A 72,089-nucleotide genomic window follows, 5' to 3' on the forward strand; every position below is an offset into this window, starting at 1 on the left:
CTGCTTCTCTTGCAGCCAAATCGACTCCATCATCACCGTTCTTTGCCATGTGTTCTTGGGTTAAAGATTGCCCCAAGAAACTTTTGGTGAATCCTCTTTCTTTTCTCAGTTGTCGCAAGTATTTCTCCAACTCTGATTTGTAAGGTATCACTTCATTTGAAGAAGATTGAGTCGTACACTAGAAAAGTTAAACATGTTTCCTGCACATAAGTGAGAAAACGTGAATACAAAAAATAAAATTGGTTCCTGAATTAGTACCAAAAACTATTTTAAGCACTATTGATTGCCAATCTCCGGCAACAACGCCAAAATTTGATGAGCGCAAAACACAACACGAAATTTATGCTAGCTAGTCAAAGATAGTATAGTTAATTATCGTCTCCACATGGATTGAATTTAAACAATGTTCGAATAATCTTTAGTTAATTACTATCCAGGAAAATTGATACTAGACTGAAATGATTATCAACTACAATTAACTACTGAAATTTAAGCAATTATCAATTGATCACAGAAGACAAAAGTTGAGCAACATAGAATATCAGTGAGAGAAATAATGTAAATGACTAGACAGGTGCAAGATAATTGACTCGCGATCCAATTCTTGAATTAGTTAACTCTATAATACTGCTGATTCTCACGAATTCATCAGATAATTAGATTACACGTGCAATTAAGGTTCCTCTTTCGATTAACTTTAATTTCAGAAAATAATCCAATTGAAGCATGATGAACAATTGCAATGAATATAATCCTTATTTCCAGTTCGATTAACAATTTAAGAGGCTCTTTCGATTACCTAGTTGAATAATCAATTAAAATTAGAGCATCAGATGTAAAGAAATTCAATATGAAATTCCTCTTTTGATTAAATCAAATAATGAATAACTTCACAATACAATTCAAAACTCCATCAATTAAATCAAGCAATTGTCAAGAATCGACTGCTTAATCAAATTATTAACACATTGTATTTGTCAATACCCTAAGCGAAATTACTCCATAGTAATGGAAAAAGTCATCTCAAGAAGGTTTTAAGAGATATAAAACATTAATTCTAATTATTCGATACAAACTCTCATATTGCACCGATTGTTGGTTGAAATCTTGATGAATTCTTGTGTCTTCTTGCCTTAGTTGCTTCTCCAATCTTTCGTACGTCAAAAATACTCTCAAAAATATGTTTTTGGTATTGTTATACCGTGTAGAAGCGGGTTCGGATAAAACTACACTTTCCAAGCTGAAGTAGGAAATTACTCTAAGAAAAATGGACAGGCGCGGCGCGGCGCGGCGCGACGCGCGTCGTCCCAAGCGTCGTGCCAATGGCAATCTTCAGAGGGCTGGTACTTTCAGCAGGGATCTTAACATGCACTGCCACGTCGTACCGCACGGCACAACAATATTTTTTTCTCAGAGTGATATTTTTTTCAATTTTTGGTTATCCAGACTTGGTCATCGACTCCCGAACGCAATTCCGATTTAAATTTTTGGGCTTTTACTTAGAATTCAAAACTCAAACTTATTCGATTTAGATCCAAGTTATCTTTTTAACTCGGAATCATTTTCTTCGAGGCATAAAACACGTAATAAGTGTAAATCACCATCATTTAAACTCAAACACAAGTAAAATGCAGTAACTAGAGTGCAAAATACGGCTTAAACACAGGTTTCTAGCCTCCCATCAAGCGCTTCCTCTTTTAATGAGTCTCACATAGCGCAAATTATAATTAATCGGGCCCTATATGAGGTAAATTAATAAAATATAAAATTTGAATGGTATAAATTTATAAAAATTAAAAGGTTCAGAACAAAATGCTAGTTGCGAAAATAAAAAAGAAAAAAATGCTAGTGAATCGTGGCCGTAAAATAGTTGAAATACTTTACGTGTCAATGGCTTGATGAGTGCTAGATTCAGTTGTTGTCTCAGCCGGCCGAGTGGCAAAGGACTCTCGGAATGTAGCTGGAGGGCAATATGGTCATTTTACAAAGTTGTGTGAATGTCTAGTTCTTTTGTTTTGCATGTACTACCCCACAGCACCGTTCTGTTGCGCATTTCAGCTTTGAACGGACATACGATAGTAGGGCGTCTGGTAGTCACGCTCTTGTAATTGTATTATTTCGGTCTTTTAAAATACCAGATTACCTTTCTTTTCCGAAGAAAAAAATACTTTGAATTTTATATTCTTACTTAGCAAAATGAACGAATTCAATAAGATCTAATTAAATCTCAAACAAATTGCAGTAACAGTCTTGTAATTTTACTTAATGGCATTTTTTCATCAAACATGCAGATTGTGCATTGCATAGGGTCAAATTGGTTCGTATTGAATGATCGAATGATAGCGTGACACGTGAAACCGGAGACAGATGAAAAATAAATTGAGTGAGAGCCAAGACCGGAAACAACAGTTGCAATTGACAATGGATAAACCCCAAGGGAAACCCGATCAACGGGAGCGGGTTGAATATTTGTCGCCATATGGCATTTAATGAAGAATATTCCCTAGTATTAAATAGGCAGCCGTTGCAAAGAATTTTGGCATTCATGGCCTGCCGTTACATGTTGATCAATGGCCCCCTTTATTGTTATCTAAGAGGGACTTGATCCTATGATCTTATTTCCTAAATATAACTATAAATAGTTGTCACGCCCCAAACCTGAAGAGGCGTGGCCGGCAACCGGTGCCATACTCGGCCTGAGCGTACCACTCTGTAACTGTGAACTCTGGAGGGTAACCCTCAACTTAGACCGATGAGGCCATATTCTGAATCATCTGAAAATAACGTCTACAACCAGCAATACCAAACTAAACATCTACATAGGGTTGATAAAGCCACAATGCTGATATAAAAATGTACAGGACTCGTCTACAAGCCTCTAGGAATAACTGAATTGCATCATGGTCGGGACAGGGCCTCGATCTACCCATCCAACCTGTATATATAAAATGGACTCCAAGATATCTACCTGGTAACTCCGAGGAAATAGAGCTTACCAACCAAGCTAATGTTTAACTTTGTCTACTCGGAAGGTCTATCCAACTGTCTATTAGTACCCGCATGCATAAAATACAGCGTCCCCACCAAAAGGAAAGTCAGTATGAAATAATGTACCGAATATATAAGGCAACAAGATAACTGAAATCTGAAATCGAACTGTTAATATAATAACTGAAAATACCTGGGGCGTCAAATAAAATTTGAAGATATGCTTACCTGCTGATACTGACTCATCTCTCTCAATATAGTAAGCAAAATAGTTGTCCGACCCTATAAGGCTCGGTATGTGTAACCGCTCTGCCGTAGTAGGCTCGCTCATAGGCGCTCGGCCGCAGTAGGCTTGGTATATAACTTACCATCTGATCAGAGGTTGCCCAATAGGGGCCTACCCATCGATTATAGCTCGATGGTGGTGAAAATACTGTAATATATATATATATATATATATATATATATATATATATATATATATATATATATATATATATATATATATATATACACTTCTTCTCTCTTGACTGGAAGAAGACAATACTCAATTGAATATAAAGTCCCGATAAGGGAGAATATTGTAACTTATGAGATTAGGATAATGTATATAAATTTGGGAGTATGAACATCTCTTTATGCCTCGTTATCAAACACATGTAGTTACGGGATCATGCCAAAATGAAGAAAGGTTTAGCCTTAACATACCTTTGCAATCTTCTTTCCAATCGTCAACCAAGCTCAATATGATCTTCTTACGTCTACAATGAGTAACCCGACTTCGTCGTCATCATATAAGTATTGTAACTCTCATATTTCAAAATCAATATTCTACAAAAGAACGGACAGCACGTCCCCTGTTTTTACTACATCCCATAAGTTATTAAAACTCACCAGACATCCCAAACAACAACAATATAATTCACAATAAATTCTCTGATTACTTCAACAACTATTTTGAGCGGCAAACTCAATTTACAATTAACAAAATATAATTTAATCCAATTCTTTTTCCATGAATATGCCTACAACTTGTATAACATCATACTTATACTTACCATATCATTTTTATCCCAAAACATCATAAGAATAATCTTCAAAAATAGTCCACACGCCTAGCACCTTAACCTTTATCGTCAACCTCTTGTTTTTCATGTTATCTTCTTCAATCCACTGAATTAGCACATAGATAAGATTAACAACAACAGCCAAAACATAATAAAACTATTTATAATAATTTTCGGCCACAACCAACCATATATATAGCCTCAACACAGCCCACAAAAAAGATAATGATTCCTTATGCCATGTCAATTAGTATCTTAAAAGTTTTAACTCAAACAACTCAAACAACACATGATTAACCTTAAGCACAATAAAGAACATTATTTACATATCTTAGGCAGTAGATAAAACTTGAAATTTCAGCCATAACAATATATATATAGCCTTAAAACAACCCAACAAAAGATAATAACAACTCTTCCCCTTTCAAGTGTTATCTTGTAATCTTCATATAATAACTTAACCAACACATAAATAAGATTAATCCCAAAAAATAGAATGTTATACATACCTTAAAGAATCTGAAAAAACTCGAACCAAAGCTTTCCTTATCTTACAACCACCCTTAATCACATCACGACTCCATAGAGACTCTATTCTTCACTTAGGCTAACTTTTGATGTTTGATTATGGTATATTCCTTTGGAGACTTTGGGGAGCTGTTAGGGAGGGTTTAGAGAGTGTGAGTATGTAAGGATAACGAAAAATGAGCAAATCTCATCCCAAAAACGAGATAAGAATAAGTGAAGATCGGGCCTCGACCAAGTGGGTCCCATAGGGGCCTCCTGCGTAGTCTCGCGAAAATGCAAATATCTCTCTACGCTGATGTCGTATTGATGAACAGTTTAAAATGTTAGAAACTAGACACATGGGGCTTTAATTCAATATAAATATCTACCTGTAACTCTCAATATATTGGGAGAAAACAACCTAGCAACCTGGCCTATAAACCTGCTAGTTTCTCCGAAGTGCAGCGACGTGACTTGGCGACCCTAATTTAAAAATCCATATTTCTTTACTCCGATATCGTATGAATAACTGGTTTGTACTGTTGGAAACTAGGTTCAAATACCTTCCTTTTGTATGATATATGTCCCAAAATAACATCATAAAGCTTACAAATTAATTTCTCAAAACGGCTCATTACAAGACAAATCTTAACTCGATTTTTCCACAACTTAAATCCGATTTTTTCCAAACTTTATATTCCATATCCAAACATCATATATAGTCATATCATGACTGTAAAATCATTTAAATCATGATTAGAAAGTCTCATATTCATCTTAACTTACTTAAGACTTCGGTAAACCTTTCTTATCTTTGTAGAAAGATTTCATCCTTTTTGAGCTTACTTTAGATAATCCTATAATGACAGTGGCGTCTGAAGTACGAGGTATAACAACATGTCCCCTTAGAAATATTTGTCCCCAAATGTTAACTCTTAAAGGCTTGCAAAAATGGGACGTAACATCATTAAATCACTTTATATACTTTCAAAGAGGATCTCATTTTCCAGCTTATATACTTTCACGCACAAAAATATGGGGTGTAACATCATTAAATCACTTTATATACTTTCACGCACAAAAATATGGGGTGTAATAGCATTCCTCCCTTTGGAACATTCGTCCTCGAATATTGACTGATGCGCTTATCATTCTCATAACCTACGACTCTTATGAATACTTTAATATTGTCCTTTTCCATCTAGGCAACTGTTCTATGAATAAATCCAAAGACCAGGGCATTCCCCTCTTTAGGCCTCTTTCTCACGCCACGACCCGTGGTCAGAATTCTTCCAATCTCGTAACTATTGCTACCTTCTATCATGCAGTCTGTACGACTTTGTCCTTGTATGTGTGCCTATGCGACTCTTCTCTCATTTTTCTCCAACTTTTAACCAATCTCTAGGCCTCACTTCGTGAACATATACAGGACTACGACAAGCTGTCCCTCTGGGCATCTATAGGTATACTGAAGTTCTTCGCTTGGTACTTTGTTAAATGTACCACATAATTGCTATATTTTGTTTCCCAGCCTTGGTTATTTGTCCTTATGGCTTTACTACAACTAGGTAAGTCATGCTATACCATAACACTTACTTCGGTTTATTACTACCTAGGTCTGCTACCCAACTTCAGGTTACTCTCTCGTTGCTTATCCTATACGTATAAATCTAAGTCCTTTAGTTCTTCCTCATTACTGTTCATCTTAAGAATGACGGCTTAATCTCATCTCATACTTTGTAACTTTTACCCATCCATTGTTGATTCACCTTAATGTTGATCCATAATCTACCACTAATAACTTGAAACTTCTTACATAATACATTGTCACTAAGGCTCACGTCTCATCGGGGAACATTTGAAGTGATTTTCCTGATCCTCCTAGGTATGATACTATACTTCAATAACCGTATTTCATAGTATCCCAACGTGATTCATCATATGGGTTCTAATCCCGTGCAACTCATAAAATCCCTTTTCTCAAAATTGTTACTCAATCAAAGGCCTAAACGTCATCCTCTTATCTATCACCATTATACCCTTATTCTACTACCAGGGCAGCATTTCAGCTCTTCTAGTTGCTCCTAGTCTTAGACTCCTCCGAGTCAAGGTATACTGAGCTTTCTATAACTTACGGAAACCATCAACTCTCTTATTTTGATAGGCTTAATCTCGATGCCTTACCTATTCTTGTCTCCTTCTCACTCATCTTTTCTTATCCTTACTCCTATCTACCTAAAACCTTGTCACTCTACTATACTTTAGCTTGCAACCTACACATATCTATGTATACTACTCGCGACCTTCCTTTAACTTGCTGGCACCATAGATTTTCTTTCGTGCCTTCTCAGTTGCCTTTAAACATAAGCAATTACTTTTCTTGGTCGTTCTGCCACTTGTTACATGAATATATGGCTTATCTCATTGCCCATAATTACTGGAATTTTTGGTAACTCATATGATCTCAAATATCATCTTTTGATTTTTTTTTCTTCCCGTTCATTAGCCACGATAGGTGCCACTTTCTTATGGAGTACATACAATATTGTAGTGAGACTGTTGTTACAAGACCATTTCTTCTTTATGTCACTATGCTTAGGTGGAAGCCCTTTTCCTTATTTCCTCAGCTGGTCTTTCTTTGTAGTACTTAAGGAGACCTTTTGGCTCTTGTAAAGTTACGAGCTTGTTATATTGTATACCCGAAGGAATTTTCGATGTTCTTACTCGCCTACAAATATCCTTAGTTATATACCTCCGTTCCCTTGTGCTCGTAGGGTTACTTCTGAACTCAAATTTTGATTATCTCCTTAGTGGCACTCTCTCTTATTTTCGTAACACTTATATGGTACCTTTAATTACTCCAACTCCTATCTGAATATTTCTCAAGGGTTACGACATCATATCTGCGAGACTGAATTCACTATGTTATGGTTCACTATGTCTATCTTGCATGATCTATTTATTTATCCCTGACTTCTTGTCTAGCTATAACTAGACTCTTCCTGAATCAACTACAAACTACTCGTTGGTCCATTCTCACATCTATATTCTGCGTAACCCCTCTTGGGTTATGTCTTTTGTCTTAACTTACCTCTTACATTGGCTCCTTATGTATTAAGTGTTTCTCGCACTTATTTATCAATAACATCGGGTGCGGAACCCTTACTGGTTCTCCCCAACGTCATGCTTGCATAATGTTCTAGGTCATATCATATCTGTATGATATGAATAAATTCAATCTCATTCATTTCACCTCATCATCTTTAGCGCCTTTTCACATTTTCACTGACATCCATCTTGCGGTAACCCTTCTGTATCAAGGATAACTAATTTGTTTTTACACACGAGAGTGACACCTAGTGTAACTGGCACACTTAGTCCCTTAAGCTTAACTCTGCTCATAGTGCTTGCTTTAAGAAACGTCTTCCTGAATGACCTTTAAAGGTTATTCTTCTGTTGTCCATTCTATTATCGCCGGAACGCGATCTCTAAAATTCTCACGATGTCGATTATTATCAAATCCTTCGGTCCATAATTCATGTTCATCTTATCTTGTTCACCAGCACATACTGATTTCTATTATGCCGGGGTCTAACGTTTCCTTCTGGTAATCACGTTGGAGTCACCAACTCATTTCTCGAAATGAGGATATGACTTTATGACTTATACTCTTTTATTGCCTCGGGTCCTGTCACCTCTTGTCTTTTCCTAAACTTGACTATACATTCTATCATCCTGTCATATTTTGATTTACTATTATCACTCATTAATCACATCTTACTCATAATGCTTCATATACTCTCTTCTTATTCTCCTGCCAATATTTCTGTCTATCACTCTATTCTGAAAACTTCAACAAAATATTCTTTCACTTATAGCTCCCCTTGCTTCATCTCACTAGCTCTTCGGGATGCCTAACATTTTTTTTTCTAGAGACGGGACTCATACTAAGGTAAATATTTATCCTTTCTAGGATTTCACTGCCTATCTTCTGAAATTTTTGAACATTCTGATATTCATATCTGACTATACAATTCTAGAGTGCACCATCTGGATGTCTCGCAAGGAGAACTGTTACCATATTTTGCACTATCCTTCAGAAATGTTAGCTAATGATAACAACCCATCTTCAATTTTGGGTTACTCTTACCCCAACTGGATCCTGATATCCCATCCTTCTCTTAAACTATATCTGTTAGCTCCCATAGGGCATAATTGAGATAGGTGCGGTCAATTGTATATATCTCAGCTACTGTTGAAAGTAACTCTGAATGCTTATATTTATCTGCCTGAATTGTAAATACTGATAATCTTCACTAACTGGGTACCTCATATCCTTCTTCACCTTACTTCTTTTACGTGTTGAAACTTGTATCTACCTTCTGATTCTCTTATTTCTTTTTACTATATGGGTGGATAGATATTCTTGCCTTAGGGCTCTTTATCAAGAAGCTTACACGTCTTAATACACATATGATCTGCTGAAGACCTTACATTTACTCATCATAAGCATGATGCAAAATCGAGTTCCCCTGACTCAACTATTCCACAACCACATTCAATCTCTTATCGACTGTCTTTCTGGATATAGGTATCATTGTATTACGAATAAAATAAAAGTTAGGAGTTTGAATCTTACAACTAAGCTCTACCACACGATCTAGAGTAAGAAGAAAGAGTGAAAGTCCTAAATGCCTTGTAGCCCCCTGTTTATAAGTGTGGTGCACAACACACCCATGAACAAGACTTTACTAGACACGGCTTGTAGACTCCCTAGGATAGAACTGCTCAGATACCAAGTTTGTCACGCCCTAAACCTGAAGAGGCGTGGCCGGCAGCCGGTGCCATACTCGGCCCAAGCATACCACTCTGTAACTATGAACTCTGGAGGACAACCCTCAACTTAGACCGATGAGGCCATATTCTGAATCATCTGAAAATAACGTTTACAACCAGCAATACCAAACTAAACATCTACATAGGGTTGGTAAAGCCACAATACTGATATAAAAATGTACAGGACTTGTCTACAAGCCTCTAGGAATAATTGAATTGTATCATGGTCGGGACAGGGCCTCGATCTACCCATCCAACCTGTATATATAAAATGGATTCCAAGGTATCGACCTGGTAACTCCGAGGAAGTAAAGCTTACCAACCAAGCTGATGTTGACTTTGTCTATTGGGAAGTTCTATCCTACCTGCAGGCATGAAATGCAACGTTCCCACCAAAAGGGAAGTCAGTACGAAATAATGTACCGAGTATGTAAGGCAACAAGATAACTGAAATCTGAAACTGAACTGAGAATACAATAACTGAAAATACCTAGGGAGTCAAATAAAACATGAAGATATGCTTACCTGCTGATACTGACTCATATCTCTCAATATAGTAAGTAAAATAGTTGTCCGGCCCTATAAGGCTCGGTATGTGTAACTGCTCTGCCGTAGTAGGCTCACTCATAGGCGCTCAGCCATACTAGGCTCTATATCTTCGCCATTCTGGGCTCGCTCATAGGCGCTCGGTCACAGTAGGCTCGGTATATAACTTACCAACTGATCAGAGGTTGCCCAATAGGGGTCTGCCCACCAATTATAGCTCGATGGTAGTGAAAATACTGTAATACTGTATATATATAGACCCTCTTCTCTCTTGACTGGAAGAAGATAATATTCAATTGAATATAAAGTCCCGATGAGGGAGAACACTATAACTTATGAGACTAGTATAATGTATATAAATTCGGGAGTATGAACGTCTCTTTATGCCTCGTTATCAAACACATGTAGTTACGGGATCATGCCAAAATAAAGAAAGGTTTAGCCTTAACATACCTTTGCAATCTTCTCTCCAATCGTCAACCAAGCTCAATATGATCTTCTTACGTCTACAATGAGTAACCCGACTTCGTCGTCATCATATAAGCATTGTAACTCTCATATTTCAAAACCAATATTCTACAAAAAAACGGACAGCACGTCCCCTATTTTTAATACATCCCATAAGTTACTAAAAGTCACCAAACAGCCCAAACTACAATAATATAATTTACAATAAACTCTCTAATTATTTCAACAACCATTTTAAGCGGCAAGCTCGATTTACAATTAATAAAATATAATTTAATCCAATTCTTTTTCCATGAATATCTACAACTTGTATAACATCATACTTATGCTTACCATATCATTTTCATCCCAAAACATCATAAGAATAGTCTTCAAAAATAGTCCACATGCCTAGCACCTTAACCTTTATCGTCAACCTCTTATTTTTCATGTTATCTTCTTCAATCCACTGAATTAGCACATAGATAAGATTAACAACAACATCCAAAACATAATAAAACTATTTATAATAATTTCCAGCCACAACCAACCATATATATAGCCTCAACACAGCCCACAAAAAAGATAATGATTCCTTATGCCATGTCAATTACTATCTTGAAGATTTTAACTCAAATAACTCAAACAACACATGATTAACCTTAAGCATAACAAAGAAATTATTTACATATCTTAGGCAGTAGATAAAACTTGAAATTTCAGCCATATATATATATATAGCCTTAAAACAACCCAACAAAAGATAACAACAACTCTTCCCCTTTCAAGTGTTATCTTGTAATCTTCATACAATAACTTAACCAACACATAGATAAGATTAATCCCAAGAAATAGGGTGTTATACATACCTTAAAGAATCTGAAAAAACTCGAATAAAAGCTTCCCTTATCTTGCAACCACCCTTAATCACATCACGATACCATATAGACTCTCTTCTTCACTTAGACTAACTTTTGATGTTTGATTATGGTATATTCCTTTGGAATTTGTTTGGAGACTTTGGGGAGATGTTCGGGAGAGTTTGGAGAGTGTGAGTCTGGAAGGATAACGAAAAATGAGCAAATCTCATCCCAAAAATGAGATAAGAATAAGTGAAGATCGGGCCCCGACCAAGTGGGTCCCATAGGGGCCTCCTGCGCAGTCTAGCGAAAACGCAAATATCTCTCTACACTGATGTCGTATTGATGAATGGTTTACAGTGTTAGAAACTACATACATGGGGATTTAATTAAATATAAATATCTACCTGTAACTCTCAATATATTGGGAGAAACGACCCTCGCAACCTGGCCTATAAACCTGCCAGTTTCTCCGAAGTGCAGCGACGTGACTTGGCGACCCTATTTTAAAAATCCATAATTCTTTACTCCAATATCGTATGAATAAATGGTTTAGACCATTGGAAACTAGGTTCTTATACCTTCATTTTGGTATGATATATGTCCCAAAATGCCATCATAAAGCTTACGAATTAATTTCTCAAAACGGCTTGTTACAAGGCAAATCTTGACTCGATTCTTCCGCAACTTAAATTTGACTTTTCTAAAACTTTATATTCCATATCAAAACATCATATATGGTAAAACATGGGACGTAAAATCATTAAATAACTTTATATACTTTCAACGAGGATCTTATTTTCAAGCTTACATCAATTGACTTACGATGTACTTTCACGTACAAAAATATGGGGTGTAACATCATCCCCCCTTTGGAACATTCGTCCTCGAATGTTGATTGATGCGCTTATCATTCCCATAACCTACGGCTCTTATGAATAATTTAATATTATCCTTTTCCATCTAGGCAACTATTATATGAATAAATCCAAAGGCCAGGGAATTCCCCCCTTTAGGCCTCTTTCTCACGCCACGACTAGTGGTCAGAATTCTTCCAATCTCGTAAATATTGCTACCTTCTATCATGCAGTCAGTATGACTTTATCCTTGAATGTGTTCCTATGCGACTCTTCTCTCTTTTTTCTCCAGCTTTTAACCAATCTCTAGGCCTCACTTCGTGAACATACACAGGACTACAACAAGTTGTCCCTCTGGGCATTTATAGGTATACTGAAGTTCTTCGCTTGGTACTTTGTTAAATGTACCACTATTGCTATATTTTGTTTCCCAGCCTTGGTTACCTGTCCTTATGGCTTTACTACAACTAGGTAGGTCATGCTATACCATAACACTTACTTCGGTTTATTACTACCTAGGTCTGCTACCCAACTCCAGGTTACTCTCTCACTACTTATCCTATATGTGTAAATCTAAGTCTTTTAGTTCTTCCTCATTACTGTTCATCTTAAGAATGGCGGCCTAATCTCATCTCATACTTTATAACTTTTATCCATCCATTATTGATTCACCTTAATGTTGATCCATAATCTACCACTAATAACTTGAAACTTCTTACATAATACATTGTCACAAAGGCTCGGGTCTCATCGGGGAACATTTGAAGTGATTTTCCAGATCCTCATAGGTATGATACTATACTTCAATAACCGTATTTCATAGCATCCCAACGTGATTTATCATATGGGTTCTAATCCCGTGCAACTCATGAAATCCCTTTTCTCAAAATTGTTACTCAATCAAAAGCCTAAACGTCATCCTTTTATCTATCACCATTACACCCTTATTCTACTACTAGAGCATCATTTCATCACTTCTAATTGCTCCTAGTCTTATACTCCTCCGAATCAAGCTATACTGAGCTTTCTATAACTTACGAAAACCATCAACTCTCTTATTTTGATAGGCTTAACCCCGATGCCTTACCTATTCTTGTCTCTTTCTCACTCATCTTTTCTTATCCTTCCTCCTATCTACCTAACACCTTGTCACTCTACTATACTTTAGCTTGCTACCTACACATATCTATGTATACTACTCGCGACCTTCCTTATTGGTAGCACCATAGATTTTCTTTCGTGCCTTCTCAGTTGCCTTTACATAAGCAATTACTTTTCTTGGTCGTTCTGCCACTTGTTGCATAAATACATGGCTTATCTCATTTCCCATAATTACTGGAATTTCCTGTAACTCATATGTGATGACCCAAAATGTCATCTTTAAATTTAATAAGTAATTATGTGTTCTAATACCTTGAAAAGCACCATTTATTATTCCTCGACTTACGTGCACAGTCCGTAAAAATTTCCGAAAAGTTTTCATTTAAAAAATAAATTAAAATATGAAATAGAGCTTTAAAACTCAACTGAGTTGACTTTGGTCAATATTTTTAGCAAACGGACCCAGATCAATCAGTGTTTAGACAGTTTCGGTAGCTCCGTATCGTGATTTGGGACTTGGGCGTATGCCCGAAATTTAATTTGGAAGTCTCTAGCTCAAGTTATGACCATTTAACAAAACTAGCAATTTAAAGGCTAAAGATTCCAAGTTTGACCACGGGGTTGACTTTTGGATATCAGAGCTGGAATCTGATTCTGGAAATTTGAACAGCTCCGCAATGTCATTTATGACTTGTGTGCCAAATTTGAAGTCATTCCGATTTCATTTAATATATTTTGGCACGAGATTTACAAATTGAAAAGTTTAAAACTCAAAGTTTGAATCGGGGTATGAATTATAATTTCAGCCTTGTTTGACGTGATACGAGACCCCGAGTAAGTCCGTATAATGTTATTGGACTTGTTGGTATATTCGTGCGGGGTCCCGAGTACACCGAGAGTGAAACAGATTGAAATAGGATCAAGAATTGGACTTAAGCAAAATCTGTATTTTTGTCTTCTGTTATAATCGCACCTGCGGATTTTTGACCGCAGGTGCGAGCTCGCAGATGCACCCGGGCGTGGCTGGGCAAAAGTTTGCAGGTGCGGAAATCTGCACGCACCCGCGCGTTCGCAGAAGCGGACAGCTTCTCGCAGAAGCGCGTCCGCAGATGCGGACATACGCTGGCAGCCCCTTTTCCGCATATGTGAGATTTTTCTCGCAGATGCGAGCTCGCATGTGCGAGACCAGGCACCGCAGGTGCGAAAATACCTGGGCAGTGTATATATCGAAGAGTCCGATATGTTTACTCATTTTGGTCATTTTGAGCTTGGTTAAGGCGAATATTTGAGCGATTTTCACGGAAAACGTTGGGGTAAGTGTTCCTTATCCTATATTGATTATATTTCATGATTCCATACTCATTTATATCATGAATCCGTGAATTTATGTAGGAAAAATTAGATTTTTCTAAAATCTTTCAAAAACGAGAAATTTAGATTTGAAGGTCCATTTGATATCGGAATAGGACATTTTTTGTATGGTTGAACTCGTATCGGAACGGGTGTTCGGATTTCGCACGTTTTTATGGGATTTGAAATGTGCGTCCCACTATCGAATATTTTAATGAATTTCGGATTTTATCCGTAAAATGTGTAAATTCATATGGAATTAATTCCTATGATTAGTATTGAATATATTGAATTATTTGTGAATAAATTTGAAACTTTCGGAGGCAAATTTAAAAGGAAAAGTTGTGGTTGAATAATTGATTGGAATTTGCAAAGCGAGGTAAGTGTCGAGGTTAACCTTGACTTGAGGGAATAGAACCCTTAAATTATTTGTTGTGTGAATTGCATGTGAATAACGTATAGGCGAGGTGACGAGTGTCTATACGTCGTCAAATTAATTGTTTGCCTGCTTACTTGAAAAATCATAAATTATTTTTAATCATAAATTAATTACTATAATAATTATTTCTCTCTTATTCTTTGTCAAAATATTAATTCTTGAATTCCTGCATTAATTGTTATATGTTATTTGAATTATGTGTTTTAATTGTTATTTGACATTTAGCATATTAAATATTAAACTGCCTATTTTCTCCCTAATTTCTATAATAAATTGTTAATTATCATTGTTTGTTTCATAATTAAATTATAATTGTTGTATGCTTGTTATCTTATGATTTTATATTAATTGTTGCGAATATTGGGGAATTTCTTCTATAAGAATTGATTGAAATGGAAATATGAGAGGATCGGGTTGTACGCCGCAACAGACTTATTAAAAGTTAATATTGGAGGATCGGGTTGCACGCCGCAACAGACTTATTAAAAGTCAATATTGGGGGATCGGATTGCACACCGCAATAGACTTAAAGAAAAGTCAATATTGGGGAATCGGATTGCACGCCGCAACAGACTTATTTAAAAGTCTATATATATACTTGATTGAAATAAATATATGGCAGACTTGATTAAAATGAATATATTGGCTTGCCTAGCAAGTGAAATTTTAGGCGCTATCACGGTCCGAAGGTAGAAATTTCGGGTCGTGACATCATATGATCTCAAATATCATCTTTTGATTTTTTTCTTCTTCTTCCCGTTCATTAGCCACGATAGGTGCCACTTTCTTATGGAGTACATACAATGTTGTAGTGAGACTGTTGTTATAAGACCATTTCTTCTTTATGTCACTATGCTTAGGTGGAAGCCTTTTTCCTTATTTCCCCAGCTGGTCTTTCTTTATAGTACTTAAGGAGACCTTCTGGCTCTTGTAAAGTTACGAGCTTGTTATATTGTACCCGAAGGAATTTTCGATGTTCTTACTCGCATACAAATATCCTTAGTTATATACCTTCGTTCTCTTGTGCTCGTAGGGTTACTTCTGAACTCAAATTTTGATTATATCCTTAGTGGCACTCTTTCTTATTTTCGTAACACTTATACGGTACCTTTAATTACTCCAACTCCTATCTGAATATTTCTCAGCAACTGATGCAAGCAGGTTGGTACTCTATTGAAATTTATCTACGAGCAGCTGATGCAGGCAGGTTGCAAGCAACTCAATAAAATTATTTACAGCAGCTTCTTATTAAACAGGCAGGTTGCAAGCAGCTCATGTAGACAACTTACAAGCAGCTCAAGAAAAGCCTCGCAGCTGCTTCCTGAAAAGCCTCGCAGTTGCTTACTTTCTTCTATAAATAGAGGAGTTTTCAGTTCATTATGTACATCAGTTTGAAGTTGAATAATATATCAGTTTCTCTCTATACTTGTCTTTATTTTACAGTCTTTATTTTATAACATGTTATCAGCACGAGACTCTGCTATCTCGAGCAAATACTTTGAAAGTATCAGAGGTACAAACTTTTTTTTTTTTAAATAATGTCAAATCTTTCTAAACTTGAATTTGCAACCCTGGATATATCGGGCAAAAGCTACATGTCTTGGGTGCTTGATGCTGAAATTCATCTTGATGAGATGGGTCTGGCAGACACAATCAAGGACAAAAATCAGGCATCAAATCAAGACCGTGCTAAAGCAATGATATTCCTACGACATCACCTTCATAAAGGCTTGAAAATGGAATATCTCACTATTAAAGATCCAATCATAGTGTGGAATAGTTTGAAAGATAGATATGACTACCTGAAGATGGTCGTTCTTCCACAAGCACGTTATGATTGGACTCATCTAAGGCTATAAGATTTTAAATCTATCAGTGAGTATTCTGCTATGTTCAAAATTATTTTCCAATTGAAATTATGTGGTGATAATATTACTTATCATGGTATGTTGGAGAAAACTTTCACCACTTTTCATGCCTCGAATATGCTCATACAACAGCAATATCGAGAAATGGAATTCAAAAAGTATTCTGAACTTATCTCACATCTTCTTGTAGCCAATCAACATAATGGGCTATTAATGAAAAACTATGAAAGCCTACCTATTGTTTCTTGTCCATTCCCTGAAGTGAATGAGATGAACTTCCACCAAGCTAAGCGTGGAAGAGGTCATGGCCCCAGTCGTGGTCATGGTCGTGGTCGGGGAAGAAACTCTAATCATGGTAATAATAATGCACCAAAGAACCCTCCTCACCACCGGCAGTGGAAAAGAAAGGAACAAAAGCATGAAGCGGTGCAAGCAACAAATGCAAAAAATGCATGCTATAGATGTGGAGGAAAAAGGCATAGGTCACGTACCTGTCGTACGCCAAACCACCTAGTTGAGCTTTATCAAGCCTCCCTGAACAAGACAGAGAAAAACTCTAAAGCAAATTTTATTTCTGAAGATAATTTAAACTTCATGCATTTGGATATAGCATATTACTTTGCACTCTCAGAAGGAAAAACAGGTCATGTGATCGGTGATGAATCTGTAGAAATATAAATATTTTAATTTTTGTTGTTTGTAGTAGATAGTATGGTTATATTATTGTTGTATATAAATAAAAAGTTATGCTTTGATAACGATATTTACTATAATATATTTTGTTTATGTCATTTTGAAGAATATAGATAATCCTCAAATTATGTTTGGATCAAAGACCAATCATGAAGATATATGTGTAATTGATAGTGGAACAACTCATACCATATTTAAAGATCAGAAATACTTTTGTTATTTGCATAAGGAAAAAGCAAACGTTTCAATAATTTCTGGTAATATAAGTTTGATTGAAGGCTCCGGAAGAGCCACTATATTTCTGTCTAAGGGAACACAACTTATTATAGATAATGCATTATTCTCCTCTAAGTCCAGAAGAAACTTAATGAGTTTTATATATATCTACCTAAATAGGTATCATGTTGAGACGATAGATGAAATGAATGTGGAATATCTTTGTATTACAAAGAATGTTTCTGGCGAGAAGTGCATTGTAGAAAAACTACCAACTTTATCTTCTGGATTATACTATTCAATGATTAGTACAGTTGAAGCACACTCTATCGTAAACCATAAGTTTACCTATTCAAATATTTTTGTGTTTTGGTATGGCCGTTTGGGCCATCCTCGATCAATAATGATGAGACGAATTACTGAAAATTCGAGTGGGCATCTATTAAAGAACCTGAAGATTCTTACAAATAATAAATTTTCTTGTGATACTTGTTATCAAGGCAAAATGATCACTAGACCATCACCAATGAAGGTTGGCATTGAATCCCCTACCTTTTTAGAACGTATACATGGGGATATATGTGGACCTATTCACTAACCAAGTAGGCTATTTAGATATTTTATGGTCCTAATATATGCATCGTCAAGATGGTCTCATGTTTTCCTACTAGCATCTCGCAACCTGGCGTTTGCAAAGCTATTAGCCCAAACAATTCGATTAAGGGCACATTTTTCAGATTATCCTATAAAGGCTATTCGCCTTGATAATGCTGGAGAATTATCATCTCAACCTTTTGATGTTTACTGTCTATCGATTGGGATAAAAGTTGAACATCCTGTAGCTTATATTCATACTCAAAATGACATTGCAGAGTCATTTATTAAATGCCTGCAATTGATAGCAAGACCACTACTTATGAAAATAAAATTTCCCACTACTGTTTGGGGCCATGCTATCTTGCATGCAACATCACTTATTCGTCTCAGACCGACACATTATAATAAATATTCTCCGTCACAATTAGTTTTTGGTCATGAACCAAATATTGCCCATCTACAAATTTTTGGATGCGCTGTATATGTGCCAGTAGCACCACCACAACGCAGTAAGATGGGTTCGTAGAGAAGGTTAAGAATATATGGTGGGTTTGAATCACCCTCTATTATTCGCTATCTTGAACCATTGACAGGAGATTTATTTACTTCTCGATTTGCAGATTGTCGCTTTGATGAAATAAATACCCCACAATAAGGGGGAGAGAAAAAGGAAATCAAAAGAGAAATTGTGTAAAAAGTTTCATCATTACCTCATTTTGATCCACGTACCCCTATATGTAATTAGAAGGTCCAAAAAATCATCCATTTACAGAATATAGCAAATCAAATGCCAGACGCATTTACTAATTTGAAAAGGATAACTAAGTCACATATCCCTGCAGAGAATGTTCCTATCCGAATTGATGTGCCAGCAGGACCATCTACTAGCACGAGGGCTAGTGAACCTAAAGCACGCTTGAAGCGTGGTAGGCCTTTGGGTTATAAGGATCGAAATCCCCGAAAAAGAAAATAGATAAATGATCAAAACGATACTTTAAAGGGATCTCCTGAAGAGACCCAAGATCTGATTAGTTCTGAGATTCTTGAAGAAATCAATGAACCCGAGACTCAAGTGAGTGAAAAATGTTTAATAAGTTCTACTGGTGATGGGATTAATTTAAATCGATCTGAAATAGTAGTGGATAATATTTTTGCATATAATATTGCACTTAACATTATGCAAGATAGTGAGGATTTTGAACCCCGATCTGTCGAAGAATGTCGACAAAGATCTGATTGGCCAAAATGGCAAGGGGCAATTCAATCAGAATTGAACGTACTTTCTAAAAGAGAAGTCTTTGGACCAGTAGTCCAAACACCTGCTGGTATAAAACCAGTTGGTCATACATGAGTTTTTATGCGAAAAATGAATAACAAAAATGAAGTTGAAAGATACAAGGCTCGCTTGGTCGCACAAGGATTCTCACAACGACCTGGAGTCGATTATGAAGAAACATATTCACCCGTTATGGATGCCATAACATTTCAATATCTCATCAGTTTACCCTTACGTGAAAGGATTGAAATACATCTGATGGATGTGGTTACAACTTATCTGTATGGGTCACTTGATAATGAGATTTATATGAAAATCCCTGAAGCAAATTCAAAATCTCGAGAAATGTATTCAATCAGATTACAAAGATCTTTGTACGGTTTAAAGTAATATGGGCGCATGTGGTATAATCGCATTAGTAAATATTTGTTGAAAGAGGGTTACATAAATGATGTTATTTGTCCATGTATTTTTATAAAGAAAATGACATCAGAATTTGTTATGCTTGCTATTTATGTTGATGACATAAATCTTGTTGGAACTCCAAAAGAGCTCCAAAAGGCAATTGAATATCTTAAGAAAGAATTTGAGATGAAAGATATTGGAAATACAAAACTTTGTCTTGGTCTACAAATTGAACATTTAGCAGACGAGATCTTTATACGTCAATCTGCCTATACAGAAAGGGTATTAAAATAATTTTACATGGACAAAGCGCACCAATTGAGTACACCAATGGTTGTTCGATCACTTAAAGTGAATAAGGACCTGTTCCGACCTCCAAAAGAGGATGAGGAACTCTTTGGTCCTGAAACACCCTATCCCAGTGCAATTGGTGCACTTATGTCTCTTGCTAATGCTACAAGGCCTGCCATAATATTTTCTGTTAATTTACTAGCAAGATATAGCTCTTCTCCTACATAGAGATATTGGAATGTGATTAAGCATATTTTGCGATATTTAAAGGGAACTCTTGATATGAGTTTGTTTTATGCTAATAAAGATAGTGTAGATCTTGTTGGTTATGCAGATGCATGTTATTTATCTGATCCCCATAAAGCTCGATCTCAAACCAGGTACGTGTTTACATGTGGAGGTACTGTCATATCATGGCGCTCCACAAAGCAATCTATTATTGCTACTTCTTCAAATCATGCTGAGATAATAGCTATTCATGAAGCAAGTAGGGTATGCATATGGTTGAGATCAGTGATTCATTTTATTCAAGAAAAATATGGTTTGGAATGTGATAAAAGATCCACAATTTTATACGAAGACAATGTTGCATGCATAACCCAATTACAGGGAGGATTTATAAAAGGAGATAGAATGAAACACATTTCACCAAAATTATTCTACACACATGATTTTCAGAAAAATGGTGACATCGATGTGCAACATATCTGTTTAAGTGACAATCCAACAGACTTGTTCAATAAATCTTTGCCAATTTCAACTTTTGAGAAGATGGTATACAAGATTGGAATGCGGAGACTCAAATATTTAAAACAAAGTTTTCATCAGGAGGAGTGAAATACGCGTTGTACTCTTTTTTCCTTACTAAGGTGTTTTCCATGGAGTTTTTCTTGTAAGGTTTTTAATGAGGCAGCTAGAAATGCGTATTACTAAATATGTGCTCTTTTCCCTTCACTAGGATTTTTTCCAATGGATTTTTTCTAATAAGGTTTTAACGAGGCACAATATCTTTTAATGAACATCCAAGGGGTAGTGTGATGAAAATAATTATATTGTGGATGTCCATTTATTACTCCGCTATAGATAATCTTCCTGAAGAAGATTATCCGGTTGGTACTCTATTGAAGTTTATCTACAAGCAGCTGATGCAGGCAGGTTGCAAGAAACCTAATGAAATGATTTGCAACAGCTTCTTATTAAACAGGCAGGTTGCAAGCAGCTCATGCAGCTCATGCAGACAACTTACAAGCAGCTCAAGAAAAGTCTCGCAGTTGTTTCCTGAAAAGCCTCGCAACTGCTTCTTGAAAAGCCTCGCATCTCATTCCTTTCTTTTATAAATAGAGGAGTTTTCAGTTCATTATGTACATAAGTTTGAAGTTGAATAATATATCAGTTTCTCTCTATACTTATCTTTACTTTACGGTCTTTATTTTATAACTTGTTTCTCTTTTTCAACAAAAGTTAAATTATCATGTTATCTTTTTTTCCCCTAAAATATTTATAATATCTAATCTAGTAATTGAAACATGAACAAACCTCTCAAACTAAGCAATTGCTTATTTCCTATTACGACATCAAAAAATAAGGGGCGAAAGATTCAATCAACTAAATGTTACTTTTTCTACAAAAGTATTAAACCTTACCACCCAAACAACTTAGTCGGTAATAATTATATAGAAATTTAAATAGTTATATAGCAACTTTTAGTTTGTCCGTTGAAAAGTATTTCATCTATTCCATAATCAAGTAAATGTCTGTATTATGTTGATAAGCACATCTAAACTTCCGGGTAAATTTTGAATCAGTTCTTTCATTTCGAAATTTTTTCCGATTAGTCTGCTCAAAATAATTATATGTTTTCACATTAATTTTTTATTTTATTCATTTTATCCTTAATAAGATATTTTTATAGACACACAAATTGAAAGTCCCACAAATTTTTTTATCCTTTTAAATTTTAAGACCACAATTCTATATCTAATCAAACTACATAGCAATAGTACAATGAAAAAAATATATTTTATAGCTAAAAATTTATGGAAAAGTCATAGTAAGAGAAAAAAATTCCTATTTGACTTTCAATAGCAATAGTACTTACTGGGTACGACACGGAGGGAATTAATATTTTTTCAGGCAGAGAGTCAATTATAGTAACTTTTAACTTTTCCAAATCTTTTGCATAAACAAATTTATTCCCAAAGGAGTTGAACCGCACGCAACTCCATCTCGCGTCAATACAACCTCCTCCCCCCTCACTCCGAAAATGCAAGTACAAAATTTACATTTAAATTGTCGTGCCTCGTTTCGTAAATAATACCAAAAATCAAGGGTAAAATATACTCCTTCTTCTCTTTCCGACCCCTGAACGGCAATCCGACCACTCCACTCTCAATACACCTATATATCTACCAAAACTCTTTCTGAATATCTCTCTCTCTCTCTCACACACACACAGAGTATACACACACGCACACCACATTCTCTCTGCAATTCATCGTTCACCAATGCCGCCTTCAACCACCGCCGTCCCCGCCGTAAGTAATGATGTGGACCCTACAGTCTGGAAAGCAATCGCCGGCAACTCTGTCCAAATCCCAACCGTCGGTACCAGGGTTTACTACTTCCCGCAAGGACACGCTGAACACGCCAACTGTGGGTCACCTATTTTCCTCTCCTCTCTTATCCCTCCGTTTATTCTCTGTCGCGTACTCTCCGTCCGTTTTCTCGCTGATTCCGTTACCGACGAGGCTTATGCTAAAATTTTCCTGCTTCCGATTAATCAGAGCGAGGATAATAACGACGTTGCTGTGAATATGAATGGTGACGTGGAGGATGCAGAAAACGAAGTCGTTTCATTCGTGAAGATTTTAACACCTTCGGATGCGAACAATGGGGGAGGTTTCTCTGTCCCGCGGTTCTGCGCTGATTCGATACTCCCTAGGCTCAATTTCGTGGCTGAACCGCCGGTTCAGAATTTGTCTATTCGCGATATTCATGGTTGTGTATGGGAGTTTCGGCACATTTATCGTGGCACGCCTCGCCGGCATTTACTAACTACCGGCTGGAGCAAGTTCGTCAACAGTAAAAAGCTCGTCGCCGGTGATTCCGCGGTTTTCGTACGGAAAATTAACACCGGGGAACTTTACGTCGGAGTCCGACGAGCCACACGAGGAAACGACATTTGCGAGAGGTGGAATTCAACTGTTTTGAGAAGTACTGAACCAACCAGTAGCGGTGGGGAAGTTCGTTGGAGGACTGGGCAGGGGCGTGTGGCAACGGAGGCGGTTGTGGAGGCAGCAGAAATGGCAGCACGGGGAATGGCGTTTGAGGTGTCGTGTTATCCGCGGGCAGGCTGGGCAGATTTTGTGGTGAGGGCAGAAACAGTAGAGGCATCGTCAACTGTGTTTTGGACCGTTGGTATGAGAGTTAAGATGGCTGTGGAGACGGAGGATTCATCTAGAACGGCTTGCTTTCAAGGGACTGTTTCATCTGTCAATTTGCCTCAAAGTGGCCCTTGGCGTGGCTCTCCATGGCGAATGCTTCAGGTAAGTTATGATTCTGTTGCTATCTGTTGATTTATTTCTGATTATATGTCTATAAATTAGAGTTGTATGAATTGCAGACTAGTTATAATTGTTGTCATTTGAGCATGGAACTGTTTATGGTACTGCATTGGTGTTCTTTTCTGATCAAAGCTGTTGTTATCGTATCTGACGTCAAGGGACGTTGTTATCATTTCACACATAGTTGTTGCTTTCTGGGAATGAACAGGTTGTTGTTCAGGTGAGCTTTTAAGCGGGTTATATTAGTTTTGGATGGAAACCGTATGTCAGGACCAAAAAGTGCATTGGTGTTGCATACATGGAGGATTTTTAGTACGCCACATGATAATCAGGTGGATTTTGAGTAAACCAAACTTTTTATTTTGTTTGAAAATGTTAACAGTGTGTTCATCAGCATTACGGTTCAACTAAACAGAGTCTTGTTCATCTTACAAGAACTACTTTGAGTAAATCAAACTTAAGGGCTCGTTTTGAGTGTTTTCTCTATCCATTTGCAATGACTTGATACAAACTTTCTAAAGGAAGAGATTCTAGTCCTTAAGCACTTACGCAATTAAATTCTGTTGAGGATGCAGCAATTAATTGCCACGATTGTGTCCGAATAGTCATGTCATTCAATGCAATTGAAAGTTTCTGCAGTTGATAATCGTAATTTATGCCTACCATACTGGTGAATCTCAATCTGTTATGCTGTTAATGGACTTTTACACTGCAGAGTCCTTGGGACTTTTAGGTGATATGTGATAATTAGGCTAACTTTCTTTCAATAATTGTAATCGTCTTTTCAACCTCATTTACAGGAGGAAGTAAATAAATTTGTCGCGAAGCATGTTGTACGAATAGTAGGTTACATTAGTTTTGGTTATTCCTACTTATGCATTTACTTCCTCCAATGATTGGTTTGAAAATTTCCTGGTTCGGCCTAGTTTCTTACTTGGGCTTGAGGTAGTTCATTAGAATAAATGAGCTTGTTGTATTTACCATCTCTCTTAGTGAGGCTGCACAAGTGTTCTATGCCTAAAACAAAATGACATAAGTCAACTGAGTGTATGCTTTATCTTTTTTGAGGAAATGAGTTCATATTCTGCTTGAAATATTTACATTTCGCAAAAAAAGAAGGTTATATTCGGTAGCTTAAGTGGAATACTCTGGTCCTTTTCTTTTTTGATTGGTAACAGTGTATATTATAGAAGGACAGAGGAAAGCTCAGAGATCAGCTACTTTTTAGTGAGAGGAGCTCATCTTGGAACCTATCAAAATTAAAAAGATAAAAAAGTGCTTACAGAGATCAACTGACGTGTTTTTGGTTTCCGAGTGTAGCTTCATTTATTTGTATTTGATGTTTCTCATTTTATGTAGAATAAACTTCTTTAATGTTGTGCTATTACCTCTTCTATCCCTGTATAGCTTCTAATTTACCAATTGTACAGCTTGTAATTGTCAGGTATATTGCTCGCACAATATTGTTTTGTTCATATAGCATATATATTAATTGTTCTAAATCAATTAAATCTCCTGCTAAGTGGTTAATAGTTATTAAGTTTTTTACTTATATTTTTGATGCCGAACACTCAAATGGGTGGCATGGCTAACATGGACATCAGTTAGGTATACCGTATACGCACGTGTGTAAGGCAATCTATATGCTGTGATCTGTACATTCTTCCTGTTGTTTATCTTTTGGACATGGAGATGTTTTCCATCTTTAACCGAACCTCTCTTAAGAAGAGTAAGAACAGGGAGAAGACATATTAGGATTAAAAAGATATAGAGCCTGTTTGGATTAGCTGATTTGAAGTAGCTGATAAGCATTAGGTGCCGAAAAGCACTTTTAAGTGCTGAAACTGATTTAATAAATAACCAGTTACGTGTTTGGATACAAGTGCTGAAATTAATAATAAGTTGTTGCAGTAATTGATAAAAAAGTGTTGATAAGCTCTTTTTCTGTTAAAATGACTTAAATAACCTTATAACTACTGCTTACACTTATAACGGCATAATTTCTTCAAAATTTTAGATTCCAGATCGATTCAAATACAAAATATTCTATTTGTCATTTTATTTTAAATACAAATGTGCTTAGATAAGATAATTTTTATGATAAATATAATTTATTTTATGATAAACATATAATTATAAGTCATAATAGTTAATAAATTGACAAAAGTTTCTCAGTAAAAAATAAACCTAAATAGGACAAAATATTTGAAGAGAAACAAACACTGTTTTCATCACCACAACACTTAGAAAGCAATACACCAAAAATTTTGATGTCCTCATTTATTACATACAGTTCAGAGATTAATATACAATCACAAAGATACAAATATGCAAAGGAATAGAGAATTTGCTTATCTTAAATAGTTAATGAGAATTCAAGACTTGAAGAGGAGGGGGGGTTTAGGTTTAAACAATACTTGAGGCAGTGAGTATCGATGTTAGAGTTTTTTTCTAAAAAAGAATAGTTTAAGGATAAAATAGTAAAAATCTTGGTCAAACTTAAAGTGCTTATAAGCTAACAATTCATAAGTTGGGGGTGACTAACTTATGGCTTTTGGCTTATTTTTGACTTATAAGCATGCGACTTATTAGCACTTTTAACTTTACCAAACGCGTGGATAAGCTGAAAGTGCTTATAAGCTAGTTTGACCAGCTTATAAGCTTAGCCAAACACCTTCATAGAAACAAGTGAAGACCCTTTCTAGAGAAGAGTAAAAATGGGGTGAAACGATATTAGGATTGCAAAAATATTGAAACAATTGAAGACGGTAATACCGAATTATTGGAGCAGGCAGAATACGACAAGACTTCTGAGAGAGAGAGAGAGAGATATTCCCTTTTTGTTTCTCAATAAAACTCCGTCAGTCCAAACAGATATGCTCCAGCCAAATGTTCAATCAAATTATAGTATAAATTTAGTCTACGGAGTAACAAAAACTAGGAAAGAAGATTGAATCCATCAAATTATAGTAAAGGATAAATTTAGTCTACGGAGTAACAAAAACTAGGGAAGAAGATTGAATCCATTAATGGAGATTGAATCCATTATGGAACCAACAACCCCCCGCCCCCAAAGAGAAAGAAAAAAGAAACAGAATCACCATTGATCGGCATAACCTACTGGGAGTTTGCAAGATTCTACGATTAGCTTCAGAAGATACAAAGAATATTTGTTGAAGATAGAAGAGATCAGGTTCACTCCAGCTTTGCCTTAAAAAAATTTAACACCAATGGCTGGTGTGTTTGAATTGTAGCTCAGAAAGGTAGCACAAGAACTTCAATCATTATTCTAGTAATGAATACGGAATAAAGAGAAAATTAAAAAAATTATTTTGTAAATTAAAAAATATTATTAAGGATAAACTAGTAAAAGTCTTGGTCAAACTAAAAATGCTTATAAGCTGAAAAGTCATAAGTTGGGGGTGACCAACTTATGGCTTATGACTGATTTAACTTATAGGCACTTGGCTTATAAGCACTTTGGATGTTTACCAAACACGTAAAAAAGCCAAAACGTGCTTATAAGCCAGTTTGACCAGTTTATAAGCTTAGCCAAACACCCTCTTTATCAAAGAAGTGTTTGTTAATGGGGTTAAATTAAAGGAAAATCTTGAGGGTCTGATCTTGCAGAGCTCTAAGGTGTTGTGTGGTTTGCAAACATTTTATTTTTCGCATTATAATATGGGGATTATAATACGGGAAATAATTGCGGGATTATTTAATGGATATATACATTTTTTAGATGTTTGGTTCATTGAATTAAAGGGGACATGCAAGTTTAATATAAAACATGAGTTTGGTTTTACTTTAGATGAATTTGGATAATCTGTTATTTCCAATTTTAAACCTGGCTTTCTGAAAGGACTTTGGGAGATTTTTGAGAAGGGTATTTTCATAATTTGATTGTTTTATATTGTTATCCTTATCCTTCAACAAAATGCCCCGAAAAAATCCCGCATTTTATCTCGGAATTATCCTTGTTCTTCAATTAGACGGCCCATAAAGGTCCTTAGGTTAGAACATAAAAAGCCAATAGGAAATATACATATATCATCGGAGACTGGATTGATTAATAATTCTATTTAGGTTGTCTCATCAAAGTTCCCTTGATGTCATTGTGATTACAACTGGTCCTCCAACGGACTTGTAACCTACTTTTGTGATATGTAATGGACATTGTTTTGGCTGGATAGGAATGAAAACATAAAGAGGATTTTTTCAATCACATAGTTTTGTTTTTTCGCAGTTGTTGAACATTAAAAGATATAATTAACCCTTTCTGCATGGGGGCATGTATATTTTACCTTAATTAGCCCTTGTGCTTCTTTTGGCCGTTCCTGAACCCAGTTTTATTGACATTATCCACCCCAGTGTTAGTGCTCTCTTTGGAACACTATAAATAGTGTAAGTGGTCATACAACTGTAATACTCAATGTAAGTCAGCGTCAAATCTCACATGGAGCAATACTAGGGAGAATCGGATTGCTAGCGGAGTTATCACCTTTATGCTAAGTAAAAAATTGGAGTTACTACCTAAGGTAAACGTAAACTATCTAGGAAAGCAACTAAATGATCAACGACGTTCACAAGATTTGGGAGAGCAAGGGATTTAGACTTTAGGATTGCAAGCTCACATTAAGTGTAATTTAATTTATTGCCTAATCTCTCACCAATTATGCTTGAGTCAATCTCATTAGCCTTGAATTCTCTATAATTAGATTTTTAATTACCCATTAATATCTCCGATAATTAACAGGTTTATCCTAGTTAACTCTCCCGAGTTCAACCAAGACCCAATTTTAAATTTTTCTCTTCCGCTTTTAAACCAAAGTAAATGAGGTTTCAAGAGTTGATTGGCTCAAAGAACCCATACAATTGCAAGATTAATCAAATAACTATTAAGCCAAACACACTAGGTGAGAATTAAATTAAAATGTAAAATAAACAAGAAGTTAGTTTGCTACACTAGTTGTGGAGTTAACATAACAACCCATCTTCCAATCCATAGAAATCTTCCAAATATGAGAATAACAACTATGATACAAAAGATAGAGAAAGAAAGAACAGAAAAACTCTAAGCATTGCGCCATGTTCAATCGAAGGGGCAGGATGATAAGAAAATAGATCTTGCGCCTAACTCAACCCCAAAAAGTAGCTCATTAGGTGAGGATTGCTCAAAGACCAAATAAGAAGACTAATTGTCACATCCACCACTGATGTGAGATACTAACCCCCCTCACATCCAGACTTGGAAACTGGAGTGTGGACAACACAATATGAGGCCCAACATCGGGTAAACCAAGTATAGAGATGGGGCTGGCTCTGATACCATGATAAGAAAAGGATCTTGGGCCCAATTCAACCCCCAAATGCTGGCTCATGAGGGGGCGGATTGCCCAAGGTCATATAAGAAGACAAATTACCACATCCACCACTGATGTAGGATACTAACACAAGACACTTGAATCTTGCTCCCAAGCTCTGAGTCCCAGCTATATTAGCTTTCCCAACGACTAAGATGAGTATTTATATGATTTTTAATGACCTACAAAATTTCACCAAAAGTACCCCTCCGACCACTTTAGTGCTGCAATCTTGGGCCATAGGCTGTGATTGCAGCAATAGGCGTATTCCCGATTTAGACCAAGTCTCTTTGTGCTGTGATCACGGTTAAAGGCCTGTGATCAGCAATGCTGCTTTTTCCAAATTTGACCATTTCCCTATATGCCGTGATCCGACACATGCCCCGTGATCACAGCAACACTCGGATTCTTCCGGTTTCTTCTTTTGGCTTGTTATTTCTTGTTTTGTTCAAAACTTTCTCCAAATCATATAAAATCTGAAAATGCACACAATCTTTGATTAATGCTCTAAATTCTTCAATTGAAACACCAAATCTTAAGTAAATGATACTTATAATTTGGTGTTGCACCACTGACTTTTGTCCCGTTTTGTTAATAATTTCTGTATTTGCTTCATCAAGATAATTTCTGTATCTGTTCCCCCACTTGGTCGGTTGGCAGCACTGCTCTAATGCGCTTTCCCTGTCATCAAACGTTTTTGGGGATAAAGTGCGCTGTTCGTTCATAAACTGTTTATACCTCATACTTTGCCCACCAAACTGCTTCCTGAGGGCTTTTATTCCTCCAAGCTCCCTATCCATTTGGTTTGCTATCAATTGACAAAATATTCTTTTGTTGGTTTCCTTTCACATGATATTCAATTTTTTTTCTTCCTCTTTGTTTACATGTATCCTCACCCAAGCTTCTCTATTATTCTTCTCTCTTTATGTGCTCCCTTCCACTATGACGTCCCGCTTTTTGAAAGGTTTATAGCTGCCACAGTTTTTCATGTCTCTTTCCCACTACCCAGTCGTCACCAGCAGTTCATCTTGTGCAAGCTCTTTTTTTCCCAATTAATTTTACAACAAAGTATTAAGGGCAATACTTTTAAAACCTGGAGGACCTAATTGTGTTTCTAGTGGATCTCATAACTTAGAATGGTAGAGGAAAACGTGAGAGGATGCTTACAAAAAGCAATCTAATATCTATTAATTCTGATGACGAAGAGCTGTAAATCTGAGGGAAATGATTCATTTTTATGCATGCGGAATATGTATATGATATTAAATAAGAGAATTTCAGCTAATTGCAACTAGATTGGTAGCTGGAGAGAAAATCTCAACTACTAATATCTTTGCTTACCATACTAATTTTAACATCTTATTAATGCAAAAGACATTGAGCATAGAGGTATTATATCTATGGAAGGTCCATATCTGTTATGGAAAGGCAAAAGAATTATAATTAATATCTTGGGGGGAAAATAAGGGAATGATGATAATACATTGATAACTGATTTGTCATTGATGGAACAATGATGAGGGATATAATTATTGAGCAGTCACCTCTTATGAAACTACATGCTTGCCGTTTCTTTTTTAGCACTATGATTGTACTTCTACAATTATTTGCCTTTTCTTTTCTTACTTGGTCGTGGAGCCAATGGTAAACTGATATTCAGGATTGTTTTTTTTTTCTCTCCAGATTTTGACCTTTGAACTGTAAATTTTAATGAATCTTGTTAAACCAATATGAGTGTCCTCGCAATCTATAGAAAGAGAGAAGTTAGGACAATGTTCAGTCCATATTCAAGGCTACGATAAAGTTCAAATGGGAGCTTGGTAGTGGTTGAGGGAATGAGGATGCCAAAGGAGAGGAGGAGAAGAAGAAGAGAACAAAGAAAAAGTTGAGAGTTGGGCAACAGCAAGAATAGAAAGATGAGAAAGAAAGGAAAAAGAAACTCTTTCTATTAGCATTTAAAGTAAAAGTCAGCAAATGGGTGTGTGTTCTGTTCTCACATTAGGTGGTGCTTACTCATCTCACTTATTAGTGCGTCACAATTGTTTTTAATAAGTTCTGAGTTGTCTTAAGGGTAAGTAGTGCATGTACTAGGCTCTTTAATTGCACAATTAATAGAGCCTGTTATGCTATCACAATATCATTCAAGCTAATCTTTGCCTTTTATCTCTACATTTACTGAGGTTCTTTTTGCTCTAATCAGCCCAAAGTCTATGGATCTCATATTTAGAAGTGCATTACCAAATTTACAGTGCGTCCTTCTGTGGATTTCCCTAATAATTAAGAACTAGGATAACTATCTTTTTAATATGGTAAATCTACACCCCCACCCTCCCCCATCCCCGTTCTGCCTAGAAATCAACCGTGGCCATTTCCCACTTTAATCTCTTGCTTGGCTTGAACTCCCAACCTCTTGGTTGGAAGTGCTGTTGGCATTGGAGCAACCTCACCAGTCATTGTGAACTGGTTTTACTCAACTACTAAAAGTTGCCAAGTCCAGAAGCATTGCCCATTTGGCTTCTCTCCTTATGTAATTAATAGAGCTATTATTTCTCGTTGGCTATGGTTTGCTTCCAAGCCTCATTTTCAGGTCAATCTGATATTCTTATGATTTCCATTGCAGATCACTTGGGATGAACCAGAAGTTCTTCAGTATGCTAAGAGGGTGAATCCTTGGCAAGTTGAGTGTATTCTTCCAATCCCGCAGCTTCACTCCGGATTTCCTCCATCAAAGAAGATAAAACTGCCAAATGGGTTGTTACCTGATGGAGAGGAAAGATTCTTCTTGCCTATGACAGGGCTGAGTAATCCTTTGATTGGACTTTGTAGCCCATCGTTGGGCAATTATACATCTTTTCCTGCGGGCATGCAGGGAGCCAGGCAAAATCAAATTTGTGTATCAAGTTTATCCAATGTTAAAAGCAATAACAACCTTGGGTTGGGCACTGACAATAGCTTAGATGAAGAATTCAAGCCAAAGCTTGAGAGTGTATCCACCAAGCTGAACATTGGCAGTTCATATTCAGACAACTTCTCTCCGGATAGTCAGAGCAGTGTACATTTTTGGGACAATGAGCTGGTTACAAAACCGGGTTCCAGCTCCTTGACAAAAGTTCGTGTCAATTCTTTCCAGCTATTTGGTAAGGTCATCCATGTTGAACCTGTTGAAGGAGGTTTTGATGGTTTCGGTTGCTCTGAAAATGATAGCATTGAAGTGTTTAAAGAGATAGATGGTGCATTCAAGTCTAACATTTCTCTGAGTAAACCTTATATCGAGATGTTTGACAGTCTTGATGTCCAACACCAAAGAGCCTCAGCTGTCGAAGCATGTTCCTTATGAGATAGCTATGATCCGTAATTACCATCAATCGGAAAGCTGTACAGGTAAAGTGCTACTTCACTGGACTATGCCTTGACTGAACATAAAGAGCTACTAGAACTTGCAGATTGATATCTTTACACTTTCTACTATATATCAAATATTCATTTCTGGTTCATTTTATTTATATCTGAAGATATGAGATTTTCGAGTACTAATATTAAGAGTTATCCTTCAAAATATCTTTTCTGGCCTGCCTGTTAGCCAGTGGAAATGGATCACCAGTTGCTACAATTACCTATTATTCTTGTGTTAAGAAATTAAGGGAACTCCCACTTTTCACTTTTGGACGGTGGGCATGATTCGAAGTTTGGGATATTAAGGTTATTGCTAAGAGGGTTATATGAAACTCATGAAATTGAGATAGTGTTCTGTTATAAATTTAACGGTAATTTCTGGTTCTTTTTATTTTAAATCTGAAGAAGTGAGATTTTCAAGTACTAATCGTAATGTTTAAATTTCTTTAACTGAGACGACCTGGTAGGCCAGTGGAAACGGATCACTAGTTGCTACACTTACTATCATTCTTGTCTTAATGATTAGAACTAAAGAGAATTTCCATTTTTTACTCTTGAAGGGACGACATAATCAGCAGTTTGGGATATTCTGGTTACTGCTCAGAGGAGTGTAAGTAACTTCATGAAATTAAGATTTTGGAGTTTGAAATGCTCTCGTGTTGTAGCTTGGTTTGTGTCCTGTTACTTATATTCAATCTCTGCTGTGTATCATGCATGAACTAGTAGGTTTTGAATCTGTAATGATTTCACGTTAGGCAACACTTGAGTAGTTGTAATTGCTATCTTACTAACGATTTAACAAACAATTGGATATTTTGGAGCTTGGGACAAACGTGTCTGTCTTCCCTCAGTTGGATTATGGACTTAATTTCAGCCTGGTGATTCTTCATAACATTCTGCTTGCAGTAGCCTTTCTTTAATCTCTTCTATTCTTTGCAGGTATCCAAGGAAGGAGCGGATTCAAGCAGTGGTTCCATTTTGGATTTTTGCTTTCCCGTGGAGATTAGAACTAGTGCAGGCTTTAGTCTAAGATGTTAGATGTCAAGTAAATATGTGTTTGCTTGATAGTGATGCCAGTACATGAGATTGTATTCTATATGTTCCTGTTAATACGTGTCTTGAAATATAACCTAATGTCCAGTTACCCTTTTAGATGCAAAGTTAGAATTTGCTATGGATGGTAGATGCTTTTTGATGGAGTTTAACAAATTTCGCATGCTATCTACGTTACCCAATATTTCGTCTTTTGGTAAATTTTATATGTTTGAATACGTTTTACCATTTCCAAATTTCACCTTTTTTACTTTCAAAATGCACTTATAAATCCCCTTGGAACTTAATTACGAAAAAAAGATCAAATTGTCTACTCAAAAGGAAACAATTGTCACAGCTGCACCTGCTTCCACTCTGAAAATAAATTTCTCTCAGCGTTTGGCTAAATTAGTTTCTACATTTATCCCTTGAAATAAAGGTTTGTGTTTACCTTTTTGCATCTCTTTTTCTCCACTGATTACTTATTGAATATGTCTAGAATACTGTTCTGAGGACCACAGCTTGTATCTATGTGAAACACGTCAGTTAATTATAACAAAATGTATTATGCATTTTTGGATGTTATTGCCACTTAAACCAAGTCCCTCCTGTAGTGTGACTTAAAATAAATATAAGTTACAGGTATTATAGTCCTAATCATAATGCAGCGACTATAATTCAGTAGTATCAAAATCTCCTACAACCAATGGATCGGAATACCTCACGAGTCAAGAACCTTGTGGGCTGTCTGTCCTCTAGTCTCTAGACCTTCTTGATTAAATCAAGGCAATGATGATTTTGTTGGTAGCCCGGCTTTGTCCATTTTCTTATGCATAGTAGTAGAGTTCAATTAATAAACGGATGTGCAAAGGCCTGAGTTTGTCTAGAAATGAACATATTGTGTACATTGATCGGGTATACGATCATTTCTAGAATACCAAATAGCAAACTCATTTGGTTCTTAATGAACTAGATCACATCATGCTATCTAACTGTCACCATCCTGCAGGATATTTAGCTCTCCATCTTCATATTCAGTATATCATTCAACTCTTTTAACATCATAGGAGATGCAGAGCATTACAATTCGAATCTTCAGCCCTAAAAAAAAGCATCACAAACACCAATGCTTTAGCAATCAGAGATATCTGCCAAAATTTGTCAGACTAGCTCACCCGTGCATCGTAAAAAAAAGAAGAAAAAACAATAACCTCTAGAATAGGTATCATTAAGACCAGAATAGGAAGCAGGGACAACAGGAATGGCATGAACATCGCAGAATTGACAAAATAAAACTCATTCCATTCTGACTGTGCTTTTGCTGCAGTAATTTTGAGATCAATCAAATTACCATTAACACAGAAAGATTAGTTCCTAGCTTCCCAAATTAGTCAACTTAAAGGTTGAGGGGGCTATGTGTAAGAAGAGTAGGGGCAAAGCGACCGGGCCGGATGAAATCCCGGTGGAGTTTTGGAAGAGTGCGGGCAAGGCAGGCTTGGAGTGGCTCACTAGGTTATTTAATGTCATTTTTAGAACGAAGAAGATGCCTGAAGAGTGGAGGTGGAGCACGATGGTTCCTGTATACAAGAACAAGGGTGATCCAAAATTGCAATAACTATAGGGGTATCAAGCTGATTCGCCATACTATGAAAGTCTGGGAGAGAGTGGTAGAGCTAAGGGTGAGGAAGAGGGTGTCTATTTCCGAGAACCAATGTGGGTTTATGTCAGGGCATTCGACTACAGAAGCCATCCACCTTGTTAGGAGATTGATGGAGCAGTATAGGGAGAGAAATGACTTGCATATGGTGTTCATCGACTTAGAAAAGGCGTACGATAGAGTTCCGATGGAGGTTTTGTGGAGATGTTTGGAGGCTAGAGGTGTACCTGTTGCCTACATTAGGTTGATTAAGGACATGTATGATGGAGTAAAGACCCGAGTGAGGACGGTGGGTGGGGACTCGGACCATTTTCCGGTTATGATGGGGTTGAATCAGGGGTCGGCACTCGACCCTTTTTTGTTTGCTCTGATGATGGACGTAGTGACGCGCCACATCCAAGGGGAGGTGCCGTGGTGCATGCTATTTGCAGACGATATTGTATTGATTGACGAGACGCGAGACGGTGTGAACGCGCAATTAGAGGTATGGAGTCAAATCCTGGAATCTAAAGGTTTTAAGTTGAGCAGGACCAAGACAGAATACTTGGAGTGTAAGTTCAGTGGCGAGACTCAAGGGGGAAGGGGAGGTGAGGCTGGACTCGCAAGTCATCCCTAAGAGAGGGAGTTTTAAGTACCTTGGGTTTATTATTCAGGGGGGTGGGGAGATTAATGAAGATGTCACACATCGTATTGGGGCGTGATGGATGAAATGGAGACTCACTTCTGGTGTTTTATGTGACAAGAAGGTGCCACCGAAACTTAAGGGTAAGTTCTACAGAGTGGTGGTCAGACCAACGATGTTGTATGGGTTGAGTGTTGGCCAATAAAGATCGCTCATGTCCAGAAGATAAAGGTAGCAGAGATGATGATGTTGAGATGGATGTGCGGGCACACCAGGTTAGATAGGATCAGAAATGAGGTTATTCGCGACAAGGTGGGTGTGGCCCCTATTGAGGACAAGATGCGGGAAGCGCGGCTTAGGTGGTTTGGTCATGTGAGGAGGAGGAACACAGACGCCCCGGTGAGGAGGTGTGAGAGGTTGACATTGGAGGGCTTACCGAGAGGTAGAGGTAGGCCAAAGAAGAGGTGGAGAGAGGTGATTAGGCAAGACATGGCGCAGCTTCAGCTGACCGAGAACATGACCCTTGATAGGAAGGTATGGAGGTTGAGGATTAGGGTAGTAGAGTAAATAGTCTAGAGTGTTCATAACAGTACTGTTGGCACGCAGTCTCGCTTTCTGTGGGCAGTAGATTTTTATGACTAACCGTAGTTTTCTTTCATTGTTGATTACCTTAATATCTTGTTGTTCTTATTCTGCTTTTATATGACTTTTTGGTACTGCCCCTTCTTGTCTATATTTTCATTAATGTGGTGTTTATGCTTTCCTGAGCCGAGGGTCTATTGGAAACAGCCTCTCTATCCTCACAAGGTAAGGGTAAGGTCTACGTACACACTACCCTCCCCAGACCCCACGGTGATAAGACTGGGTATGTTGTTGTTTAAAGGTAGACAACTCAATAAGTTATGCTAATTTCCGCTTTTTATTTTTAGCAGGGCCGTGCGTGATTATCAGATTTACGACCACATTCCATTATATTTGGAACATAAGAGTACTATACGAATTACGATGGAGGTTAGGCCACCTCTTAGAAGAATTAATGTCTCAGAAGATGAACAGAAAAATACATATTAAATAACACATGTCAATGGTTTCATTTTCTTGATGATACATTACTGCTACTACTACTACCATCATTCAGTCGCCCAACTACTGCTACTACTACTACCATCATTCAGTCGCCCAACCTCTAACTGACTAATCCCCCCTCCAACCCCCCCCCCCCCCAAAAAAAAAAAAAACCCTTATACTTAGGTAAAAATCTAGACTTAAAAGTTAAAACTATGGACACTACGCCCCTCATTTCTTCCTTGAAGATTTTGCAAACTACAGATCTCCTCACAAAGAATCAGGAATTTTGCAATACGAAATAGTACAAACAAGTATAGCAGCCAGCAATAATGCAAGCAAGATATCCTTAACCCCCAGCAGCATTTTTCTTCCCAACCTTTTTAGTTCAATAGAAGTCAGTCATTGGTATAAGCCAATAAACCTCTGTTGGACTCTAAACCAAAGTAGACATTTCTAAAATTAGCTTTAGGGCATTCAGGAAAATTCCACGATTGAGCAGTTAGGGGTATCTTTAGTTCTCCAAGATGTTTTAACTGAAAAACACATCAGGCTTTAACAAATTAACCAGAATAACATTAATAAGCAAGCAAAACCTGGGAGACATTACATGCCTCTAGCTAAAATTAAGGAGTCACTGGGAAACAGGAAGCAAGACAACATTGGAACAGCAAATTGTGATGCCATCATAAACCAAGCATCAATTGGGGTCTTCTTTATTTTGTACAGCACATGACTATATCCTATTAGGAAAATGATTTTTATCGGGCATAGTGACTGGAAGGAGAACTGATTTTCAACAGAAAAAAGAAAATTTGATCAAGCTAGTGTCACGTTGCCAGATTCAGTAAATTTGACATCTCAGAATGCAACATCTTGTTTGAAGAACATGAACATGTGCCAACCGTATCTGGGGGTTTATTTCAATAAGCATCAGATCCAGATGCTCCAAAGAAATTCCAAAATGTATCATAATCCCTGCTTTTAATGAATCAGTCCAAATGTATAATCAAATTATCGTACTTCACTTTAACATCTTGAACGAGTATCTAATAAAGCACAAACACTCATGTTGGAAGTACATACAGTTTTTAAAAAAATAAACAGTACATACACAGTAGTACTCGATTAAGGAGTAACTCTTCTGCCATCCAGAGATGCATGCATAGTGTTGGATCAAATTATGTGAGATATTACCTTCATGAACTTTTCTGGCAAATAGCAACACCGACAAAAATGGAGAACAACGCCAAAAAAGCTCCCTTTCTTGAGAGCATCAACTCGGTCCAAGTCAAGGGCTTTGTAATCTGAATTAACACTTTCTGGAATTCTTCATGCAAAGCCTCAAGTGTGCCAGTGTTATCAATCACAATATCTGCCTTTGATCTCTTAAGATCCAGTGATATCTGTGCATTTATCCTGCTCTTGGCCTCCTCCTCCATCGATCCATCTCTCGTCATGAGCCGCTGCAGTTGCGTCTCAGGATCAACCCAAACGACAACAATGGGTTTAGTCCACTTATCCATCTTGGCCTCAAACAAAAGAGGAACATCAAGAACAATAATGGAGTAACCCTTCATCCATAGCTTCAAAACTTCCATTAAAATGCCACGTGAGATAAATGGTGCTAGCAACCTGTGCAAACACAATTCCGAGTTCAAAACCTTACATTGGAACAAAAATCTTTTATGTGATATTGCGCAAATTCAACTCTTGGGCAATCTGAAAAATTAGGCAAAAATATTATTTAGACAAAAAAAAAGAAATAAATTAGTAGCTTAACATATTTTGTCATTGAAGTACATTTTGCTGCTCCTTATCTTGTATCTCAAGAAGCCAAGATCTTTTTGAGTGCCAACTTCAGCAGAATTGAAAACTATTGCTACATTGCCATTGGATTGACCTCGCAAGCTATAGTGTACTCAACAAAGGCGAAATTGGTGTTGACACTGTAAAATTCCGAAAACGGCACAATGAGAAGGTAGGTCTCCTTTGCTACCAGCCATGTAAAGCATTCTACTTTATAGGGAGCTTTATTTCTCCAGATTTTCTTCCAAGGCCACAATTAGAAGGATGAAGGGGGTTTAGTCAAAGTGCTGCAGCTAGACTTAATGGAGAAGAGACAAGTGGATTTTCCCTTCCAAAGCAGGGTGTCTGCCTGTCTGGTTGAAAGGCAATACAACTGTTGAGGAGCTCTAGAAGAGGGAGCACCCTCCAAGTCCACACCTAATAGTTATTCCAGCCCTAGTAAGATTTAATGTCTGCAATTACTGCTTTGGGACTGGAGGAGATGTTAAAGAGTTGAGGGAATTGCTTTTGGGAGAATAACCTAGCCTTATGTATTTCCAGAAGCTTATCTTACTCCATCCCCAACTTGAAAGCTAGCAAGAGGGTGAAACTTGTTCCATAGAGCTGATGTGCTTCCAAACTCCATGACCATGGTGAGAAGAGGGTTTTTTTGGGTAGTTCATGGGCTTTGGAGGTCATATTTGGTCTTAATGGCATTTCTGCAGAATGCATTCTCCTCAAGATTGAGTGCAGATAATAAACTATCCTTTCTTACAGCAAATGTAGTTCTTTTAGCACAACTTAAACTGAATCTCGTCTAACAAGAAAGCAGCAATCTTGCAATTATCTTCACATGCCTTTATGAATGGAAATAGCTTCAACCACGAGGGATTTATTGGCCTTCATTTTTCAAAGAGCTACTAAATCCGCCAATCCAAAAAAGAGGATTACTTTTTACTGACCAAAGTCAAACAAATGTCATTGATAACAGTTGTTAGAAACATTTAGTTTAATATTCTGAAAGACAAAAGTTTGATAATCTAGTGATTACTTGTAGTTTCTATTTCTCCAAGTTCATCCTTAATCTCACTCCCAAAATTGGTTTTGATGAGGAATCTCAAGGAAACTCCAAATTCATCACAGCATAGCAAACCAGAATCAGCTATAGGAAGAGGTTTTTCAGATGCATAGCCTTTCTTCTTCATAAGTTTTGATTGTTTTAAAGGAATGGCCCTGAATCCTTTTTTATTAATGTTACTCTGATGAAAATAAGAAAAATAGGGGGAAGTACTACTTTCCACTTCTTTTGGATTGACTATGGTATCCAATTGAAATACTGAATACAGAACTAATCATGCGTGGATCATTTTCATAACAAACTTTACCTATTAAGAAGCTGACGCTTTCCTGGATCAGAGAATACTATTTGACCTAACTTTGCACGATCAACTTCTCCATTGTCCAGTAAGATGTCCTCACCAAATGCAGACACAACTTTTTTCCAACCACCAGTTCCTTTCTTCAAAACGTTCTACATAATTTAATATTTTGTTAGTAAAGAGCTTTATCCAAAAATTTACACAAAATTTAGTGGTATGCCGAAATTCAACAGTTAACAATAACAAACCCAGTGTAATCTTAGAAGTGGGGTCTGGGGAGGGTGATGTGTACGCAGACCTAGACCTTACCCCTACTTGTGAAGATAGAACCCAAATCCATCAGTTAATTAAACATAATATTTTGAGACTCTTTATATTTGATGTACTAAATAAACCTAGTAAAAGAACAGATAAATCAAGAGGAAAAAGTAGTTACACGAGCTACAATATCAGCATCAACAACAGGAATACCATGAGCTTTGAAAAGATTGGAGACAGTGCTCTTCCCTGAAGCAATTCCTCCAGTCAATCCCACTATCCTCATTCTTACTTCGAGAACAAATCAAGAAATGAAGAACAACTCTGATGCTGATCTCAGTTACTTCCTCTGCTGCTCACGATTCCATTGACCACCTAGCTTCTTGATTTCAAATTGGAATTTGACAAAAGTTGCAGGTTCATCGCCAAGAATATTAAGTACATAATTTCTACTGCATACTAAAATTTTCAAGCATTGTAAACACCACATGTCCCATCAGCAAAGGTAAAAACATTTTCAAGATTAAAAAAATGGACCTGTAATCCAAATTGGTGGAAAGCACTCAAACATAAAGAAAGAGTTCAATCATCTAATTAGTTAATATTCTTAGAGAAGTAATATTGTACCACTTAATTAATGAAATCATACATGCGAGTTCACTGCATCAGTGGAGAAATTTTGTTAGTTTACATATGAAATAAGCTAAGAAACTCAAAAACATAAAAGTGATTAGTGAACAGAAATACAAGTAAACTCCTAGATGGTTTTCACTTTTCAAGAAAAACATATCCTCCTTTGATAACTAGTTTTCAAGAAAAAACATATTCAATGGCAATTGTTGGATGATTTTCAAAAGAACATGATCAAAGAAAGCATATTCAACAAAAAAATAATAAAGCTAAACTTAAAATGATGCTAAGGTGCCATTGGCAAAAGGTGGAACTTTCCTCCTTGGTGGCAAGGGGTTGAACCCTATTGGAAACACATTTCAAAAAAAAAAACAATCAAGCTAAACCTTTACATCATTACAGTTTTCTAAGAGAAAGAAGCTAACAATTTGAGAGAACATACATTTTGCACCTCAACCCTCTGCTAAATTAATACTCCTAGCTTATTAGAAGTTCTCTCTTAAAACCACTATTATATCATAATTAAGAAGAACAAACAAATTTAAATGAGTAAATCAGAACTTGTTCTAGAATACGTGGGGAAATGTCACAGTTTTCAAATGTTTGATACAGAATAAAATGCTTAATCTTTATGAATAAACAGGATGATAAAATTGGTAGAGATTGAAAAAAGTAACAGTCCAAAGGTTTAGGATCAAATTTGTTAATTAGGACCCCTAGTTTATCCACCCATAGATCCACATGGGGATCAGTCAACACTTTTGTTTAAAGTATTGAACTAATACGTACTGTAAAAACCATAAACACAACGGAATCTCCTAAACACTATAAGCAAATATTTGTTAAAAGGCTGACTAAAACAGAAGAAGATGGAAATGATCAATGAATTCATACCTTCACTAACTGTAATACATGAATATCGGCAGGCGGCTATGCGAAATTATAGCCCACCTCTGTCCCGGGAGATTTTCACAAATGCTGCTGTTTATAGAGAAAAAAAGCCGAAGAATTCCTCAATTTTAGGCTTTAAATGAAAAAAATAGTCCTTATTCTTTAACTTGAAGCACTATTAACCTTCTAACTTTGCAAAATAGGTGCACTTTTAGTCCAAGCTAACAAATACCGTCAAACGGAACCCAGTAAAATACTTGCCCAACTCAAGCCACCCATTTCCTGATAATTTTCTTTTCAACTAACTTATTGGACTCGTCTTTCCCCAAAGGGAAAAAGGTCAAATTTACCCATCTACTTTGCGAAATGGATTAAGTTTACCCTCCATTATACTATCCGTTCAAAAATATCCCGATGTTATACTAGCAGCTCAAATATACCCCTCCTCCATTAGAGTTGTCTAAGGTGGACACCCAATCCCACATAGCATTGACATCTTGGTGAGGTGGATACCACGTGGCATGCCACCTCACCAGCCCAATCCATTTTACCCTCCCTCTCCCACTTCTTCTTCCACCACTAGCAGTGCTCCCCCTCCCCCTCCTCCACCATTACCATCAACACCACCATGACTATTGGACTCTATGATATAATCTACAAATCTAAGTAATTAATAATCATGATAGATAATACTTTTGTATGATAAGAAAGCAAAAATATTCAGTAAATTACTTAACAGTAAAAATTGCTTTCAAAGGGCTGATAACTAATCGCAATATGAAAAATTCCATTTTTAAGGCCATAATATCTTTTTCTCCTTCTTCCATAATATCAGTTCTCAAAAACATTTATTAGGATTCGTCAAAAGGAAAATCAATATACTCAACAACTTCAGACCCATTATCACATGAAAAGCAAATAAGAATTGCATATAATTTTATCTTTTTCAATATATGTGAAATTTCATTTTGCTTAGACACGACTAAATTAAGGAAAGATTAAAATCTGTAAAAATATTTCAGAGGTGTAAACACAGAATTAGTTACTCAAAACAAAAGTTATTCCCTATTTCCAAAAACCAAAACACTGAAACAAGTATTGAATCCTATTTCCAAAACCCAAAACACTGAAACAAGTATTGAATTGTGAATGAAGCATTTGGGCCAGTTCACAATAAAAGTAAGACAATTAATTTGGAAAAAGGAGGAGTAAATTTACTTACGGAAAAACACATTCCATATAAAATCGTCTACACAAAGTAGAACATATTTAAGTAGAAATTACAAGAAACTCGATTAAGAGATGGCAACATAAATAGGAATTTGTTCAATTTCCTTTCCATGAGAGAGAAGGAATCTTAGAGGAAACTTACAACTTCGATTTCACTGGAGAAGAGTACGCATAGAACTTTGCTGCCTAAGAGAGGAGGAATCTACCGATGGTGGCAGTGATGGCGGAGGGGGAGAAGTGGCGTCCACCTTGCTAAATTGTATTTTTTAACCAAATATTTGACCCCTTTCCCTTTCCCAAATAGTATGAGACAATGTGGGGTCGAAAAACAAAAGCAAAAATTTCATAAAAGTAATAATCTAGCTATATTAAAATCACGAAGTTATTAACGAAATATTTTTGTCTTTTTTATCATTTAAATATAAATTATACATTAAACTAAACTGTAATTTAATTTATTCTCCTAATAATTAAAATTTTAAATTAACTAATTTTTTTATTATTAATTTTTTCCTTCTTTTGGATATATAAGTCCTATCTTCATTCGATTTTATAATCAAAAGACTTTATTTAAATATAACTAAGGAAGGATTCAAATATCAATGTAAATTAGAAAAGCAACTTTCAAATTCATATTTGAGTACTAAGTAATGAACGATTTACAATCAAGTTTCAATCCGTTGGTCTACTCTCATCTCACATTGTTGTACGAATTTCATAAAGATCTTTTTTGAGGGCATTCACATCTGGCATACCTGGCAAGTGATCAAGGTAGGGAATCTTCCTTGAATGAAATGACACATGCGACTCGTACACCGTTGGTCTAACGGTAGGTGGAGTCTGCATATACGGAGCATGTTGAGTGGTGGCATCATGGTCCATCGTCAAATCTGATTGCTCATTGTCACTCTCATCTGTGAAGGGTAGTTCCTCATTTTCACTCTCATGTGAGAAGGGTGCTTCATCACTTGACTCATCAGCGTTGTTGTCATAGACACTATCATCTTCCTCACTCTGTGCATCTACCATATCCTGATTTATAATATCGTCATCACTCAACTGAGTTAGGGCAAGACCGTCATGTTGCTCATTTTCCCTGCACAACCAGTCGAATAATTGATATTTGTACATCTTAACAGAATATATTAATTTTAATGCGTAAACATACCATTCATAATTTGTAGATAGCCCATGATACACATTATCAAATTGTTGATGACTCGACGATGGACCAGCATGATCCATCCCTCCAAAAGTAGGTAGATTCCCACTGTTAGTTGGTTCATAACTAGTAAAATTCATATCTGGTCGGTTTATTCACTGCTTGTTATTGAGTTATTATTATTATTATTATTATTATTATTATTATTATTATTATTATTATTATTATTATTATTATTATAAAAACAAATAGGTATACTACAATATGGTAAGTTGCAAGTTACCACTCGGCCTGTGAATTCTATAAACTTAGCAACCCTCTATGATTCTGCATTGACGAGAAGTTGTGTCCTCGCTCCTCGTTAACCCGTGGAGATACGTTTAGATCAAGCCATACTCTTTCATACGGAACATGTATAGATAATATAACTCCGAGAATACCTCATGGTTGAGTGTTAGCCGTAGTTTGCGGAACATCAGTCATATTAACGTCTTCGGACTTTACATACATTTCCAGTATGCTTATCACAAGAATATCCTCTGTGTTCATCCGGAGTCTTTAAAAATTACTGCAGAGTTTCATCGTCATCGATGTTAAACTTGACATAACAACCTACACCTTGTGGAGTAAGCGAATACATATATCTTACGGTTACCTTAAGATTCACCGAACGTTTACTCACACTCATTCTTTTACAAATTAGAGCTACCAAAATGTAGTACTCCAATGTGAGTGGCAACTTTACAATACATTATGGAGAATAACTATAGTGCACCGAGTTATTCTCCACCACAGTCTCGCCGCCCCAATATAACGCAACCTTAACTCTTTGCTCATCAAACGTCATAGAAAGATTCAAAGAGAACTTCGTATATATCGATGAAGATGAAGGGAAATATAAAGGATGCTGAAGAACAAAGGTAAATTAGTTCAAATTCACTCAAGAATAATTTTATCAAGAATGAACATTCGGCCTTAAGTAAGGAACTATAAGTACATTTGGCACCTAAAAAATGTGCATACAAATAAGTGCTTTATCGTACAATTATTAGAGTTGTCATTCAAAAAGTCAGGAAAATGAGCATATTACGCATGTAATAAATGCGCTATGTGTATTGCACATGTATTACATGCACTATATTAGTGAATCATCATGGCAGTCATTACATACAAAAATAAAGTATATAGTGCATATTACATGCGCTATACGTTAACGGGTTAACTGGCTGTTAACCTATAGCACATGTAATACATGCGCTATACATAAAATAGTGCCCAATTTTTTATACACCTATTTTGGTCTCTTGAGCTCAAAAAGCTTCTACTTTAGTTCCCGACTTGGAATTTTCCCTCTGATAGATACTGTTTGAGTAGAGGTTGGCTTAGTTTAGGTGGCTAGATGACAAATTCGAACAAGTTTAGGTGTCTGTCTATGTATCACAAAAGTTACATTATTTATTTCAGTTCAGGGTTCCTTGTCTCTCTCTTTTTTCTTTTTTGAAAAAGAATAAAAAAATGGGGTATGTGGAAAACTGACAAGAAGATATTGGAACATAAATTTGGAAGAGATGATGGAGGCAGGAGATCATTTTGGTCATGGTACTAGGAAATAGAATCCTAAAATGACGCCTTATATCTCTGCAAAGCGTAAGGGTATTCATATTACAAATCTTACTAGTACTGCTCGTTTTTTTTTTATCAAAAGCTTGTGATTTAGTTTTTGACGCAGCAAGTGGGGGAAAAAATTCTTAGGAGGAAATAAAAAGATATGGTGATAACTAACATAACATTATTTCTATGATGCTTAGGCAAAATTAATTGAATTTTCGATTATAGAAAATTATTCGTTGACTTTCAGTGATACTTTGACAAAGTTGAGTAACTTTTCATTACAAATAACAGTTTAGTGACTTTGATGCAATACAGTAAAAGTTAAATGACCGTCTGTGAAATTAACCCTTCTTGCTGCACCTTCCTCGCGTTAGTGAACTCCTTGGGTTTGGGAGCCTTGTTTAGCAAGCCAGTCTTTGCCCACCTTATGGTCCTCGTGGCATCCCTAAATTTATGATGTTTTGGTGGTGTGTCACACTAGATTCTAGATCCATTTTACTTTAACGCCTGATCTATACTTCCCAAGATTAGAGAACAAGATCTCCTTAAAAATATATTTTAGAAAAATTCCCAAACACTCCCTTAATAAGCAGCTTACCAATGCGGCACACATAACTTGCTCTCATGCATCTTTAGGAGTCCTTATTCATGTTAAAATTTCTTCTTCTATTGATTACAAATATCAAAAAAATAGTTGAAAGCCAAAGAGGTGTATTATGGGACGTCCATTCTCCTACAATATTAATTTCCTTAACGTCATCATTACAAGGCATCTTCTGTGCTTTATTCAAATTTAGAGACATTCCTTATATTTTGAAAGATCAAAGAACTTTTTAATTCAAAGATTTGCACCTATGAAGTGACCAGTTTTCCTTCCAAGATAATATTGCTAAAATCTCTTTACAAAACAATAACAGTAAGAACAACATCAACACTGCTAAAGATCAGTTAAAATTATAAACATCCTATTTTTTTGGTTTTGTCCCCCTCTCTCAGCATTTACCACAATGAAGGATCAAGTGTAAGAGCAGATGTGCTACTACACTGCCGCCTTTGGTTCAGCCTATATATATGTATAAGTAAAACTAGTCTCTGGGCGCACACGTTGCGCATGTATCCCATATAATTAGTATAAATTAATTTTTTTTGTATTAATGACTGGCCATATACCATACAAGATGGGGGTCCCAATCCATGTAAGGCAGTTTTGATTTTCATTCTTCATCCTTTCTTTTTTTGTTAATTTCTTCGACAATTAATGATATCAATTGGTCCTGAGAATCCCATAACCATAGCCAATGCAATATTAAGCGTTGAATTAGCTAATGAGGTGATTCGATCGCTCTTCTTTGATTATGTACAAAAATTAATTGTCTGACCCCTCATTTCTGACTTAATTCACAGGATCGGAGCACCCTTTTCTAAATCTTCATCAATTTATTTTGAACAGATCCTGTATGCCTTTATGGAACTAGCTACCTGAAAGCTGAAATCACTTGAGAAGTTATTCTTGAGTGATTGTATAAATGTAACGACTCGATCGGTCATTTTGAGCTTTAGCATTTCGTTTGGTGGTTTAAGGTCTTGAGTAAATTCATATTATATATTATGACTTGTGTGTATGGCCGGTTTTATTTTTCGAGCGATACAGGATTGATTTAGAAGAATGATTCTCATTTTAGAAGCTTAAGTAGGAAATGTTGGCCAAGTTTGACCTTTTACGTATTTGATATTGGATCGGAGTTTTGATGATTTATTTAGGTCCGAATAGTAATTTTGGACTTAGGCGTATGCTCGGAATTGGATTAAGAGGTTCCTAGTTTGATTTGACACTTCTTGGCGAAAGTTGGCAATTTGAAGGTTTAGAATTTTTTTAAGTTTGATGATGAGTTGACTTTGTGTCTATCGGGTTCAGATTTTAGTTTTGGGACTTGAAATAGGTAAGTTTTGTCATTTGTGGCTTGTTTGCAAAGTTTGACGTCATTCCGAGTTGGTTTGATAGGAATCTGACGTTTGATTGTGTTTTTAGAAGTTCTTGAGTTTCATGGCGATTTCTATGTATTTTGGTGTTCGATTCGTGGTTTCGGATATTATTTTGATGATACGAGTACACGAACAAGTTCGTATGATATTTATGTACCTGTATTGATGTTCGGTGTGGACCCCGTGGGCTCGAGTGAGTTTCGAACACGTTCTAGAGAGTTTTGAGTAAGGTTCAATTTTTGATGGTGTGTTGTTCTCGCATTTGCGAGATTCTTCTCGCTTTTGCGATGTTGGGCTGGGGGACCAGTTTTTGCATTTGTAGAACTTTGTTCGCATTTGCGGAGGTTCTGGATTCGCATATGTGGACCCTTGATTGCAATTGTGATGGCCTATCCTTAGGGGATCTACGCATTTGCACATTTCGTAGTTGCAATTGCGACATTTTTGCTAGATAGGGGTATTCGCATTTGCGAATATTTTATCACAAATGCTATAATTGCTGGGTCTGTCAGGGGTCGCTTTTGCGAGACTTTATTTGCTTTTGCGGAGGTCGCATTTGTGAACCCCCGGTCGCAAATGTGACATATGCAACTGGTATTAAGGAAGGAATTTCGGGACTTAGTCTCATTTTATCATATTTTGAGTCTTATACTTGGTGAGGGGCGCTTTTTGGAGAGGATTTTCACATCTAACTATTGGGTAAGTAATTTTGACTCATTTTCAATATTTAACTTGATTTATTATGGTTTTAATATCAAAATAATGGGATTTGAAGAGAAATTTTGGGGATTTTTTTCTATGTTTTGAAAAAATAAAAATTTGAGAGTCGATTTAGACTCGAGGAATTATGGGTAGTCAAGATCTATCCTTCGACTCGGGTTTTGACCGGGCGGGCTCGGGGTTGACTTTTAGGAAATTATGTAAAAATCTTAACTTTATCAATTAAAATTAGTTTCTCTTACATTGTTTGATATTATTAAGTAGATTTTGGTTAGATTTGAGTCGAATATAGGTGAATTTTAAAGGAAAAGCTGTTTGAGTATTGATTTGGGCAATTTGAGGTAAGTATCTTGCCTAACCTTGTATGGGGGAGTTACCCCTTAGGATTTGGCTTGATTGCTTAATTGTGTTATGTGTAAACGGCGTGTATACGAGATGACGAATGTGTACGCTGTCGTATGTGTGATTTATAATCGGATTTGACCCGAGGTTATTATTATTGCCTTGTTTTGATTGTGAGGTCTCTGTTCTACGTGTATTTACCTTGGATGATTACTTGAGTTCATATTCCATGCTAGAGATCATGTTTTTAGGAGTTGCATTTCCTAAATTGGCCAAGTTGAACGTTTGTGAGACTGTTGCTAAATTGAGTTAGCTGAATTCATACATATATAATGAACACCCATTCATATTTACTTTATTTGGTTTATCCTTGTGCATTGCATTGGCAAATTGCAAGTTATGTCTTGATGTCAATTGTTTGCATGTTGTGTTATTGTGATTATGGCACATGTGGACTTGTTGAGCGGATTATTTGGGTGTTTGCACGAAGTTTCTGCCGTGCTATTGTTATTGTTGATATTGCACATGTGGCGAGATAAGACAGGCTATATATATATATATATATATATATATATATATATATATATATATATATATATCGAGTTTTTGCATGTGGCGAGACAAGGTGGAATGATTGTTAATAAGCGTGTGGTGAAACAAGGAGAGCATTTACTTTATCGTTGCACACACAATGAAATAAGGGTGGCTATGTAAGGATGATATGTGATGTCTTGGGGGCGTGTTATTGATGAAAACAAAGAGTGATCTTGTTTGTGCTTATGACTTCCTCGTGTTGTTCCCAATGTGCTACTCTGTGTCTCTGTTATTACTTGATGATTTGGCTGCCAAGAGGGATTTACCTACGTGGAGTTATTATATCATATTTTATGGATTTGTTGGTAACATAACAGATTGAAATAAAAGGAAGTTGTTATTATGCATTACTTTATTTGATACTTGATAAATTTCTCTTGAACATGTTATTAGTAACTGACATGAGTACAATATACGTGGTGGCACGAGGTCTTTGCCGTGCGGTTGTGGTGTATGTTGTGGCACGAGGTCTTTTCCGTGTGAGTGTGACTTGTATTATGGCACGAGGTCTTTGCCGTGTGAGGATGATTGATAATGCGAGCACAATGTGCCGTCTGTGTGTGACTCTATTTGATGACTTATTTTCGGAACGGGACCTGTACATATTTTAAATGGTTATCGCTTAATCTGATGATATTATAATTATTGTTTCTGTTATTCTTCCTGTTGCCAGTTTTGATATTTTGCACAAGTTATATGATTAGTGAGTATCTTGACTTGAATCTCGTCACTACTCCACCGAGGTTAGTCTTGATACTTACTGGGTACCGACCGTGGTGTACTCATACTATACTTTTGCATATTTTTTGTGCAAATCCAGGTGTTGGAGATATTAGATTCAGGCAGTGAGAGTTTCTTGGTCGTGAGGATTCAAGGTAGAGCTGCTTTGATCGTCGCAGTTCTTTGGAGTGCTTTCCTTACCTAATACTATCAATTCTCTATCCGAACAGTATTGTATTTGAGTTATTTCTATGTATTCAGTTAGAATTCGTGGCTTTGTGCTACTTTGTCTTGGGAATTTATTGTGATTATCGCCGTGTTGTCTAGTATCACCTTTATTTCCTTATTTTTATTAAACTCTACTTCGTAATATCATATTTTATTAGTTTAACTATTGTAAGAGATCGACTTTCCTAGTTTTAGAGACTAGGTGCCATCACGATTCTTAAGGTGGGATTTTGGGATCGTGACAAGTTGGTATCAGAGCTCTAGGTTCATAGGTTCTATGAGTCATGAGCAAGTTTAGTAGAGTCTTGCGGAGTACGGAGACATTTGCACTTATGTTCGAGAGGCTACATAACTATTAGGAAACTTCACTTCTTTCATTCTTTATCGTGCAGATTTATTGATTTATGAATTTGAGCCTTTGTCTTTCTATTCCCTCACAGATGGTGAGGACACGAGATGTAGTTACTGACGATGTTGCGCCCAAGGCCGGTGTTGCTAGGGGCCGGGGCAGAGGCAGAGATAGAGGCTAGGGAGGGACACATACTACAACTAGAGCACCTGCTAGAGCAGCAGCTTAGGAGCCACCAGTAGCTCCGGTTGAGGGGCAGGCACCTGAGGCGCCTGTTGCTACCCCTAGACTTCAGAAGACTTTGGCACATTTCCTGAGAATGTTTGGTACCTTGGCTCAAGCGGGATTGATTCCGATTGCACCAGCTACTTCTCAGGCCGGTGGATGAGCTGAGACTCCTGCCGCCCGTACTCTAGAGCAGTGGGCTCATCTTGATCAGACTCTAGGTGTTATGCCGGTGCAGCCCGTGATCGCGGTTTAGCCTGAGGCTAGGCCAACGACGTCAAAGGGGGAGTAAAAGAGGTTAGAGAGGTTCAAGAATTATTATCCTCTTACTTTTAATGGCTTAACTTCTAAAGATGCACATGATTTCTAGACCAGTGTCACTGTATTTTACGCATTATGGGCATTGTGGAGTTGAGCGGGGTCGATCTTACTACTTTTTAGCTGACGGGGTCAGCGTGTAGATGGTGGCAGGCTTATGAGGAGAGTAGGCCAGCTGGCGCAGTGCCACTTACTTGGGCTTAATTCACTGATCTATTTTTAAGGTAGCTCATTCCACAGACCCTTAGGGATGCATTGCGTATCGAGTTCGAGCAGCTACACCAATGGACTATTACTGTGTCCGAGTATGCTATGAGGTTTACTGAGTTATCTCGTCACGCACCTGCTTTGGTTTCCACTGTTAGAGAGAGAGTCCACAGATTTATTGAAGGACTTGGTTATGGTCTCAGTTATGGGATGGCACGGGAGTTGGGGGCTGATACTCCATTTCATCAGGTTGTGGATATCGCTAGGAGGTCGGAGTGTATCCGTGGTCTAGAGAGGGATGATAGGGAGGCTAAGAAGCCTCGTGGACCTGGAGGATCTACTGATCCCTATTTTGGGGGCAGGGCGCTTCATGGTAGAGATTTTGTTGGTCAGCCAGTTCAATCTGCACTTCAGGCTTCATGTGGTGCTCCAATTATCCATGGATCCCAGAGCACTCATTCGGGACAGCATCCACAACCACATCAGCAGAGAGGTTGCTTTAAGTGTGGGGATATCAGGCACATGGTGAGAAATTGTCCCAGACTCCGGACGGGTGTGCCTCAGTGGAGTACTCAGGCTATGGGTTCCGCTCCAGTTGCTACTACACCTACACAACTAGCTAGAGATGGAGGACAGGCGGGTAGAGGGTGTCTTAGAGGGGGAGGCCAGGCCCGTTGTTATGATTTCCCTGGTAGGGCTTGTCGCGCCCTATTTTCTCACGAAAGCGGGTTTCAACACGTGATAACTCTTTTAAATGGTATTAAAAGAGAAGAGTCGCCACCTAATGATTTTAAGGTGTGTTAGGGCACCTATCTGCAAATTACTCTGATTAGAACTAGTTAGGGTCACCAAAGATCGGGTAAGGGCTCAAATTACCTCAAAGAGAATGTGTTAGGCACTCTTTAAGGTCTACAACTGTGGTTCCCGGCTAAATTTTAGATTATGTGGGAATATTATTAACTAATTATCCTAAATGAGCATGCAAATTAATTCATTATTAAGCTAAGGGAATAAACGGTCAAAGCAAGTGGTAATTATTCTTGGTGGGGTGGAACGATCATATCTAGTCTACTAATAATTAACTAATTTTGAAGAAATAGAACGAAAATAATGCAAAGAGAATAATTTGAAAGAACATACTTCACTTATTGACTAATATTGATTGGTACAACCTTTTGATTACAAAGATGTTTAACCTTAAACAAATTTAAATGCCTAACCACTAAGACTAGATTCACAGGAGCAATTAGATACAGTGAGGGGTCCTAAAGTTTTTAGCCTAAAGGATCACCCCATGCAACATAAATAATACTTCGCAACCTCAAGTGTAATGGTTGCTCATATTATCCAGCGAGTAGGGACTATCATCTCCAGCTACCCGATTAATATCTTTAAGTTATTTATCTAAGGCGCACTAATTCAATTCTAAGTCATACCCTATATGTGCCTACCCGCCCCATACTTATTGTCCAGGAGGTATTGAATAACTATAAGGGTGGTTCGAGACTCATCCTAGGCTACTCAAAATTTAAAAACTAGGCACCAAATAGTTCGAACAAGTAGAACTTCACATAAACACAATTAGCATAAAGGGGCTCACATTCACCTCCACAGATTAATTCATGTAAGTGCACAACTATTACTAATCCAACAGTTTATAATGAGATGGCAGAATTGAAGGCGAGATCAACGGGTTACCCTATGAACATGATTTCTAATCGCAGAGGCATGTTGGATAGCTACTAGTTAACTTATATCATCGAATTAAAAGATTTTGGCCTAAACCATGATTTCTAGGTGAAGTTGTGAGTGGTTGGTCATAATAATGAAGGAGTGTGAACCAATTAGATGTTATGTCTATAAACAAGGTTACTACGTGGATATCACGGCAAAGCGACTTCATTGTTAAATCCTATAGGCAGGATCTCTAGGTGATTCAAATTAAATCGTTTTAAGTGGTACAACAGTTAAGTGATATAGGCCGCTAATTGCAATCTTATAGACATAATTTCTAGGTTTAAGGTATTAGGAACATACTTCTTAAAATATGGTAGCACAAATAATTTGATCAGTTAATATAACGTCCTACAGGCATGATGCTAATTGTGAAGTCCTAAAACATGATTTCTAAGTGTAGTAGCAGATAGTCGATAAAATTAGTACATAATAGGTCCTATAGGCATGATTTCTAAGTGACGTTGTAAATCACATAGGCAACATTGGTTTACCATTATTTAGGATCCTAAATTCCTGATTTCTAAGTGAAACAGGCAAAATGAGTAAACATGATATCTATCGACAAGTAATACGTAGACACAGAACATGGTTGACATGTAGCGGGCAAGGCTATTTGATCCTATATGCATGCTATCTATCCAGTCATACGAAAGTTAAACTATGTCATCCCCTATTTTAACTAATTTTCCCTACTGTTAATTTTACAAATTATTACAGACCAAGAATAAATAATTATATGCCCAATATAGGTACACAAATAACCCAGTGACATATCTGGGCCTTCAACAGCCTCGAACTTCATTCAAGCCAACAAGCCCAAGCTCCAGGCATATAAGATCAGGCGGACAAAGCATGTTTGAACTCGGTACCCAGATCAAGCCCAACAGGCCAATCCCAAATTCTCAAACAAACCCATTCATCCAAGAGGATACCAAAAATGCAAATGGGCGATTATGCAAACAAGTTATCCACACAACTTAGCACTCAGGAAAAAACACAGGTATACACACAAAAATTCAATCATTGAGGTTTACAGACTACCCAAGAAACAAGATTCCCAAAGTGAAATTTAGGAGACTTGAGAGCACATAAGCAAGACAAGAACAACTGTCAGCTTTACAAATCACATTAAAAGTTTACATGTATATACTCTGAGTATAATACTTAAGGTGTACACAAAAAACATATGTGTTAAGGGGAAAACATCACCTATTGGAATCCATTCAAGTACCTAAAATATATATCCTCTATAATGGTCAATACTTAATCCCAAGGACACAACCAAGCAGAAGCTTCTACAGGGAAGGTTTAACATAAAAGTTCAAGACAAAACATCCTGTATACATGGTCAAAACTTAATCCTAAAAACACAACCAAACAGAAGTTCCTACAAGGAAGGTTTAACATGAAAATTCAAGGCAAAACATCTTGTATACATGGTTTCTAAGTGAGACATTTAACAAGTCGAACAACATGCATTCATCTAATCCTCAAAAGAGAACAAGAGGGGGGGGGGGGGTCTACAGGTCGACTTACATATGATGAGTATAATCACATGTGAAAGGACCACATTAAAGGTGATTAAGCCTAAGTGAACTCACAGTGTCAAACGAGAACCCTCAGAATACCACATCAATAACAAAGTCATAGCAAAATTAGAATAGCACATAACATGATATAGTACTGCAATTCACAAATTTCAGAGGACCAAGACCCTAAGTCATGTTTTTCTAAAGATTTTCACATAGCAGTGGCATATAGAGTGCATGTAGGCATGAATAAGTAAAGGAATAATCTAAAACATGCTTGCGCCGATACATAAAGATTTGAACTGCAGAAATAAGAGTATTAACCAATTGCAAAGAGAAACAAGCAAAATGAGAAAATAAAAGTTCCAGAAGCAATTCAACAACAATTGTGAGTGAAGAAGAGCAACCAGAACCTTAGGGTCTCTGGCACTCCAGAATTTACAGAAGCCTCAAGGGCTTTGAGCAGTGCTTGTGCTGGAGGAGGTTATTAAGAAATACCACGGTGGTCTTGGATTTCAGCCGGCCAAGAACAAAATCGAATACAGTAGTTTTCAGAGAACCATAACAAAATAGAACCAGTAAGAGTGAGAGAGAATAACGACTAAAGTCCGTGCTAGTGGAATTGGGGAGGGGTTTTTATAGTGTTCGATCCACATAATCAGAAAAGAAAAAGAATAAATCAAACCACAAAATCAAGAAAAACTCATGCAAACCGATTCCAAATCGGATTAGGGAAAATCACACACAAACCCTAATCGAGAATAAATCAACGGAGATATGCCAGGATGGGGAGGTATTCTCTTTTCCTTGATGTATATAGTCGGGATCTTGTGGAAATCCTAAAGATTGAAGCTGTATTGGCTTGATTCAAGAGAATCTTACTTTCCATAGATAAAGAAGCACCAAATATCACCATAATCGAACGAGCAACGGTGATAGATAACAAATAAGGAAATGGATCGCTAGTTGATCGACTAATTAGTCACAATTTCGGAAAGGGTTGCTGGATTTTGACGGAGGCGACTAGAGTTAGGGGTTTGTGGATGATATGATTAAAAGGCGGCGATAGAAGAGGAAATGGGGCATTAGGATTGGGGCAAGTTATATCTAAACGGGATGAAGCGATATGGGTCGTCTGATTGAAGGTGATGGACGGTTATGATCAAAGGATGAACGGGGTCGATCTGGTAGGTTGTGGACAGGTCAAACGGGTATGGGGTTATTTGGTTTGGTCCTCAGATGGGTGAAATAGGATGGGCTCAACATTTTGGACCTCTTTTGGTCCGAATTTAAACTTACATTGGGCCACAATTTAAAATATAAAAAATTAATTAAAATAAATTGTAAAAAGGGCTAACAAAAATGATAAAAATGTTGTTTATTAAATTAACACTTTTAAAATAGTAGCCTATAGTTATAAACATATAAACATATTATTTTTACCTAAATAGCATAGTAAATATAATTATTGCAAAATATAGGCTATTATTGCAAATAATATGTAAATGGTATAGAAAATGCAAATGCAATTATTGGAAGTGATATGAAATGTCGTAAAATATGCATGTAGCATTATAAAAATATAAATCTCTTATAAATAATTTAAGGAAATAATAAATACATTATTTATCCCTTACAAATGCTAGAATCAATTTTAAAGATATTTATAATATGGATAAAATTATTTTCTTTGTAAATCTTCATGATAATAATTTAAAAAGTGCCATGAAGGTAATATATTGATACTTAAAGATGTCATGGGGTAATAATGCAGTAAACATTCTATGTATAATACTCCAAAAATACATAAAGATACATTGTAAAATATACCAACCCACAAAGGCTAAATGAAACCATGAGAGCAAAATTGAGTGTCAATAGCTGCCCCTCTTTACCCGGGAATGATGAAAATATTATCGGGTAAATAAATCGAGATTATGGTCAATTATGGCCGAATAAGATGTTTAAAATATGGAGGCCGAACCTTGGTTCTTGAGTTGCCTACATATCCCTTGTTTTAAGGGAATTAGGCCGCGTGTAGTTTTGGATCCAAAGGCGAATGATTAGGAAAGACAACATGCTTTAAAGAATGATTTTCTTTGAATAAGATGACGTAGTGAATGATTGATATCACAGATGGAGAGTATAGATGACAATAAATGCAGAATCGATCGTTACGGATCCGTGAGGTGATGTAATTGGGAATGGTTACAGAGAAGGAAATGCTCGACTATTGTTGGCGGTTACTTGGATATATCAAAGGAATATGAACGTTTGAACAGAAACCCGAGCAAGAATTGCTCCCGTTTGAAGAACGGTTACCTTTCGAGTTACCTACAAAACTTAAACTATAATGAATACGGGAAACATATACGTACATAACATTCATAATATCATAGTTGCGATTGCGAGTATTTAAACATGATGCAAATTCTATTTGGACTATGAAAGATGTATTTGGACGATGTGAATAATGTCCTTAGACCATGATGTCCTGGGCCATGAAACGTATAATAAGAGGATTCGCAGGCCATGAAATGGTGTCCTCGGGCCATGAAGATGGTGCCTTTGGACTATGACGCCTTTGAATAATGATGTGTAGCTTTGAGATCCTTAGGCCATGGAATGTTGTCCTTAGACTATGAAGATGATGCCTTCGGACTATGATGTATTCGAATAATGCAGTGATATTTTAGCCCATGGAATGCAAGGATGTGGTAATACTTGGCTGTTCGACAAAGGAGATAGGCAGTGTTTAGCCATATGCAGATGACGAAGGCAAGGTTTAACCTTATGCAGGAATGAGGAAGGCAATGCATAGTCTTATGCGAGTAGGGGAGTTATGCTTGGCTTGATGCAATAGTCAGGGTAATGCTTAGCCCTATGCAAGTGTGGAGGCAAAGCTTAGCCTCATGCAAGAATGATGGCAGTGCTTAGCCATATGCAAGTAATGAGGGTAATGCTTAGCTCTATGCAGATAATGAGGGCAGTGCTTAGCCCTATACAGGTAATGAAGGCATTGCTTAGCCCTATGCAGAGGAAGGAAATGCTTAGCCTTATGCAATGATGGAAGCAAAGCTTAACCTCATGCAAGTACGAGGGCAATGCTTAGCCCTATGCAGACGATGAGGGGAGTGCTTAGCCCTATGCAGAGAAAGGCAATGCTTAGCCTTATGCAATGATGGAGGCACAACTTAGCCTTATGCAAGTATGAGAGCAATGCTTAGCACTATGCGAGTAATGAGGGCAATGCTTATCCCTATGCAAAGAAAGGCATTGCTTAGCCTTATGCAAGTATGATGGAGGCAGAGCTTAGCCTCATGCAAGTATGAGGGCAGTGCTTATCCCTATGCAAGTAATGAGGGCAATGCTTAGCCCTATGCAAATAAAGGCAATGCTTAGCCTTATGCAATGATGGAGGCAGAGCTTAGCCTCATACAAGTAACGAGGGCGGTGCTTAAACCTATGCAAGTAATGAAGGTAGTTCTTAGCCCTAATGGGGATAGTGAGGGCAGTGACTAGCCCTACGCAAGTAGAAGGGTCGTGCTTGACCCTAATGCGGATGCAAGCAATGTTTAGCATTGTAATGATGGAGGCAGAGCTTAGCCTCAAACAAATGCGAGAAAGGAAAGCAATTCTTAGCTCGACGCATTTAGGCTTGGTAGCATCTATCCATGTGAAGATAGCTATCTCCTCGTATATACTTTGCGGATATTCTTGATAATGTTGCATATGTTATTCTTGCATTCAAAGAAAAGTTGTAAGTCAGGGGAAGGTTGGTTCGTGCTTTTGATTCCTTGCTTCGCCCTTGCTTCTGACTTTGTTTTTTGAGCTTGAGCTAGCTTGGGTAGCATTTGGCTATTACAAAATTTGAGTTTTAAAAATATGCATTTTGTAATTGGTCAATCATAAAGAATGCAGTTATTAAAATATGTGATAATGCATGAAATAGATAGTTTTGTCGAATCATAAACTGTGACACATTTTGAGATATTGCAATATCCTTATTTTGTGTAGGATTGTGAGGAACCCCCCGCGATTCGAATTCTGCCCCAGTTCTGATGGATCGGCCCTGCTATATTTCTGATAATCCTCTTTCGGTGACTCTTGGTGCAATAATATCGGATTTGATGAAATTCAAAATTTATTCCAATCTTTGACCATAGATGGAAATTTTATTATAATGTGACCGAACCCATATGGCTGCCTATGTATCCCCTCTTAAACGGGAATCAGATCAAGCATAGTTCATGTTACATCAAGAAGAAAATGCGAATACGATCTTAGACATAATATCTTTTGACCGCGTCTGAATTGATGGGTTTTGGCCATATCTCTTCATCAATTTTTTCTAGTATGAGCGCTCCTCTTATCCACACTCGGAGAACCATGTAAGGACCTTTCTAGTTTGGTGAGAATTTACCCTTTGCCTCATCTTGATATGGGAAAATTCACTTCAGAACCAGTTGCCCCAATGTGAACTGTCTTGGTCTAACTTTCTTATTGAAAGCCCTTGCCATTCTGTTATGGTAGAGTTGGCCGTGATGCACCCATTCATTCTTTTCTCGTCGATGAGAGACAACTAATCATATCGACTCTGTACCCATTCTGCATCACTAAGCTCGGCTTTATGTATGATCCGCAAGGAAAGAATTTCTAACTCGGCAGAAATAACAACTTCAGTACCATAAACCAATAGATAGGGAGTTGTCCCAGTTGATATTCGGACTATAGTGCAGTATCCAATTAAAGCAAATGGTAACTTCTCATGCCACTATTTGTAGTTGTCCACCATCTTACTTAGTATCTTCTTAATATTCTTTTTGGTGCCTTCTACGGCTCCGTTCATTTGAGGTCTGTATGCGGTGGAGTTGGGGTTCTTGATCTTGAATGTCTCACATATGGCATGCATTGGATCACTGTTGAGGTTGGCGGCATTATTAGTGATAATTGACTCGGGCATCCCGAATCGGCAGATAATACGATCTCGAACAAAATCTGCTACTACCTTCTTTGTCACGGCTTTGTAGGAGGTGGCTTCGACCCATTTGGTGAAGTAGTCAATTGATACCAAGATAAATCTGTGTCCGTTAGAGGCGGCCGGTTCGATGGTGCCAATGACATCCATTCCCCATGAGGCAAAAGGCCAAGGCGAGCTCGTCACATTGAGTTCATTGGGTAGAACCTGTATCATGTCAGCGTGTACCTGATACTGGTGACATTTCTGCACGTAGTCAGTCTCCATAGTCATCCAGAAGTATCATGCCCTTAATATTTTCTTGGCTAAAACGAACCCGTTCATGTGGGGTCCACACATCCCGACATGTATTTCTTCGAGCAGTCTGAACGCTTCCTTGGTATAGACACATCTTAGAAATCCTAGATCGGGAGTTCTTCTGTACCAAATTCCTCCACTCCAAAAGAAATGATTATCTAACCTCCATAATGTGCGCTTTTGAGTATGTGTAGCACTTTCCGGGTACTCTCCCTTTTTTAGGTACCCCTTGATATCGTGAAACCATGGATTCTCATCAAATTCTTCTTCAACATGGGCACAGTAGGCGGGCTGCTTGTGGATCTATTGAGATGGGGTCAATATAATTCTTATCTGGATGTTGTATCATGGAAGACAAGGTGGCCAATAAAACTCGTTCTGAATCCGGGGAACATGCTTGAATTCTATCTTTGTGAATCTCTTGATCAATCCTTGCATGCAATGCAAGTAAGGTTGTATCTTGGTATTCTTGGTGGCCCATTCTCTGAGTACCTGATGTATTAGCAGGTTTATTCTCCGATCACTATTAATTCGCGGATGTTCATGTCAATGGCCATCCTAAGTCCCAAAATGCAAGCCTCGTATTTCGCCATGTTGTTAATGTTGACGGCCAATTTTGACCCTCCCTTTTAAAATTAATTGATTTATACTTAAATATTCGCAATGAATGTTTTGAAAGTATTTTCTATCAATAACTACCGATTCTTTACGAATTAATTAAGTATTAGTTTTGAAATTAATAACCTAGCATTAGTATTATTTAATTACAAATATACTTATTATTTTAATACTATTAAATATTTTTTAAATACACCATAGAGGTTTTATAATTAATTTAACGAATTACTTCTCAAATTTTGATTAATTAGATTACTCTGTTGATAACTCAAAACTAGTGTTATAATTTAGAAAACAAAGTATTTTATAAATAATTAATTACAATAGTTAGTAGTATATTTGATATTTATAATTTTACTCTATTTTATTAAAAATAATAAAGTTTAATTAAATTAATTATAAAAGGGTTAAAGACCGAAATAGCTACAATTGTAATTCCTTAATTAAATACAAAGTGGCTATTCACTAAATAAATTTCAGCCCAAATACCCAAGCCCAATTATCCCATTTGACTCAGTCCAAAAGACCCTCTATTCCACTTTGGCGATCCGCCCTAACCCCTGAGAACCAATAGGAATTCTCCATGTAAGCTTTCCAATCTCACTCACATAAGAAACACACACGCATCTGAACCGTTAGTCCATTTGATCGACGATCTACATTTAATCTCCGTTTTCTTTTAATTTTGAAACACTCGCCCAAAGATCTCATCTCCACCGTCAGAACCCTATAATCTGACGGCCACCAAAATTCCTCCTCAAAACCTTTAAGTACCCGAATTATCAGGGCCGTTGATCTTCAGATCCAACGACCCAGATCTCATCTCTCAAGTTTAACCTTAGAGACGGCCTCCCAAACCCCCTAACCCTAAAATCATTTCCCACTCACACAACCGCCCCCTTTCCTCTTTCGTTCTCTCTTCTCTCATCCTCCTAAGAACATCAATCACCAAACCTTGCACAAATTCGTGCAAGGTCATGAGATTTCCCTGTAAATCATCTCCTCTACCTCTCTATCCGTGAATCCCACTACTATTTTCTCTTTCAATCACTAAATTTGAAATGCCTGAATCTGAACCCTAGGCTCAAAACATCACTGACCCCATTTCTTCCTTGTTCTTTCAAATCAAACTCGGAAAATCATCCATTTTGTCCCTAGGATATGAAGCCTGCGATTTGTTTTTCATTTCCATCATTAAATTCAAAATCCCTAATCTGAAACCCTAGACCTAAAAGACGAAACTTCAACTCGTCTGATTTATCCCTTCGTTCTTTCAAATCGATGGCATGCATGACCATTTTACAGTGTTATCATACTTATTCTTGGTCCAGAGGTCAAGCAAAGCGACCCCTGGGCATTGAGACTCCTATCTGATGGAGTGTGTCTTCAACGATCAACTTTCCCCTTCTCAGGTAAAATCGTTACTAATTTCTCTCTGTTTTCTAAGATTTTCACTTGATTATGCTCACATCACTACCCATTCGTCACTCTCTACTACCAAGTTAGAATTCTGTTGAGCCTAAGGCATTGAATGCCACTATAAATAGGAGTCTTAAATGCTCTCACCAAGAAAACAACAAACTACACCTAACATCATTGAGCAACCTACCAAACAGTAGTCTAAATTTCATACGAGTTAAGAGGCTAGATTTTTTTTTCTGATTGATCTATATCCCTTTTGTTTTTCTGAGTTTCTTCACTGCTCAAGAGTTTGAAATCTTGGTTTTCATATGGCTAAGTTAGAAACCCTGTTTGGTCTGCTGCTCAAGAGGAGGTCCGTACACCTCCACCCTTTATATTTTGATTGCTTTATTCAAAAATCATGAACATGCTACTGCCTTTTCGTTAATTGCTTTGTTTATAATATTTGTTATCAGTTTGTAATTGTTTATTTTGGTTCACCATGACTTCTTGTTGTTATGTGTTTAGCTGTTATATTTTATTCAGTATTGATTGAATAGTTATGTGACCTTAATGACTCCAATATCTGTATTAAACAGCCTATGTGATTAAGCTACTTAACATGACTTAATGATTTCTCATATCTACCTAGACTTTAGACTTTCATATCATGTTCTGTTATAATCTTTATGCCTATCATCCTATATCCTTTTGAGTTCTGTTATTCTGTACTTGGGGTTGCTGTTAGATGATTCTAGCTAGAACATACATGAAAGTACTTAGTGTAACCCTACATCACTTGCTTAAGGTCTGTGAAGCTTAAGTGTTCAAAATGCTTCCTTTCTTTACATAAGTGATTGTTAATCTTTAAATATTCTTTGAGTCATCACTATGAAATCTTTATATCCATGTCTAACTGTTAGTTGTAAACAATCTCATTAGGATGAACTTTCTGTGAACATCAGTGATCATTCTGCATATATTTTTATGATCAACCTATCTCTTATGAATTAGATTGTAGTTGTGTTTGCTGTAATTGAATGCTAACTGTTTCTGTAACTTGAATACAACACCACCATGTTTGGATACTAACCTTAGTATGAACAGATGAGTTAAGCCTGTTTAGTATGATATTTCCCCTATTCTTAAACCCTTAACGATACTGACAATCTGATTTTGTAATGGTTGAGACTCATCCTATCTTGTGAGGTCATAACTTTGGTTGAAATCTCTATATGTGTGGATGAACGAAAGTTTAGAATAAATCTTTGTTTGTCCCTCATGACTTCATACTTTCAAAAACTGTTTTGAAATTGCACTCAGTTCTCTTTTTCCCTATTAATCTGGATTGAATTTGGTTTTGTAGAAACCTCTTACTGTTACTGATTGAGCACAATATCCTGCCAATGTCATTATCTAAATCTTTACTGATGTTTTCAAAAGGTTCCAAGTAGTATTGTTAACCTATGAGTGTGCTAATGACAAGATCTTGTGTTAAACTAATATGTGATCAATCTATTAGGGCAATAGCATATGTATTCCTAGGCTGTTGCATCTCCAAACTATATGCTTTTATTTGTCTGTGAGGTGTATGATTTCAGTTGTTTGGTTTATTTAGCAATAATGGTAATTGTGTTCCTGTCTCCATGTGTGCTTAAAAACTTAACTTTAGACCTGTTCAATACGTGTTCATTCACTTAATACTTGAAACATAGTCATGAAGAATAAATCGTTTCTATGTGTTTTCCTATGTTATTCTGTTAAGAAGAGGGCATGCTTCTGTGGTAGGGAATGTTACAGTAGTTGATTTACATTGAAAGAGCCTCATTGGAACTTTAACCTATAGGGAAGAATGAGTTATTAGTGGTTAGGGGTATTTGGGAGTAGAGTTTAACTCTAGGTTGGGGTGCTCTCCCCGGCACAAGCATTGCCCTGGGCCTTGAGACCCTTGGGATCTTTAAAGTATCGGGGAATTCAAAGGGGGCATTGACTTTGAGTAGAATTCTCTCCTTAGCCCTTGATTCATTGACACTTGTTATTCCCTTTGGGTTTGATGTTTAATGATAGCGAAAGGTGTTCAATGTGGATCATTTACTATACATGACCTCCACATTAGTATGACTTTCTTAGTGTTTAAATATTGTCAGTGGTCTTTCTTTTATTCCTTGCTTGCAAATTTCATATATGGGCATGTATATAGTACTATTTTTCTAATGACTTTCTCTCTTTTCTTTTTTGAACATGTACAATGATTTGGGCCTGCTGAGTTCTTTAAGAACTCAGGCCCAAGTCCAGCCCTGCTATGTCTCAGAAGGTCCAGAGTTAGCTGTTGCTCGTCCCTATATTGTTGGGCCTCAGAAGGTCCAGAGTTAGCTGTTGCTCGTCCCTATATTGCTGGGCCTCAGAAGGTCCAGAGTTAGCTGTTGCTCGTCCCTATATTGCCGGGCCTGCCTCTTTGAGGCCTAAACATCAGAGTCCTTTCTTTCCCTTTGCTCATTTATTTACTGTTACCGTTATTCTATAATTTCACTATGTCATTATTCTTTACTGTGTTCCTGTTGTTTATCTCAAATGTATATGATATGTATATATTGGATTGAATGCTTTATTTTATCTTTTAATTTATAGAAAACAACTTAGGCAAGTTTTAAAGAATCCAGGATTAAAAGAAGCCTTAGTTAGAAATTAATTCAACATCCGCTAGTCATGAGCTGTTATTGATTCATTATGCCTTGCTAACTCTTTCTTAAAGATTTTGAATCCCAAAAGCCTAACAAAAGGCGGCAATCCCCCTTTCAAAAAAGAAAAAATAGAACTGAATCACGTGCTTAATTTTCTAAAAAGGAAATCAACTCTTTCCGAAAAGAACAAGGTGCTGCCGTCCAAACAAAGGTTTTCAAACAATCTCCTCAAGTTTAATATTTAAGAATCAATGTATTGTTGCACCCTATTTTGCACTAGTCAAGACAGGATTCAACATGTGATTTCTCTGTTGTTAGTGAAAGAGAGTCGCCATCTAATATTTAAAGGTATATTAGGGTACCTGTTTTATTTCTAAGTCATGTTCTTTATTGATCTTCTAACCGCTGAGATTATGGGTAAGGGTTCTTGTTCTTCTAAGGGGAGATTGTTAGGCACCCCTTAAAATCTACCTGAGGTAGATCCATAGGATTTTGACTAAGTTTGAGATCCATTATTTGTAAAAAGCTTTGATTAATAATAAGGAAGGCTGCTTACTATATGCCTAAGAATGATAAAGAATGCAGAGTCTTAAAGGGATATAATTTTATGAAAGGGGTTCATAAGAGATGTTAAAAGAGTTTTGAAATTGGTACATAAGTGGTCTAAATTTTATAATCTTATGAAAGATTTGGGGGATGATTATCTACATTATACTAAAAAGATGTTTGTGAAAAAAAAAAACATATCTAGAATTTAACTTAGATTCTAAGGATTTTTCAAAGAAAGGGTCATTTGTTGGAAATTCCTTAAGGCGGCGATTTTCTGAAGTTCTGATTTGTCTCTTGAGGAAACGAAAGTTGAAATTTGGTTTTTCTTTTAGAAATAGAGATGCTTTTCACTAAGTTCTGTATTTCAAAATCTTTTAAAGAAGATAAGGGTGAGTGAAAAACATGGCAATTAGCAAGCACATTACAACTTGCGAACTAAAGACCTACTATTTAGGTAATTTCATTTTTTAAAAAATCCTATATTATTTAAGGCTTGCCTAAGTTCGTATGATACTAAACAACAACAACAACAACAACATACTCAGTATTATCCCACAAAAGCATGTGTTATAATATATGAGTGTTATATACATGAGAGGTAAAACAACAATAAAGACATAATAAATACAACTAAATATTAAACTAGTAGAAGCCGTAAACTAAATTAATGAGGCAATAATAATGATAAAAGGAGTTGAGGGAAAGAGGACTGGATTTTGGGATTGGGCCTCAAGAAGATAGGCCCAACAATAGAGAAAACGAACACAACTGACTTTGGACCCCTGGATTCAGTGCAATAGAGCTGGAATTGGGCTTGAGTTCATCAAGAACTCAGAGGCCCAAACATATGTACATGTAAAAAAAATAAGAAGGTCATTAGATATATATCCAATACATTTAACATATTCCGACTACATAACATTTCGATGTATATGACAAATACATAAACAGTTAATTAAATCGAGAAAAATATTAATATGGTAGAGGAAATTATATATTAACGTGGCTGCTTTACTTAGCAAATAATTCACATTGGAAATCTTTCGTTGTCATTAAACACTAAACCCTTAAAGAACTGAATGTGTCAATGAATTAAGAGCTAAAGAGGTAACTCCACTCAAGGTTGATTCTCCCTTTGGATCCCCCGACACGTCAAAGTTCCCAAGGGACTCAAGGCACAGGGCAACGCTTGTGCCGGGGAGGGCAGCCCAACCGAAAGTCGAACTCCGCTCCCAAATATCCTTAATCACTAACGACATATTTTCCTTATAGGTTTATGTGCCAATGAGGCCCTTCCAATGCGAACTAAATACTAAAGTATTACATACCACAACATATATACTTTCTTCTTAATAAAAATAATACAAGAGAATACATACCACTATGATACTAAATAGAAAAACATATCAATTAAAACTAAAGGGAGAGGGGCTAAGTTTAGAATACACATAGTTTCATAATCACACCATTACATGAATGAATCACTAAGGCATAACATATTCAAACAGGCATTGATAACATTACTTGGCAACTTAAAGACATCAAGGCAGATTCAAACCAACAGTCATAGTCAGCAATTGTTTCAGAGATATAATCAAGGTCATGGGACTAAATTCTTATCATGATTACACACTCACAGATTTAAACATAGTATCCCTAAGGTATCAACAGGATCATGCTTCTAACAGTATCATACAGTTATCATGTTCAAATAATATCAAAAAGGGACTTTAATAAGGTTTGAGAGCCAAATCCACTTTTAGATCAACAGTAGGAAGAAAGACTGAGCATGGTTCAAAACAGAGAATGGTGTTGCAGAATTAAGCAGCGGCTAGCAACATTTAGTCAATTGTTCATAAACAAGATGAATGAGATAGTAATCTCATATAGAGAGAAGACGCATTACAGAACCAAGTTGATCATACAAATGAAGAGAGGAAATAGAAACATTGTATCAAACAAATTTAATTCAAACATAAGTCCAGTTTAGCATATAGGTAAGAAGTAACCATGCTTTTGTTGTGCACCAGTTATTAGTTGACCCTATCCAAACAAAGTCATGATTCGTACTAAGAAGAGGAAAACAGTTTGATCTTACAAAATAAATATATAGTAAAGATTTTTGAGAAGAAAACATCCTGGTGCAGATAAGATAGTTCCTTATGCATACAACAGTTGAGCATGGTCATAAGAAAAATTATAGTGATAACTTAGATATCATTCTCAGAGTTAATATGTACCGAATGTAGAGAAGAAAAGCATCTAGACATTCAGATTCTTTCAACTTAATTAAGTGACATGGACATATGGTACATCAGTTAAAGTTACCAAATAATGAACCTGATCATAAACATATAGGATGCAGGGAAATGATATGCAGAGACAAACAATATAACAGTACCATTGGTGAAAGGGAAACATGAACATGATTGGTTTATCAATGATAGTGATCAGACAGAATAAGGTCCATAGGGATAACTCAGAGGCAGTTTAACAAACATAGGCAGACAAGAAAGTATTTGAACATTGTAAGTTCAAATTTAAAGTTAAAGGACAGGGATATAAGTCTTGAACAAATTCAGATTTTGATAACTACCAAGTAGCACACTTAGCTTCTAAAACTCATAAAATTTTAATTGTGTGATAAAACATGATGAGTTCATTGTAAGTCACTAAGAACTATGAAGTTTACATTGAACATAAACATATAGAATTTAGGCATGGAGGCTATAAGGAAGCTCAGAACTAAAGATAAATAATTATCATTCAACTTAATCGATTATCACTTAAGGAATCATAACAGAATAGACTACTCATAAGGGTTTATTATACTAACAAGACATAATTATCAAACATGTCCAACACAAATAACATAATTATAATCTACAGAACTTGACATTGAGATATCTAAATCATTTAGAGAGGCAAACAAAAGAAAAGGGAAAGAAAGGTGCTGACCTTCTTAAGGGTAGCAGACCAAACGAATTCTCTTTGTTGCTCAAAGATCCCAGAAAAAATTTAAGCTTGAACAAGAAAAGAACTCGACAAAATAGAGAAAATAGTAAGAGACCTAATATCACGAACCCTAATTCTTAGTGTTTGTGATTGTTCAGTGTTTGGATAGCTCTGGTTTGTTGGTGTTAGATTGTCTGTTGGTAAGAACATTAAAGAGCCCTTTTTATAGTGGAATTCAATGCTCTAGGGTTTCATGAATTCAAAATCAGTAGTGGAGAGTGACTCATGGTAGATGATGATAGCAAATCGAGTGAAAATCTGAAAGAAACAGAGGGAAAAATAAGGTTGATTTTACTTGAGAAGAGGGATTGATCGTTGAAGGCTTTGGACCAGTGGTTAAAGCCCTTATATCCAGAGGTCACTGAGTTTCACTTCTGGACTTCGAATCCTCATAATAAACTCTGAGACGACCCCATTCATGCTCCGATTTGACGGAACACGAAAGAAAAATGGGTATTTGATGTTGCTTTCTTGAGTCTAGGGTTTCAGAATTTGGACGTTTGAATTTGTGATTGAAAAAAGGAATTTGCAGCAGGATTCACGGATTTCAGAAGGCAAGAGGTAATTTCAGGCTCCGATTTTTACTTATGAGAGAAAAATCAAATGATTTCTCTTTTGAGCTTTAGGGTTTCGGATTTGGGTGTCTTGGATTTGTGGTTGAAAAAGGGAATATTATGCAAGATTCGATGTGTAGCAGGGACATGGGATATGATTTACAGGGGTTTTGAGTGATCTGGCACTAATTTGTGCAAGGTCTTTGTAGATTGATGGTTGATGGAGACGAGGAAAAAGAGAGAGGAAAGGGAAAACAGGGCGGCTGGGCTGGTAGGAAATGATTAGGGTTTTGGGTAGGTTAGGATCGTCTCTGAGTTTAAATTGGGAGATAGAACGGGAGTCGTTGGATCTATTGATCAACGTCTCCAATTGCTTTGATATTTAGGGATTTTAGAACTGATTTAATGAGAAAAATTAATGGCCGTTGGATCTCTTTGATCGGATGGCTGAGATTAAATCTTTGGGCGATTGAAATTTAAAGAGGAAGTAGGCTTAAAATGTGGGCCATTGATTTGAGAGATGGACGACCTAGATGATTTGTATTTGTTTTGTGAGGGTGAGAGATGGGTGATATGGCGTGTTCTCATTGGTTCAATGAGAATGGAATGGATTGCCACGTTGGAAAGGGATGGGGTGCTTGGATAGGGTTAATTCCGATTTGGGCTGGTTTTAATTTAGGTAATAGCCACATCATTTTTAATGAAGGAATTGCAATTGTAGCCTTTTAGTTTTGACCCTTTTAAAATCAATTTAAATAAAACTAATAATTTCAATAAAATGTGATAAAATTATAATTACTATATGTTACTAATTATTTTAATTATCTATAAATGAGGCGTATTTCAAATTGTAGCACTAATTTCAAAATATTAATAACGTAGCCTAATTTTTGGAAATTAAGGAATATATTTGTTCAATTATAAAATGTAACGATCCGACCGGTCGTTTTGAGCCCTAGCATGTCATTCGGCGGTTCGAGGCCTTGAGTAGCTTCACTTCAGGTGTTATGACTTATACGTGTGGTCAGAATTTAATTTCGGGAAGTTCGGAGTTGGTTTGGAAAGAAAATTCTAAATTTGGAAGCTTTAAGTTGGAAGAGTTGACCAAACTTTGACTTTTGAGTAAACAACCTTGGAATCGGGATTTGAAAGTTCTAATAGGGTCGTATGATGATTTCAGACTTGGGCGTATGTCCGGATCGGATTTCGGATGACCCGGGAGCGTTTCGGCACCTATTGTGGAAGTTGGAATTTTGGGAAAGATTTCATAAATTTGAGTTTAAGTGCATTTCATTGTTATCAATGTCCATTTGGGATTCTGAGCCTGGGAATAGCTCCGTATGGTGATTCTGGTGTTGGGAGCGCGTCCGGATGTGGATTTGGAGGTCCGTAGGTCATTTTGGGGTCATTTGGCGAAAGTTAGAAATTTGAAGGTTTTTGAGAAGTTTGACCGGGACTTTTTGATGTCGGGGTCAGATTCTGATTTCGGAAGTTGGAGCAGGTCCGTAATGTCAAATGTGACTTGTGTGCAAAATTTGAGGTCAATCGGACGTGATTTGGTAGGTTCCGACATCGAATGTAGAAGTTTGAAGTTCTAAAGTTCATAAAGCTTGAATTGGGGTGCGATTCATGGTTTTGATATTGTTTGATGTGATTTGAGGCATCGAGCAAGTTTGTGTTATATATTGGGACTGGTTGGTACGATTGGACGGGGTTCCGGGGGCCTCGGGTGTGATTCGGGGTGGTTCCGGACCAAGTTTGGGTATTTTGATGCTGTTGGTTATTGGTTCTAGTGTTGTTCTTCGCGTTCGCGAAGAAGGATTTTGCTGCTGGGACTTTGTTCTTTGCGTTCACGAAGAGGCTCTCGCGTTCGCGAAGAAGGAATTTTTGCTGTCTGTCGTATGACTTTGAAAGCTTATATCTCTCAATCTATAACGAATATAGAGATGATCCAAAAAGGAAAGTTGTAGACCTTGGTGTCTAGTTTCAGAAAGTTAAACCATTTGTCTTTTAGAGTTGTGTACAAAGAGTTATGCTGGATAAACTACAGACTATCCGGGAAGAGTTCGGAAATCTCTGCTGCACATGGCTGACTTTGGAAGCTTATATCTCTCAATATACAATGAATTAGGAGATTAGCAACTTATAAAAGTTATAGCCCTTGATGTGTAGTTTTCAGAAAGTCAAATCAATTATGATTTGGAGTTATTCACAAAACGTTATGACCATTATACTAGAGGCTGTCTGAGAAGAGTTTGAAAATGACTTTTGAGAATTTTGTGCATCGCGGACACGATGGGGGTCTTGCGAACGCAAAGAAGGGTCGCCTGGGCAGTGTATAAGTTTGAAAAAATGGGTTTGGCTCATTTCATCTCATTTCCTCCATGGGAGCCGACCTAGGAGCGATTTTGGAGCTCCATCTTTATCATCTATGTCAAGGTAAGTGATTCCTACCTATTGCATGTTAAATACTTGGTTTATATATGAATTTAGGCGTGAAATTCATGGAAATTTGTAGAAATATGAGATTTTGAAGAAAAACCTAGAAATTGGTATTTTTAGATTTTAACCACGAATTTGGTCATGGGATGGAGAATAAATTATATGTTTGAGTTCGTGATGTTATGGGTAATGTTTATCTTCAAAATTTTTGGAATCCGGGCACGTGGGCCCGAGGGTATTTTTATCGACTTTTCGATCGAGGTTAGAAATTGTAGTAAATTGAATTATAACGAGTATTAGAGTATATATTTATGGATTTGCACATTTATTGACTAGGTTTGGAGAGTTGGGCATCGGTTTGAGTTGTTGGAAAGGCTTTGGAGCCGATTATGGAATTTTAGAGCGAGGTACGTCTCCTTTCTAACCTTGTAAGAGGGAATTAACCCCATAGGTGAACTAAATTATTGTGTGCTTCTATTTGTGGGGGCTACATACGCACGAGGTGACGAGAGTCCATATGTAGCTACTAGCTATGCCTATGTCCGTGTAGTTTTAGGCTCACATGATGCCTTGTTGATATTGTTATTGATTTATATTTATTGTTTGCCACGAGA

At 36.8% G+C, this 72,089-nt stretch overlaps 2 protein-coding genes across 14 annotated transcripts; one reads left to right on the forward strand and one right to left on the reverse strand.

Annotated features, from left to right (window-relative positions):
• The first annotated feature begins 22,659 nt into the window (after positions 1 to 22,659).
• On the forward strand, positions 22,660 to 33,898 carry LOC107766885 (auxin response factor 17). Of its 2 annotated transcripts, XR_001643794.2 has the most exons (4): positions 22,660 to 23,889; positions 31,891 to 32,651; positions 33,224 to 33,273; positions 33,603 to 33,898. XR_001643794.2 is itself a non-coding variant. In XM_016585764.2 (3 exons), exons 1-2 carry the CDS (start codon positions 22,849 to 22,851, stop codon positions 32,605 to 32,607), a joined length of 1,758 nt encoding a protein of 585 aa, XP_016441250.1. In that variant the 5' UTR covers positions 22,660 to 22,848; the 3' UTR covers positions 32,608 to 32,651; positions 33,603 to 33,898. The 2 variants fall into 2 exon arrangements, 1 of the variants encoding a protein (XP_016441250.1); XM_016585764.2 differs by lacking the exon at positions 33,224 to 33,273.
• A 4,108-nt stretch (positions 33,899 to 38,006) lies between these two features.
• On the reverse strand, positions 38,007 to 43,545 carry LOC107766886 (dephospho-CoA kinase). Of its 12 annotated transcripts, none has more exons than XM_016585768.2 (5): positions 43,358 to 43,545; positions 41,989 to 42,075; positions 40,643 to 40,846; positions 40,213 to 40,358; positions 38,007 to 38,674 (listed from the first exon to the last, which is right to left on the reverse strand). In XM_016585768.2, the coding sequence occupies exons 3-5, from the start codon at positions 40,748 to 40,750 to the stop codon at positions 38,239 to 38,241; spliced, it is 690 nt and encodes a 229-aa protein (XP_016441254.1). In that variant the 5' UTR covers positions 40,751 to 40,846; positions 41,989 to 42,075; positions 43,358 to 43,545; the 3' UTR covers positions 38,007 to 38,238. The 12 variants fall into 12 exon arrangements, with proteins under 12 accessions (XP_016441254.1, XP_016441255.1, XP_016441252.1 ...); XM_016585769.2 differs by having other exon boundaries at positions 40,643 to 40,843; positions 43,358 to 43,514; XM_016585766.2 differs by having other exon boundaries at positions 40,643 to 40,916; positions 43,358 to 43,514.
• Between the last annotated feature and the right edge of the window lie 28,544 nt (positions 43,546 to 72,089).

Source organism: Nicotiana tabacum, chromosome 12 (assembly GCF_000715075.1).
Source record: "Nicotiana tabacum cultivar K326 chromosome 12, ASM71507v2, whole genome shotgun sequence".
Classification (NCBI taxonomy): domain Eukaryota; kingdom Viridiplantae; phylum Streptophyta; class Magnoliopsida; order Solanales; family Solanaceae; genus Nicotiana; species Nicotiana tabacum.

What these genes read in the sequence shown, in the direction of transcription:
- LOC107766886 (XM_016585768.2), bottom strand. Translation starts at nt 40,750, where the DNA reads ATGAGGATAGTGGGATTGACTGGAGGAATTGCTTCAGGGAAGAGCACT. An exon ending in ATGCTGATATTGTAGCTCGT is followed by an intron (nt 40,359 to 40,642) that starts GTAACTACTTTT and finishes TAAATTATGTAG; the next exon opens with AACGTTTTGAAGAAAGGAAC. An exon ending in AAGCGTCAGCTTCTTAATAG is followed by an intron (nt 38,675 to 40,212) that starts GTAAAGTTTGTT and finishes GTGTTTGCACAG; the next exon opens with GTTGCTAGCACCATTTATCT.
- LOC107766885 (XM_016585764.2), top strand. Translation starts at nt 22,849, where the DNA reads ATGCCGCCTTCAACCACCGCCGTCCCCGCCGTAAGTAATGATGTGGAC. An exon ending in CTCCATGGCGAATGCTTCAG is followed by an intron (nt 23,890 to 31,890) that starts GTAAGTTATGAT and finishes TTTCCATTGCAG; the next exon opens with ATCACTTGGGATGAACCAGA.